A 72,089-nucleotide genomic window follows, 5' to 3' on the forward strand; every position below is an offset into this window, starting at 1 on the left:
TCCATCCCACTTCTGACACCAAACGTGTTACGGCCTTCCATCTTAGAACGGGTCCTGGATGCTGGAGGGCTGGCCTGTCCCTTGCCTCTATCACCGTCATCTGACGAAGAATTTGCCATCCTGAATAATGCGAGCGGTTTCTATTTGGCTTGTAGTTTAGAGGCCCTGACGTGGCTCCGTTTTCCCAAAGTATATGAGTGTGGAGATGAGAGGTGTTTTGGATAGCTGGACGTGAATTCTCTATGAGAGGATTATATCACATCAGTCTATGGAGACTCAACTAATTACACGTTATGAAACGTTGGATTGTTTAACTGTATACTTTATTAATACAAACATAAGTCCACTTATCCAACACGTTATCATAGTTAACACCGACACCAATTACCTGTATTAATCTCAACAAGTAGTAAAGGCAGGTATTGCCTTGTGTAGGAACTCTATTTCTCACTTCCAGTCCTTTTTCTTACTTTAGCTCAGCTGGAGCAAAGCGGAGAGTTCGCTATCTGACCAAGACGAGAGCCAGCGTCGAAATAACCAAATCCCTGCTCATTACTGCTTTTGTTTATAGCTTTTGAGACGCTCTGAGAGCTGCGTTACGCATGGTGCGTCCGTAATCGCGCTCTGAGCTCTTATGCCCCAAAAGCTTACTGCCATCTACGTTTTATGCAAGATAACTACCTGTAACGGGCTGGTCCGTTACAGTACTTTGACACGTGCTCCTTTTCTTATCTAATAAGTGTCTTAACCCTTTCGATAAGTTTCCCCTTTTCCTCTCATCATTAAACGTGCCCCTACTTTCAAGCGACTAAAAGCAATTTCCCCAAAGCCCACTCGCTACGCTCGCTCGTAGTTATATATGTCATAATTATGTAACTTATCCAAGATCTTTTCAGTCTTCCGTTATGAGAATGTGCTAATTACCCCATCAGGATTGGGTTTTGTCCTTGCAAATGAATTTTTAGACCATCACACCCAACTGCAAAGTATGATACTTAAGCAATATCTTATATGATGTATAAAAAGAAACAAATATTGATATCATCCCCGCTAATGTAATCACAATATATGGGGTATAAACCAATGTCTAAAAATTTGTATATATTCCCTTTGAGATTTCCCTTTGAAGTTGCCCTTTCTTCCAGAAAGTGCCCTTTTTTGTTGGTGCCCCCCCTCCACTTTGGAAGTCGCTCCGCCGCCTCTGCTTCTTATGTTTTTGTATTCTTCTTTTTCCATATCGTCTCCTACTCTCCCCACTAAAGTTCGTCTCACTATTCCCTATTCCTCCATCCCCTCATCCTTCTCCTCTTCCTATTTCTTCTTCTCCTTCTTCTTCTTCTTCTTCTTCTACTTCTTCTTCCTCTTCTTCTTCTTCTTCTTCTTCTTCTTCTTCTTCTTCTTCTTCTTCTTCTTCTTCTTCTTCGTCTTCCTCTTCTTCTTCTAATTATCCGGGGGGATAATTTTCTGGGCGGTAATTGTCCCGCTGGTAATTGGCCGGGGGTGATTGTCCAGGGGGTAATTGTCCTAGAACCCATAGTTGTACACAGTAATTGTCAGTTAATATATTCTCTCTTTCTCCCTCCCCCTATCTTTCTCTCTCTTTCTCTCTCTCTCTCTCTCTCTCTCTTTCTCTCTCTCTCTCTCTCTCGTGCATAAAGAAAACATGAATATAATATTGGGCTTTGATTGTTAAAGACAAACTGAATATTTTATGGAAACGAATGCAGTTATGTTAAAAAGTGAAATAATTCTTTATAGATGGACGATGAATCAATTCGTTGACGTTGATTGATTCGTTGGATTTTACATGAATGTAGTGACTTGTCGGTTACGTGCGGCAGAAATCTAGCTGTTGTACATACACAGACAAGAAAGTTTTTACAAAGAGAGATGCCAGAGTGATGACATTGACGATGATTCAAAGTTTGAATACAAAATAATCAAACAATGTGGTTTGAGGTCATATTTTTTACAATTTTAGAAAGTGTTATCCACCAGCATGTTGTTGAACACTATGTTCAATTTAAAGTGCGTCTGTGGATATGTGTAAGGTTGTTTTTAATGGGGGGGGGGGGTGGCTGTGAGTAGGGGAGTGTGTGAGACAAGCTAGAACAGAGAGGGGAACCATATATCTCTCGCCTCATTTGATTCCTTTCTTTTAATTGTCATTTCAGTTACGATTTAGGTTCTTTTCATTTGTTAACGACTACATGATTGCATGATTTATCTTTTTTCTCACAAGTATTCTGTGTCAATTCTATAGGAAATGTAATAAGAAATCAGTGTTCATTATACATATACCAAATATATGTTACCTATTACTTCCATACACTGTATCGATGAGGTTATAAGTATAATTGTATTTAGTTGTATGTAATATAATTTTGCACTATTTTGTATTTTAATTAATGTATTCGATGTCGTTTGTTGAAAGAAAAAAAATCAAAAAAAAAATTCATATCTAGAATAACGTCAACAAAATGAATCTTCTACCCAATACAAAAACACACAGTTACTTTTGCTTTTAGGCAAAGGTGTGAATTGATAAAATGATTTCTGCTGTATTTATTTATAGTTTACATTTTTAGTTTTTCATTTCTTTATGAAGGATATAAATCGAGGCACCTGTAAAATATGAATCTTAAGTGACTGGTCCCTCGGAAACTAGTGCTAAGCCATCCACAGAGTTCATGATTTAACATAAGCCTCTTAGTGCTAGATTTTTTTATTTTTTTTAAAATTTAAATTTCCATATTTGATCAATATGCTGTATGGGCATATGGTATATGGTTGGAACGATGTATACGGTTAACAGCGTTGGTGTATTAAGTGGATTTACCATATTCAGAATCTGAATATTGGCAGCGACTTGAATCATATTGAGAAGGATGTAATTCGTGGTTGTACACGAGAATTGTTAGTTTATATATTCCCCCTCTCTCTCTCTTTCTCTCTTATTCATAAAGAAAATATTAATATATTATTGGGCTTTGATTAAGACGAATTGAAGATTTCATCAGTATTAAACAGGGCGAAATAAAAGGGAGGTAAATAATCGAAATGAACATTTAAGATACCAATTAAATGTCCATTCGTGATGGATACGAAGCAGGTATGTTCAAAGGTGAAATATTTAATTATATAGCGATGATAAATCAATTCTTTGACATTGATCTATTCGTTCAATTTTACATTTTACGAACGACAGGCTTCGATATCTACTCAATTTTGTCAAACAATACGAGATCTAGCTGTTGTACATACACAGACAAGAAGGCTTTAAAAAAAAGAGAGATGCCAGAATGATGACATTGACGATGATTCAAAGTTTGAATAAAACATGATCAAACAATGTGGTTTGAGGTCATATTTATTACAATTTTAGAAAGTTTTATCCACCAGCATGTTGTTGAACACTATTTTTAAGTTAAAGTGTGTCTGTGGATATAAGTTAGTTTTTATTGTGGGTGTTGGGAGTAGGGGAGTGTGTGAGACAAGCTATAACAGGGAGGGAAACCATTTACTTTCGCCTTATTTTATTCTTTTTCTTAAATTGGCATTACAGTAACGATTTAGTTTCTTTTCATTTTTTAATGACTACATTATTGTATGATTTATCTTTTTTCTCACATGTATTGTGTGTCAGAGTTGATTCTGTAGGAAATGTAATAAGAAATCAGTGTTCATACACATATACCAAATATATGTTAGCTATTACTTTCATACATTGTTTTACTGAGGTTATAAGCATGATTGTATTTAGTTTTATGTAATAACATTTTGCACTATTTTGTATTTTAATTATGCAATTAATTTATTCGATTTTGTTTGTTAAAGAAAAAGTATACAAAAAAACGATATAAATCGAATGTACCATGCACTCTGTTCGAGGCACCTGCAAAATTATGGATCGTCGGTGACTGGTCATCAGAAACTAGTGCTAAGCTATACACAGAGTTTATGATTCATCTTTAATTAAAATTCGAATTTCATTTTGAAAATGTCCATATTTGATCAATATGCTGTATGGCCATATTGTTATATGATAGGAACGATGTATGCGGTTAACAGCGTTGGTGTATTAAGTGGATTTACCATATTCAGAATCTGAATATTGGCAGCGAATTGAATCATATTGAGAAGGATGCAATTCATGGTTGTACACGAGAATTGTTAGTTAATATATTCTCTCTCCCTCTCTCTCTTGCATAAAGAAAATATGAATATAACATTGGGCTTTGATTAAGACAAATCGAACATTTCATCAGTATTAAACAGGGAGAAATAAAAGGGAGGTAATTATTCAAAACGAACATTTAAGATGCCAGTTAATAACTAGAAAGTTTTATCCACCAGCATGTTGTTGAACACTATGTTCAAATTAAAGTGTGTCTGTGGATATGTATCAGATTGTTTTTAATGCGGCGGGGGGAGGCTGGGAGTAGGGGAGTGTGTGAGACACGTTAGAAGAGTGAGGGGAACCATATATCTATCGTCTCATTTTATTTCTTTCTTTTAATTGTCCTTTCAGTAACGATTTAGTTTCTTCTCCTTTTTGTAACGACTACATGATTATATGATTTTTTTTTTCTCACAAGTATTCTGTGTCAATTCTATAGGAAATTTAATAAGAAATCTGTGTTCATTCATATACATAAATATATAAAATATATGTTAGCTATTACTTTTATACATTGTATTGGCGAGGTTATAAGTAGAATTGTATTTAGTTTTATGAAATACATATTTGCACTATTTTGTATCTTAATTGTCTTATTATTGTCTTATTATTATCTTAATATTTGTGGGGGAGGGGATTTGTGTGTATTTTTTACAAACAAGGTGTGAATTGATAAACGATTTCTGATGTATTTCTTTATATTTTACAGTTTAATTTTTCATTTCTTCATGAAGGATAAAAATCAAATGTACCATGCACTCTGTTCGAGGCACCTGTAAAATTACAGTATTCTGTATCAATTGTATAGGAAATTTAATAAGATATCAGAGTTCATATGTTCATATACATAAATATATCTAATATATGTTAGCTATTACTTTTATACATTGTATTGGCGAGGTTATAAGTAGAATTGTATTTAGTTTTATGAAATAAATATTTGCACTATTTTGTATCTTAATTGTGCAATTAATGTATTCGATTTTGTTTGTTGAAAGAAAAAGTATACAAATAAACATTTCATATCTAGAATAACGTCAACAAAATGAATCTCCTCCCCAATAAAAAACACAGTTACTTTGGAATTAGCAACTCTCTTTGCAAGCACAGTGTGTGTGGGGGGATGGGGGGGGGGGGAGGGGATTTGTGTGTATTTTTGACAAACAAGGTGTAAATTGATAAACGATTTCTGATGTGTTTCTTTATAGTTTACATTCTTAGTTTTTCATTTCTTTATGAAGGATATATGTTCGAGACACCTGTAAAATTATGGATCATCAGTGACTGGTCCCTAAGAAACTAGTGCTAAGCCATCCACAGAGTTCATGATTTAAACATAAGCCTCTTAGTGCATGGATTTAAAAAAAGAAAAAAAAATCAAAAAAAAAAAAAAAAAAAAAATCAAATTTCCATATTTGATCAATATGCTGTATGGGCATATGGTATATGGTTGGAACGATGTATGCGGTTAAGAGAGTTGGTGTATTAGGTGGATTTACCATATTCAGAATCTGAATATTGGTAGCGAATTGAATCATATTGAGAATGATGCAATTCATGGTTGTACACGAGATTGTTAGTTTATATATTCCCCCTCTCTCTCTCTCTCTCTCTCTTGCAATAAGAAAATATGAATATAACATTGGGCTTTGATTAAGACAAATTGAACATTTCATCAGTATTAAACAGGGAGATATAAAAGGGAGGTAATTATTCAAAACGAACATTTAAGATGCCAGTTAATAACTAGAAAGTTTTAGCCACCAGCAGGTTGTTGAACACTTTGTTCAATTTAAAGTGTGTCTGTGGACATGTATCAGATTGTTTTTAATGTGGCGGGGGGGGGGGGGAGGCTGGGAGTAGGGGAGTGTGTGTAACAAGTAAGAAAAGAGAGTGGAACCATATATCTATCGTCTCATTGAATTTCTTTCTTTTAATTGTCCTTTCAGTAACGATTTAGTTTCTTCTCCTTTTTGTAACGACTACATGATTATATGATTTTTTTTTTCTCACAAGTATTCTGTGTCAATTCTATAGGAAATTTAATAAGAAATCTGTGTTCATTCATATACATAAATATATAAAATATATGTTAGCTATTACTTTTATACATTGTATTGGCGAGGTTATAAGTAGAATTGTATTTAGTTTTATGAAATACATATTTGCACTATTTTGTATCTTAATTGTCTTATTATTGTCTTATTATTATCTTAATATTTGTGGGGGAGGGGATTTGTGTGTATTTTTTACAAACAAGGTGTGAATTGATAAACGATTTCTGATGTATTTCTTTATATTTTACAGTTTTAGTTTTTCATTTCCTCATGAAGGATAAAAATCAAATGTACCATGCACTCTGTTCGAGGCACCTGTAAAATTATGGATCGTCGGTGAATGGTCCCTCAGAAACTGGTGCTAAGCCATCCACAGAGTTTATGATTTACATAAGCCTCTTAGTGCATGATTATTTTTTTTAAATTCAAATTTCCATATTTGATCAATATGCTGTATGGGCATATGGTATATGGTTGGAACGATGTATGCGGTTAAAAGCGTTTATGTATTAAGTGGATTTACCATATTCAGAATCTGAATATTGGCAACGAATTGAATCATATTGAGAAGGATGCAATTCATGGTTGTACACGAGAATTGTTAGTTTATATATTCCCTCTCTCTCTCTCTTTCTGTCTGTCTCTCTCTCTCTTGCATAAAGAAAATATGAATATAATATTGGGCTTTGATTAAGAAAAATTGAAGATTTCATCAGTATTAAACGGGGCGAAATAAATAGGGAGGTAATTAATCGAAACGAACATTTAAAATACCAATTAAATGTTCATTCGTGATGGATACGAAGCAGGTATGTTCACAGGTGAAATATTTAATTATATAGCGATGAAAAATCAATTCTTTCACATTGATCCATTCGTTCAATCATACAAAAACACAGTTACTCTTCTTTTTAGGCAAAGGTGTGAATTGATAAACGATTTTTGATGTATTTCTTTATAGTTTACATTTTTAGTTTTTCATTTCTTCATGAAGGATATAAATCAAATGTATCATGCACTCTGTTCGAGGCACCTGTAAGTTTATGGATCGTCGGTGACTGGTCCCTCAGAAACAAGCGCTAAGCCATTTACAGAGTTTATGATTTCACTAAAAGCCTCTTAGTACATGGATTTTTTTTTTTTTTTAATTCGAATTTCATTTGGAAAATTTCCATATTTGATCAATATGCTGTATGGGCATATGGTATATGGTTGGAACGATGTATACGGTTAACAGTGTTGGTGTATTAAGTGGATTTACCATATTCAGAATCTGAATATTGGCAGCGACTTGAATCATATTGAGAAGGATGTAAATCGTGGTTGTACACGAGAATTGTTAGTTTATATATTCCCCCTCTCTCTCTCTTTCTCTCTTATTCATAAAGAAAATATTAATATATTATTGGGCTTTGATACGAATTGAAGATTTCATCAGTATTAAACAGGGCGAAATAAAAGGGAGGTAAATAATCGAAATGAACATTTAAGATACCAATTAAATGTCCATTCGTGATGGATACGAAGCAGGTATGTTCAAAGGTGAAATATTTAATTATATAGCGATGATAAATCAATTCTTTGACATTGATCTATTCGTTCAATTTTACATTTTACGAACGACAGGCTTCGATATCTACTCAATTTTGTCAAACAATACGAGATCTAGCTGTTGTATGTAGCACCGACATTTTTGGGGTGGGGTGAGGATCATATAATAATCACACAGTTACTCATAATAGCAGCGGAAGTCTTATACAAAATTGCATATCGGGGAACTTTTCTTTAATTAGTACCCATGCAAATAATCCCCCCTTTTATGCCGGTTACCACAGGATTCACACAAACATTACGCACACCAAGTACATCACATAAACAAACAATCAATCATACCACAAACACCGAGAACATATCACCGAACATACAGTTACACAATCAAAGCAATCACTCTCATTCGATCACTACACACAAGAGTCTGAAAATCTAAACTACTACTCATTATTTATGTGAGTATATATTGGGATGTCTTTTCCCTTTATTATTTACAACTTATCTTCATGCACTTCTATAAAGTCATAGAAGTTTAACAAAAACAATAACATTTAACTGAACTATAACTATCTATACTAATCCTACAAGGTCATACATAACTTATCACTACTACATTTACATCCTAAAGTATATCAATTGGACATGAGGGTTCTGAAATGGTCAGTGCTGAGGCGACGACCTTCATTGTGACGTTGTCTAAAGAGAAGAAATATTAAATATTGTCAGCGACAATTAATATGGTGTTGTCCCAATGGAGGTTGGAGACAAAAGAGCACGAATAATATCTTTACTATTATTCTCTAAATTAATTACTATCATTATTATTATCCTCATGCCAATACATCAAAACTGAAATGGTTAGTAAATAATATTTACAGAAAAACATGTAACATATATGATGACGATAGTACTCTCTGTTTAAGGAGGCTTTTATGAACTAGAAAGCTCTCGTTGTGATATTGCGCCAAGTAAATTCCCATCGCAATTTGGTATAGAATTATGCTTCACGCGCGCAGCCAGAATAACAGAGAGTATCATTGTCATTGTATATTTTCATCGGTTAGTAATAATCAGGAATAACTGTAATAAGTTTACAAGTTCAAAGAATGATTCAATAGCATCACATGGTTTAACAGCATGTGATATCACTTTCTCCCATCTCTACAACAATTTCACACAAAATCCATTTAAATCTCACAACTGCATAACCATCCACTCTTGAGAAATACATAATGCCAACAGTTGGTTATAATTGAGTAAGATATTCAAAAAGTGTAATAATGTGCTTACCTAAAGAGAAGAAATATTAAATATTGTCAGCGACAATTAATATGGTGTTGTCCCAATGGAGGTTGGAGACAAAAGAGGCTGATGATGAGGAGAAGATGGCTGACTTTGAGATGGGTTATGCCATCTCCCAACTTAGAGGTAAAAAGCTTCAAGTACTTTCATTAATACATGTTCAGGATAAGCATTTAACAATTACATCATACAACATTGATACAGATGACACATTGTATAATCATATAAATAACTTTCCCAAGTGGAGAAAGATAAACAATCAATAAACAATCATAATTAATACAATATGTATTTATGAACATTAATTCATAGGCCATAACACCCCTAGGCTAAAAGAATGGAGTGACCCAACCATGGTCAATCTTGACCACACATGACTCATGACTCATGTTTCAGGGGGACGGCGATGTTCTCCCCTGGTTCCAGGAACAGTTGGTATACCACATACAAGGCACACGTGTGTGCTCGTATGCATAGACTATGGGCATATATAGGTACTATGTATTTCCTCACTGCACTGGGCATGTGGAATGTTCAATAAGGTGAAAAGGGCAAAGTTATAAAATTCATGGACTCACATGTAATATTACAAACATGTGATAAAATGCGTATAACTTTATGTATAATATTAATGTTGCACCAAACAGGGGCTACATATTCTTCCGCCCTAAAAGCAGATGTCCACATCACGACAACAGCCGACATACAATTATTCATGAAGCTCATGATACACAATATTAGTGACTCTCTTCGGATGTCACTATGTAGTCTTCAAGGGGGTCGATCTGATACAAGAAGTTTCACACAGTCTGTGCCAAGGTTCTCCTGACTCACGTATCATAATTACGACGCCAACTAGTTCATGGTCCTGCCGAATCCATGTCGGTCAGAATCTGTTCGGATACGGAGATTCATCTCGGCATCCTGTGAACTTGGGATGAATACGGTGAAGTACTGTTGACTTTCCTTGTTCCAATGTTCATCCTTTTGTGTATGTCTACGATGACTTCAGGGTGAATTGCAGCTCCGCGTAGAAGTACTTTCAGCTTCATTGTTTATACGCGACATCAAGGTTCAGTAAGTGTAGAACGATGATCACTGCATCCCCTAGCTACAATCATCTTTGGTGGCTGTACTAGGTCCTTGTCCAGCGTTGCAGACCGGGACAGGCTAATAGCTGCATCTCGCAGATCCGATGGCGGCCACAGGTAGATCCCTCCGTCCTACCACTTAGATATGAGAACCCTCATTCCTAGGACATGCCCTAACATTAGCATTAGCGTATTAGATAAAAAGGAATCTACAATTATTAAATACAGAAAACAAACATATCTCAGAAAACCGACGTAATAGTATCCATTGTACTATCCTATATTAACATGAACAAATATGATTACTTTACAACAAATCATTCAAAAATGCTCGCATTTGTTGAGCGAGAGCCAACTTAAAATCCACATCGTATTGTTTTCCAGGTTGATCATACGTAAGCCTACTAGGTCCTACACCTTTAGTATTCCTGGTAGATTTTCTTACTTTTACATTTTCATCGACTCCGGCATCCGCACGATCACCATCACTAGAATCATGCACATCCACCTCAACATCCACATTCACACCATTATCAACTGCGTCGCTTTGCGCAACCGTCTGATTATTATCCTCTTCGACAGCATTATCAGGATTATCAAAGTTATTATTTTGAGTGATATCATTCACATTCCTTACATGTTCATGCCTGTCGTCATGGTTATCGTCATGGTGATTTATGTCAATAGCCAAATCGGTCCTTTGATCTGGTAGGTTAATGTCATTTTCGTCAAGTGAGGGGTTAGGGTCTGGAGTAGGTTCAATAGGGACAGACTCATTTGGTATGATGAAGATGTCCCCATCGTTGTCTTCATCTTCTTCCTCATTAATTACTGTGTTAGCAGTATTTCTACTACGTGGGGTCGCTTGTCTTTGCCTAGTAACCGGAGGCTTGGTGGTTGGCAAGTCAGTGTCATTCGGTCTGTCATTGTCAGGTCCGTCATATGGGAGGAGGAGGTTACGATGGAGGACTCTAGGGGTATCCGTGCTTCCTTCCTTTTGCACGCGGTAGACAGGGGATTCACCTATCTTATGTAGAATGACATATACATTGTCACCCCACCTGTTCGCTAGCTTGTGCTTTCCGCGCAAGTGTACGTTCTTTACCAGAACATGGTCACCTACCTCCAAAACAGGGGCCTTAGCTTTAAGGTCATACTGCTTTTTGTTTGCACTACTACGTTTAGCCATGTTTCTTGACGCTATATCATACGCTTCCTTAAGCTGTTCCCGGAGATTCTTGACATATATTGTCTTGTCCTTCTCCGACGACCACTGGGGGTCAATGCCAAAGGCAAGATCAATGGGCAAGCGAGCATTCCTGCCGAACATCAAGAAGTATGGAGAAAAGTGTGTTGTATCATGCTCGCAAACATTGTAAGCATGTACAAGGGGGCTGACATGTTTTCTCCATTCGGATTTACCCTTATCGGAAAGACATCCTAACATGTCTAGCAGGACACGGTTAAACCGTTCTACGGGGTTAGCTTGGGGATGGTATGGGGTAGTGCGGACTTTCTCTACTCCGGCCATGCTACATAATTCCTTAATCAACTTAGAATTAAAGTCCTGTGCTTGGTCGGTTAAGATCTTGGCTGGCCAGCCATAGTGAACAATAAAGTTCTCCCACAGGGCTTTCGCCACTGTGGAACTACGCTGGTCTTTGGTTGGGACTGCTACAGAGTACTTACTAAAATGGTCTGTCATGACTAGAACATTTTCTACCCCTCCATTGTCAGGTTCTATGCTTAGATAATCCAAACATAAAAGTTCCAATGGCTGAGTAGTCACGATGGTGCCCATTTCTTCCCGTTCCTGTTTCCTTTTCCGCTTTATGCACCTGTCACACTGGTCAATCCATTTCTTAATGGTCGACGCCATAAACGGAAAGTAGAACCGTGTTTTCGCAAGAGAGGCACACTTGTCAAAGCCCAAATGGCCACAGTCATCATGGATTCCACGCATAGCTTGGCCAATGAAGCTATGCGGGATTACTAATTGGAGCCTTACCTCACCAGACAAAGGGTCTTTAGTTTGCCGGTATAAGACACTCTTATGTAGAACAAACCTTTTCATTTCCCGGAACAACACACGCAGGTGTGTGGACGCTTGTTTCCTATCTTTAGGGGAAGGGTGGGAACCTGATTCAATGAATGTCCTTACCTTACCAATGTCTGGGTCATCCATCTGGAGTTGGTGCCAATCAGTGTCACTAAGACCTGGGAGAGAGGTGTTACCTTGTAGACTATTTGTGTAAGGGTCTGGTATGGACGAGGGTTGCATTGCAAGGCTTGTTGCAATTACAACTGGTGGAGACTGGGAGGGGTATTTAAGGGTATGCTTACCTTGTATCTCACCTGTCTCGTTGGCTGGCTGTACATACCCTTGGAATAACGCTGATACCTCAGCGGTATCCATCTGCTGGACTCTAGACTTTAGGAACTCTACTTGAGTACTTACCTCTTCCTGGATCTGGTTGTCATCTGGTACTAGGCCCGGCCTTCTGCTGAGAGAGTCGGCATCATTCAAGTTCTTTCCTGGGCAGTACCTAATTTCAAAATCAAACACAGACAAGTTTGCTACCCACCTCTGGCCAGTAGCGTCAAGCTTGGCATTGGTCATGACATAGGTTAGGGGATTATTGTCAGTTATGACGATGAACTTCTCACCATAGAGGTAGTCAGCAAACTTTTCAGTAACTGCCCACTTGAGACATAAGAACTCACGTTTCCAAGCGCAGTAATTTCGTTCAGTCTGGCTGAGACCACGTGAAGCGTAAGTAATTACTCGTTTAATGTCATCCTGCTCCTGGTAGAGGACAGCCCCAAGACCAAACCCAGAAGCATCGCAATGCAGTTCAAAAGGTTTCGACAGATCGGCAAAGCCTAGGACTGGTGCAGTTGTAAGCAGCTTCTTCAGTGCGAGGAAAGCATCCTCACACCTGTCGGTCCACTTTTCCCGAAAGGGCTCAAGCTGGGCTCTCCTTACCTTAGAGCGGTCAGCTGGTGTGCTGGATGATCTCCTAGGCATCGACAAACCTACCAGCAGATCATTCAGTGGTCGGCATATCTTGCTGAAGTCTTTGCAGAACCTGCGATAATAACCGCAAAATCCTAACCACTGTCTGAGCTGCTGGACGTTGTTTGGTCGATGCCATTCAAGAACATCCTCGATCTTGGATGGGCATGGTCGAATCCCTTTACCACTTATCTCATGCCCAAGATGTGAAACTGTCTGGTAAAGGAAATGGCATTTCTTCTTTTCAAGTTTGAGGCCAAAGTCTCGGACCCTCGTAAGAACTTTGAGAGTACGTTCAATGCACCCTTGCATGGTCGGTGCGTGTATGACAATGTCATCTATGTAGGCAATTGCTTCTCGCAAGGAGCAATCACCTAGGCACCTTTCCACAACCCTTTGCATTTGGGCGGGGCTGGACTTCAGGCCTTGTGGCATACGAGTGAATTCATATAATCCAAATGGGGTATTGAACGCACTGAATTGTCTATCTTCTTCACGAAGTGGAATCTGAAAGAATGCGCCTTTCAGATCCACAACCGTGAAGAACTTGGACCCGTGGAGTGAGTTGAATAGATCCTCTACCTTAGGTATGCTGTATGCGTCTGGGGTAACCCGTCTGTTTGGTTGACGGTAATCTACCGTCATCCTTAGTTTCCCAGATTTCTTGCGCACCAAACATACGGGTGAGCTGTATGCACTGGTAGAGGGCCTTATCAACTCTGCGTCCAGGAGGCCCTGAAAAAGCTGTCTAGCTTCTTCGTACATGTTTTGAGGAATAGGGCGTGCACGAGCATTCCACGGGGTCTTGTCAGTCAGCTTTATTACGTGCTCCACGCCCTTAGCACAGCCGTAGTCATTATCGTCCTTAGCAAATAGCCCGTCAATCTGATCTAATTGTTTCGTTAATGAGTCAGCAATGACTTGGGAAGTGTCACTAGCAATGTCGTAGTTACCTAACGAGTCGTCATCGTCATCTACTTTCTGAGGGGAGGAAGTAAAGTAACATGGTACAGTCAATCCTACAGAGTCAAAGTCATGGTCTTTAGTCATTAGTCCAGTCACATTAGCGCATACTTGAGCGAGAGGTCTATCCCACATGTAGGTAAATGCCTCTGCTATTACTTGTCTATTGTGGACAGTAATGGGGACATTTGTGTTGTTACTGATACTCACCTTCACTTTGGCTCTCCTGCCAAACACTTCCTGGATAGCATTTACAACATGAATGTCTTGGTTGCGATGAGGATTCTCCACCTCTTGCACCAGAACATTGTGCTTACCAGGGGGCAGGGAGCTGTACAGGGTTCCAACCACCTGTAGAGCCTGGTCAGGCTCGATTGTGAGGGGGCGTCGCAGTCGACAACGAACTTGTCCTACCTTTCCTGTGGTAGGATCTCCCATCCTCACCTCATATGCAGCCTTCTGATAGCAAGCATATATTGACGTGGGGATGTCAAGTAATGATAGAAATTTGGGGCCTAAATGTGCCCTGCAGGCAGTTGCAAGGCTACGAAAAACATTAGTTCCTACAATAACTGGGGAGGGGCAAGAGACGCGACAAGTAACGATTATTGCAAGAACATTTACTGGGGAGTCTATCCCTACTATCTCTTCAGGGAGGCAAATGGGGATGGATATGTACCCTTCATACAACACTGACTGCCCATTCGCACCTTCAATACGCAGTGACGAATTAGCCAGGTGCTGTAATGGGTACAAACTACTCAGGTGGGAGTCATAGAAATGTTTTTGGATGGTGGTGACTACACTGCCACTATCTATTAGGCAGGTGGTTTTAACATTATTACTGCCAAGGGTACAGTTGGTCTCACAAGACTCTCCTATCAACCCAGGGGGAATTTCTACTTCTAACTTAGATGGGGAATTATGGTGTTGTTGGGGCACTACTTTAGGGCGCTTTTTATTTCGGCCTCTCGTTCGCCCGCTAACGGAGGTCCTTACATGTTTGGGTGGTTGGGAGTTTGGGAGGGGGTGAGTGGGGATTGGGGGAAGGAGGGGGCACTCTCTATTGTCATGGCCTCCCAGGCTGCGAGAATTTCTTTTCTGCGGGCCAAATTCTTTTTCTTCAATTCCTCATTTGGGCGGTTTTTACACTCCCTCTCAAAATGGTTGAATTCGCCACAATTGTAGCAAACCAGCACCCTAACTGGACAATCCCTATCGAACGAGTTTACGGGTTTAAGGGGGCCTTGCCTATTTTGAGGGGGTCTGTTTTTCTTTTGGGGGTTCCCTTGATACATCATTGGGGTAGGAGGAGGTGGTGGCAGTGTTGGTGGTGGTGGGGGTGGGGATGGGTAAGGGTGGTATGGGTTGGGCGCGCCAAGCTGCTGAGGATAGCTTTTAACAGTGCGCTTTTGGGTATATTTTGCATCACGAGTGGCTTCTGCTTCTCGGATGAGGCTAATCAATCTGTGGAATGGGGGCGCAACAATTTGTTGATGGAGATTGGTCACAGAGAGGATGTACTCATCCTGGCATCCCATCCTAAACCTATCTAAAAGTTTCTGGTCTGCCGAGTCTGGTAAAAACTCTCCTATCTCCACCAACTTGTTGATTTTTAGTTGAGTCCTCTTAAGGAAGTCTGAGGGTTTTTCCCCTTTTTCCTGGGACATGGACATGAACTCGCTAAGGAGAAGGGACTTGTTCTCCACTGCGCCATAAACATTGTCTAAAAAAGATACGAGTCCATGGGCAGTGGAGCTTGGGGAAACTTGCCTAGCAAAGTCCTTAGCAGGTCCACAAAGCCTAGTCACGATCTCGCGCCTTTTTGTCTGCTCGTCAATTGAGGCCATTGACGCAACCTCAATTGCGACATCTTTAAATGTCTCCCAGTCTACCTCGCCTTGTTTTACTGGCTCTTTTCCTGAGAAGAGGCCAAGACGGGGGAGACGTGGAGCATTAACTATGCCATGACTATGGGCAGGTGGCGGGGAAGGGGAGCTGGGGGAAGGGACAGGGGTGTGGACAGGGGGAGGGTTACCTATTGAACACCCTTTCACCAATTTTTCGAGTTGGGAAAGGGTAAGTCCAGACTCTGTCAAAAACTTACTTAAGGTGTCAGGGTCAGCACTAGAAAGTAGTTTTTCCTCATCAGGGACAAGGGAAGTGCTGTCCTCGAGAGACATGTTACAATTAATCAAATCCTTATACCAAATAAAAAACAAAGTAATGGTACAAACAATATATACCAAATAGAAAACAAATGCAGGTAACACGCTGAGAGAGAGCTGTTGCGACCAAGAAATATAAGAGGTAAACAACAAATAGGTTCCGGCACCTAAGAAAACAGAAGCAGACAACAACAACAACTTGCCAAATATGATCGAAGTAATATCATATATACTAGCAAAGAAAACAAAACAAAAACAAACTCAAAACCAAAAACCTGGCAATTGAGACTACTATACCTTAGATAGCCTTATAACCAGTTGCATCAATCAATTTAGCAGTAAACTTAAATACCATAAAAGTATCAGTTCACAATTCTCATACCAGTCTATCAGTCAAAACAAGGGGTCAAGGTCATGTCGTTGCGTTAGGTTGGTAAGTCATTTAGTATGTCGCTTATTACAGTAAATATTAAAGTTGTATGTCATACGATCAGGCAAAAACGTGTAACCAAACTAAAAATACGAATTGAGACAACCAAAAGTGAAAAACAATAAAATAAAAAAATATATTATAAAAACAAACAACCTCGCTCTGCTACCAATTGTAGCACCGACATTTTTGGGGTGGGGTGAGGATCATATAATAATCACACAGTTACTCATAATAGCAGCGGAAGTCTTATACAAAATTGCATATCGGGGAACTTTTCTTTAATTAGTACCCATGCAAATAATCCCCCCTTTTATGCCGGTTACCACAGGATTCACACAAACATTACGCACACCAAGTACATCACATAAACAAACAATCAATCATACCACAAACACCGAGAACATATCACCGAACATACAGTTACACAATCAAAGCAATCACTCTCATTCGATCACTACACACAAGAGTCTGAAAATCTAAACTACTACTCATTATTTATGTGAGTATATATTGGGATGTCTTTTCCCTTTATTATTTACAACTTATCTTCATGCACTTCTATAAAGTCATAGAAGTTTAACAAAAACAATAACATTTAACTGAACTATAACTATCTATACTAATCCTACAAGGTCATACATAACTTATCACTACTACATTTACATCCTAAAGTATATCAATTGGACATGAGGGTTCTGAAATGGTCAGTGCTGAGGCGACGACCTTCATTGTGACGTTGTCTAAAGAGAAGAAATATTAAATATTGTCAGCGACAATTAATATGGTGTTGTCCCAATGGAGGTTGGAGACAAAAGAGCACGAATAATATCTTTACTATTATTCTCTAAATTAATTACTATCATTATTATTATCCTCATGCCAATACATCAAAACTGAAATGGTTAGTAAATAATATTTACAGAAAAACATGTAACATATATGATGACGATAGTACTCTCTGTTTAAGGAGGCTTTTATGAACTAGAAAGCTCTCGTTGTGATATTGCGCCAAGTAAATTCCCATCGCAATTTGGTATAGAATTATGCTTCACGCGCGCAGCCAGAATAACAGAGAGTATCATTGTCATTGTATATTTTCATCGGTTAGTAATAATCAGGAATAACTGTAATAAGTTTACAAGTTCAAAGAATGATTCAATAGCATCACATGGTTTAACAGCATGTGATATCACTTTCTCCCATCTCTACAACAATTTCACACAAAATCCATTTAAATCTCACAACTGCATAACCATCCACTCTTGAGAAATACATAATGCCAACAGTTGGTTATAATTGAGTAAGATATTCAAAAAGTGTAATAATGTGCTTACCTAAAGAGAAGAAATATTAAATATTGTCAGCGACAATTAATATGGTGTTGTCCCAATGGAGGTTGGAGACAAAAGAGGCTGATGATGAGGAGAAGATGGCTGACTTTGAGATGGGTTATGCCATCTCCCAACTTAGAGGTAAAAAGCTTCAAGTACTTTCATTAATACATGTTCAGGATAAGCATTTAACAATTACATCATACAACATTGATACAGATGACACATTGTATAATCATATAAATAACTTTCCCAAGTGGAGAAAGATAAACAATCAATAAACAATCATAATTAATACAATATGTATTTATGAACATTAATTCATAGGCCATAACACCCCTAGGCTAAAAGAATGGAGTGACCCAACCATGGTCAATCTTGACCACACATGACTCATGACTCATGTTTCAGGGGGACGGCGATGTTCTCCCCTGGTTCCAGGAACAGTTGGTATACCACATACAAGGCACACGTGTGTGCTCGTATGCATAGACTATGGGCATATATAGGTACTATGTATTTCCTCACTGCACTGGGCATGTGGAATGTTCAATAAGGTGAAAAGGGCAAAGTTATAAAATTCATGGACTCACATGTAATATTACAAACATGTGATAAAATGCGTATAACTTTATGTATAATATTAATGTTGCACCAAACAGGGGCTACATGTACATACACAGACAAGAAGGCTTTAAAAAAAGAGAGATGCCAGAATGATGACATTGACGATGATTCAAAGTTTGAATAAAACATGATCAAACAATGTGGTTTGAGGTCATATTTATTACAATTTTAGAAAGTTTTATCCACCAGCATGTTGTTCAACACTATTTTTAAGTTAAAGTGTGTCTGTGGATATAAGTTAGTTTTTATTGTGGGTGTTGGGAGTAGGGGAGTGTGTGAGACAAGCTATAACAGGGAGGGAAACCATTTACTTTCGCCTTATTTTATTCTTTTTCTTAAATTGGCATTACAGTAACGATTTAGTTTCTTTTCATTTTTTAATGACTACATTATTGTATGATTTATCTTTTTTCTCACATGTATTGTGTGTCAGAGTTGATTCTGTAGGAAATGTAATAAGAAATCAGTGTTCATACACATATACCAAAAATATGTTAGCTATTACTTTCATACATTGTTTTACTGAGGTTATAAGCATGATTGTATTTAGTTTTATGTAATATCATTTTGCACTATTTTGTATTTTAATTATGCAATTAATTTATTCGATTTTGTTTGTTAAAGAAAAAGTATACAAAAAAACGATATAAATCGAATGTACCATGCACTCTGTTCGAGGCACCTGCAAAATTCTGGATCGTCGGTGACTGGTCATCAGAAACTAGTGCTAAGCTATACACAGAGTTTATGATTCATCTTTAATTAAAATTCGAATTTCATTTTGAAAATGTCCATATTTGATCAATATGCTGTATGGCCATATTGTTATATGATAGGAACGATGTATGCGGTTAACAGCGTTGGTGTATTAAGTGGATTTACCATATTCAGAATCTGAATATTGGCAGCGAATTGAATCATATTGAGAAGGATGCAATTCATGGTTGTACACGAGAATTGTTAGTTAATATATTCTCTCTCCCTCTCTCTCTTGCATAAAGAAAATATGAATATAACATTGGGCTTTGATTAAGACAAATTGAACATTTCATCAGTATTAAACAGGGAGAAATAAAAGGTAGGTAATTTTTCAAAACGAACATTTAAGATGCCAGTTAATAACTAGAAAGTTTTATCCACCAGCATGTTGTTGAACACTATGTTCAAATTAAAGTGTGTTTGTGGATATGTATCAGATTGTTTTTAATGTGGCGGGGGGAGGCTGGGAGTAGGGGAGTGTGTGAGACAAGTTAGAAGAGAGAGGGGAACCATATATCTATCGTCTCATTGTATTTCTTTCTTTTAATTGTCATTTCAGTAACGATTTAGTTTCTTCTCCTTTTTGTAACGACTACATGATTATATGATTTTTTTTTCTCACAAGTATTCTGTGTCAATTCTATAGGAAATTTAATAAGAAATCTGTGTTCATTCATATACATAAATATATAAAATATATGTTAGCTATTACTTTTATACATTGTATTGGCGAGGTTATAAGTAGAATTGTATTTAGTTTTATGAAATACATATTTGCACTATTTTGTATCTTAATTGTCTTATTATTGTCTTATTATTATCTTAATATTTGTGGGGGAGGGGATTTGTGTGTATTTTTTACAAACAAGGTGTGAATTGATAAACGATTTCTGATGTATTTCTTTATATTTTACAGTTTTAGTTTTTCATTTCCTCATGAAGGATATAAATCAAATGTACCATGCACTCTGTTCGAGGCACCTGTAAAATTATGAATCGTCGGTGACTGGTCCCTCAGAAACTGGTGCTAAGCCATCCACAGAGTTTATGATTTACATAAGCCTCTTAGTGCATGATTTTTTTTTTTAATTCAAATTTCCATATTTGATCAATATGCTGTATGGGCATATGGTATATGGTTGGAACGATGTATGCGGTTAAAAGCGTTTATGTATTAAGTGGATTTACCATATTCAGAATCTGAATATTGGCAACGAATTGAATCATATTGAGAAGGATGCAATTCATGGTTGTACACGAGAATTGTTAGTTTATATATTCCCTCTCTCTCTCTCTTTCTGTCTGTCTCTCTCTCTCTTGCATAAAGAAAATATGAATATAATATTGGGCTTTGATTAAGAAAAATTGAAGATTTCATCAGTATTAAACGGGGCGAAATAAATAGGGAGGTAATTAATCGAAACGAACATTTAAAATACCAATTAAATGTTCATTCGTGATGGATACGAAGCAGGTATGTTCAAAGGTGAAATATTTAATTATATAGCGATGAAAAATCAATTCTTTCACATTGATCCATTCGTTCAATCATACAAAAACACAGTTACTCTTCTTTTTAGGCAAAGGTGTGAATTGATAAACGATTTTTGATGTATTTCTTTATAGTTTACATTTTTAGTTTTTCATTTCTTCATGAAGGATATAAATCAAATGTATCATGCACTCTGTTCGAGGCACCTGTAAGTTTATGGATCGTCGGTGACTGGTCCCTCAGAAACAAGCGCTAAGCCATTTACAGAGTTTATGATTTCACTAAAGCCTCTTAGTACATGGAATTTTTTTTTTTTTAATTCGAATTTCATTTGGAAAATTTCCATATTTGATCAATATGCTGTATGGGCATATGGTATATGGTTGGAACGATGTATACGGTTAACAGTGTTGGTGTATTAAGTGGATTTACCATATTCAGAATCTGAATATTGGCAGCGACTTGAATCATATTGAGAAGGATGTAATTCGTGGTTGTACACGAGAATTGTTAGTTTATATATTCCCCCTCTCTCTCTCTTTCTCTCTTATTCATAAAGAAAATATTAATATATTATTGGGCTTTGATTAAGACGAATTGAAGATTTCATCAGTATTAAACAGGGCGAAATAAAAGGGAGGTAAATAATCGAAATGAACATTTAAGATACCAATTAAATGTCCATTCGTGATGGATACGAAGCAGGTATGTTCAAAGGTGAAATATTTAATTATATAGCGATGATAAATCAATTCTTTGACATTGATCTATTCGTTCAATTTTACATTTTACGAACGACAGGCTTCGATATCTACTCAATTTTGTCAAACAATACGAGATCTAGCTGTTGTACATACACAGACAAGAAGGCTTTAAAAAAAGAGAGATGCCAGAATGATGACATTGACGATGATTCAAAGTTTGAATAAAACATGATCAAACAATGTGGTTTGAGGTCATATTTATTACAATTTTAGAAAGTTTTATCCACCAGCATGTTGTTGAACACTATTTTTAAGTTAAAGTGTGTCTGTGGATATAAGTTAGTTTTTATTGTGGGTGTTGGGAGTAGGGGAGTGTGTGAGACAAGCTATAACAGGGAGGGAAACCATTTACTTTCGCCTTATTTTATTCTTTTTCTTAAATTGGCATTACAGTAACGATTTAGTTTCTTTTCATTTTTTAATGACTACATTATTGTATGATTTATCTTTTTTCTCACATGTATTGTGTGTCAGAGTTGATTCTGTAGGAAATGTAATAAGAAATCAGTGTTCATACACATATACCAAATATATGTTAGCTATTACTTTCATACATTGTTTTACTGAGGTCACAGCATGATTGTATTTAGTTTTATGTAATATCATTTTGCACTATTTTGTATTTTAATTATGCAATTAATTTATTCGATTTTGTTTGTTAAAGAAAAAGTATACAAAAAAACGATATAAATCGAATGTACCATGCACTCTGTTCGAGGCACCTGCAAAATTATGGATCGTCGGTGACTGGTCATCAGAAACTAGTGCTAAGCTATACACAGAGTTTATGATTCATCTTTAATTAAAATTCGAATTTCATTTTGAAAATGTCCATATTTGATCAATATGCTGTATGGCCATATTGTTATATGATAGGAACGATGTATGCGGTTAACAGCGTTGGTGTATTAAGTGGATTTACCATATTCAGAATCTGAATATTGGCAGCGAATTGAATCATATTGAGAAGGATGCAATTCATGGTTGTACACGAGAATTGTTAGTTAATATATTCTCTCTCCCTCTCTCTCTTGCATAAAGAAAATATGAATATAACATTGGGCTTTGATTAAGACAAATTGAACATTTCATCAGTATTAAACAGGGAGAAATAAAAGGTAGGTAATTTTTCAAAACGAACATTTAAGATGCCAGTTAATAACTAGAAAGTTTTATCCACCAGCATGTTGTTGAACACTATGTTCAAATTAAAGTGTGTTTGTGGATATGTATCAGATTGTTTTTAATGTGGCGGGGGGAGGCTGGGAGTAGGGGAGTGTGTGAGACAAGTTAGAAGAGAGAGGGGAACCATATATCTATCGTCTCATTGTATTTCTTTCTTTTAATTGTCATTTCAGTAACGATTTAGTTTCTTCTCCTTTTTGTAACGACTACATGATTATATGATTTTTTTTTCTCACAAGTATTCTGTGTCAATTCTATAGGAAATTTAATAAGAAATCTGTGTTCATTCATATACATAAATATATAATATATATGTTAGCTATTACTTTTATACATTGTATTGGCGAGGTTATAAGTAGAATTGTATTTAGTTTTATGAAATACATATTTGCACTATTTTGTATCTTAATTGTCTTATTATTGTCTTATTATTATCTTAATATTTGTGGGGGAGGGGATTTGTGTGTATTTTTTACAAACAAGGTGTGAATTGATAAACGATTTCTGATGTATTTCTTTATATTTTACAGTTTTAGTTTTTCATTTCCTCATGAAGGATATAAATCAAATGTACCATGCACTCTGTTCGAGGCACCTGTAAAATTATGGATCGTCGGTGACTGGTCCCTCAGAAACTGGTGCTAAGCCATCCACAGAGTTTATGATTTACATAAGCCTCTTAGTGCATGATTTTTTTTTTAAATTCAAATTTCCATATTTGATCAATATGCTGTATGGGCATATGGTATATGGTTGGAACGATGTATGCGGTTAAAAGCGTTTATGTATTAAGTGGATTTACCATATTCAGAATCTGAATATTGGCACCGAATTGAATCATATTGAGAAGGATGCAATTCATGGTTGTACACGAGAATTGTGAGTTTATATATTCCCTCTCTCTCTCTTTCTGTCTGTCTCTCTCTCTCTTGCATAAAGAAAATATGAATATAATATTGGGCTTTGATTAAGAAAAATTGAAGATTTCATCAGTATTAAACGGGGCGAAATAAATAGGGAGGTAATTAATCGAAACGAACATTTAAAATACCAATTAAATGTTCATTCGTGATGGATACGAAGCAGGTATGTTCAAAGGTGAAATATTTAATTATATAGCGATGAAAAATCAATTCTTTCACATTGATCCATTCGTTCAATCATACAAAAACACAGTTACTCTTCTTTTTAGGCAAAGGTGTGAATTGATAAACGATTTTTGATGTATTTCTTTATAGTTTACATTTTTAGTTTTTCATTTCTTCATGAAGGATATAAATCAAATGTATCATGCACTACTGTTCGAGGCACCTGTAAGCTTATGGATCGTCGGTGACTGGTCCCTCAGAAACTAGCGCTAAGCCATTCACAGAGTTTATGATTTCACTAAAGCCTCTTAGTACATGGAATTTTTTTTTTTTTTAATTCAAATTTCATTTGGAAAATTTCCATATTTGATCAATATGCTGTATGGGTATATGGTATATGGTTGGAACGATGTATGCGGTTAACAGTGTTGGTGTATTAAGTGGATTTACCATATTCAGAATCTGAATATTGGCAGCGAATTGAATCATACTGAGAAGAGTGCAATTCATGGTTGTACACGAGAATTGTTAGTTAATATTCTCTCTCTTTCTCTCTCTCTCTCTTGCATAAAGAAAATATGAATATAATATTGGGCTTTGATTAAGTCAAATTGAACATTTCATCAGTATTAAACAGGGAGAAATAAAAGGGAGGTAATTAATCAAAACGAACATTTAATATACCAATTATTTAATGGAAAGTTTTATCCACCAGCATGTTGTTGTACACTATGTTCAATTTAAAGTATGTATGTGGATATATGTAATGATGTTTTTAATGGGAGGGGGGGGCTGAGAGTAGGGGAGTATGTAAGACAAGCTAGAACAGGGAGGGGAACCATATATCATTCGCCTCATTTTTAATTTTTTTTTTAATTGTCATTTCAGTTATGATTTAGGTTCTTTTCATTTGTTAACGACTGCATGATTGTATGATCTATTTTTTCTCTCACAATAACAGAAGTATTCTGTGTCAATTCTATAGGAATTTTAATAAGAAATCAGTGCTCAAATACATGTATCAAAATAAAGTTGTTGTAAGCTATTACTTTCATATATTGTATTGATGAGTATATGTATAAGTATAATTGTATTGAGTTTTATGTAATATCATTTTGCACTATTTTGTATCCTAATTGTGCAATGTATTCGATATTGTTTGTTGAGAAAAAGAATTCATAAAAACCATTTCAAATCAATAATAACATCTACTCAGTCCATAACAAAATAAGAAATCTAGCTGTTGTAAATATACAAACAATTGACGATGATTCAAAGTTTGTCATTTTGATTACAATTTTAGAAAGTTTTACCCACCAGCGTGTTGTTGAACACTATTTTCAATTTTACATGAATGCGGTGACTTGTCGGTTACGAGCATATGGTCATGGCCAGGCGTCGTCCTTATAGTATCTTTACACACTCTCGCAAATGCAGCAGCAGTAAAACTATAAACTATATTTCATAAAATGAATGCGGTGACTTGTCGGTTACGAGCAGATGGTCATGGCAGGCTTCGATATTCTATAAAACTAGAAACTATCTAGACAGTACTTCAACAGAAAGCTGGATAGAGACACTTCGTCACATCAAGCTACGAGAGAGTATATCATCATCTCACCAAATTCTAGTCGAACACCGCATCGAAATCAGGTAGGTCCAACAGCCCTTTTATACATTTACTAGGCCTGTTGCACATGATACGTCTTTCTGAAAATGTCAGTTTGTTATTGTTTTGATAGGTGTCGTGGACGAGTGAATATGTCACCGGACTGTGGATCACAAGGTCCGCGGTTCAAGTCCCACCGCGGCACTAATGTCCTTTGACAAGACATTGATCTACATTTGCCACTCTCCACCCAGGTGTTAAATGGGTACCCGGTAGGATGCGAAAGCTAATGTGCTTAGATTAGCAAGTGTGCGCTTGTAAAAATGACGTCTGGCTGGAATGCTCCCCATGGAGTGGAGAATATGCATACATTGTGTGCGGGTAAGCCTGAACCTGATGACCGGGGTAATAATATATATATTTCTGTATAGTGCTTTAAGAGGGCCTTCGGTCCTGAAAAGCGCCATATAAAAACTAGCTATTATTATTATTATTATTATTATAATGATATCGACTATTTAGTAGCGCTAAAACAAAGAGTACCTTAGATGCTGCTTAATACAAGTATCGGCTTGCATGGTGATGTAGATAATAGGCTTACACACAACTCAAGAAGAAAGATTACCGACAGTCCTTTTCAGGACTCCCCAGTCCTCCTCCTCTCACATGGTGTAACCGTAGGCCTACTGTATACAAAGTAATATAATGTGAAGAGAAACATAAAACTCATAAATAGGTAAATCATACTTTATTACTGAGAGAAGAAGTCTTTTCTAATGGATCTTTTGAAAGTGGCAAGATAGCTTAAATCTATGATGGAAAGGGAAATATTGTTCTACGTTTTCGAAGCAGCCACTGTATAACGTTTTTTTTGGTAGTTGAGAGTCTGGATTTGGGAATAATTGGTGTAAATTCAGTTGTTGAGCATAGATCTGCATTTCTTCAGACATTTCTTCGCCTCTTTTGCAACCGGGTATAGTGGCTCAATGGTTAGAGCGTCCGCCTCATAAACGGGAGGTCGTGGGTTCGATCCCCGGCCGAGTCATACCAAAGACTTATAACAATGGGACCTTCTGCCTTCTAGCTAGGCGCTCAGCATATTAGATTGGAGAAGGGTAATAGTAACATGTTATGTTATGCAGGGCCCGCTGGGAGAGCAGTTTTATAACTGAAGTGGCTACCCTGGGTAAATAAAACGTTATTATTATTATTATTATAACGGGCTTTATGTATACATAAAATCAGGAGCTATGCTTTGGCAGCTCTGAGGGGTGCGATGGCCCAGTGATCTCGTAATCAGGAGGTCCCGAGTTCGTATCACTAAAGAACGCTAGTGTCATTTACTCACACTGACTTACACTTTTATATACAACTATTTGGTGTCGATTATTCAAATAATGTTTCAACCATGTGTAAGCAACACCTCTTATTCCATAGTAATTCAATTTATCTAACAAAATATTGTGATCTAAATACATACACTGTAAAAAAATAATAGTCGAAATAACTCAATTAAATTGAGGAAAAGAATTGCCTTATTTTTATTAAGTAAATATTACCTACGGCATCTTAAGTAGAATTTACTTATTTTGCTGAATAATTTTTACTCAGTTAAATCGAGTTACATTAACGTAAATAATTTAAGTATTGTAATCATTTTAGATAATTAAAAAAAAAGCTATGATAGGATTACATATTGCACGATTTGGTACCCATCTAATCTAACAAGTAACATCCACTAATCACTAACCCTACTTCTATTTAAGATTTAACCGTATATAATATACCACCATCGCAAACTATTACATACGCTTCAATTCGACACATATTGAAAGGCTCCAAATTTTATATATACTTGATCGTAGCATCTTAAAAGGAAAATTGGTTAACAATTTCCTGAAATATCAAGTTTTGATTTGTTTTGAACTGGGTAACAATTAAAAATTGTCTTGTATTTGCTTAGCCATGTTAAATGAATTAGTAAATGTTTTAAAGTCCTTAAATTTTCATTCAACCACAAAAAAGATTTGTTTTATTTAAAAAAGAGTTTAATTTGGTCTTAATGAATATTCATAAATTATGTAAATATTTCTATTACGCACTGCATCGGTCCTTACTTTAAAAAGATAAGAATAATCAACATAAATTGTTTGAGTAATACGTATAATTTCTGATTTTGAGTTAAAATTACTAAATTAATACAAGCTGAAATTACTTAAAGTTCTTATGTATTTGATTTTACTTAAATATTCCACGTATGTTCTACTAAATTGAAAGTTTGAGTTAGCAAGACTTAAATTTAGTGCGTAAGTGGCAAAACTAATGTTTGCAAGTAAATTCTACATGGCAAAAATACGTAAAAATTACCAATGAACAAATTCTTTTTTACAGTGTAGAATCAAAGGTTTAACACATTTAAGGTCATTCATTTAATTCAAATTTTTAATTTTTTCCTTGCCATGATAGCTTTTCAGAGACATTACAATCTCCTGCTTGTTTTCTGTGAGAATGAAATTATGCATTGTACATGCACACATTTTATTTGCGAATGGTGAACACCCGCCCCACCCCCTCCCGGCCCCCCACTCAGTGTTATTTAGGGTACGCGTACGCATGTTCCCTCTTTTTGAAAGGACCCCCCTATCTCCGGTGTGAAAGTCAATGGCGGGCCAGACTTTGTTGCACGAAAAGGTACCCCTTTACCGGAGATTTTGGGAACACACATGAGGTCCCTCCGACCACGGAGTGGGGGAGGGGGGGGGGGGGCGGGGGTGAACCGTAGGTAATAAATATATTTTTTAGGCACGCACGCAATGGAGAGAAAGGCACGCACGCAATGGAGAAGGCAAGGCGGTCTGATGTGAGAGTAGGCTAATTTTCCTTTTTTTTCCGGATCTTACTATTTTGAGATTGCTCCATTACCAATATTATTATGAGCAAAGGGAGTAAATCTACCAGAACAAAAAGGGAGCCGTATTTGTTGAGAAACAGGAAAAATAAAGACCAAACTACTTTCGACACCTCACGAGTGGATACTACAATATCTACTCAACAGGCCTCTGCTGGTGCCACGTCGGGCAACCAAACGGGAGAGGCGACTTCCACAATAGACACACTTCTCAGTACGCCCGGGTGCACAACACATTCCACACATCGCTCGTTCACTTCAGAGAAGGACAAGATGGCGCCCCCCGTTTCGACTAAGGATCTGGTGAGCCATTCTGATTTTGTTAAAACAACTGAAAAAATCATCGAAAAATTGGATACATTGAATGCTAATGTGAAAGCAATCCGAAGTGAAGTCACTGAAATGCGAGCGAATATGGTTGATTTACAAGCCGCAGTCGCGGATTCCAGCGAAAGGCTTACTGTGATTGAAAGTGATGTTTTGCCTAAGATCCAAAAAAAGAATGAAAACCTCGAAAATGAATTGAAGCAAAAGCTAATGGCTTTGGAATTACACGATCGAAAAATGAATCTGTTGATCTACGGAGTAGAGAAAAAGAAAGATGAAAGAGTTGTGGAAGTTGTGAGAAGCATAATTCAGAAGCTGGGTTTCTCGAAGGAGGAGGCGCTGAGTATGTTCATAGCGAACGCGCATCGGCTTCCAAGACGTGTCACACCCGGAAATGACGAGAGTAGACGTGGTCATGATCCCATCATTGTACGGTTCGGCGCCATGTTGGATAGGGATGCCGTCTTATATGCTTGTCAACGAACACAAGTACGTCCGTTGACCTCGGAAGGTCAAGCTGCTGTCCGTCACACTTTCCGCATTGTAACCGACTTACCTGCACCACTGAAGAGAAGGCGATTCTTACTCGAGCAAAAGGCATATCAAATGAGAAAGAATGAGAATAAGTCTACAAGAATCAAACTAAATGGTGTAAATTTGCTTTTACAGTGCCGGGAGAAGGGATCATCGTCAGCGTGGCGTACTGTCCTTGACTGAGGTATATTAAGGGGCTCCTTTATTTTATCACCATCGATGTTTTAAAACTTTTAATCACGGGCATCGATCACTTTCTTTCAGTATTGAAAGTTCGAAACATATACAGTGATCAAGCAAATGTATAACTATAAGTCGTGTTTATTTTTAATCTGTTCCTCAAGCATACCTACACTAAACGGCTTTCTCAAAGTAATGATAATTTTGTAGAAGAAAAAAGGGAAAAAGAGAGTCGAGTTTACATGATATTTGTTCATTACTATATTACTCAAGAATCATAGATGTATAATAAAGATAATTGGAATATGAAGAGAAAACTTGATATTCATGAGATCTGTCAAAATAATTGGTGGAGAGAAAAAAGAAAGGAAGCATCGGCAGGGACAACGTGTAATGTATATTATACGCGTGATTGAGAGGGGACAGAAAGAAAAAAAACTTTGGGGGAGAATGAAAGTCTTCTGTTTTTCGTTTTTGGAGCGATTCTTGTTAAATCGGAGGAAAACTTTAAATATGGTTCTATTAATACCAATCACTCATTACATGTTACCTGTGTTAATGACAAAGTAGCCTCTTGTTAAATAGTATTAGTCTTGAAACAAAGTAACCCATTACGGGTGTAGACTTTGTTAATATATTTTTTAATAATATATATTTCGTTTGTGACAAGAAATGGCTAAACAGGAATCTGAACATAACCACGTTATGTTAAGGAAAAGGGAAAAACCTTGACGTGTTTGTCAACACATAATGGAAATAAAAGATTACCTTACTGTTTTTGTTCCCGTTTTTTCTTCTTTTTTCGTGTGTGTATGGGAAATAACTGTGGTCATGATTATATAATTTTGTTTATCTCTATGCAGTGAAAAGGGTATTCAGTTTTAGTGAGGTTACATAACTCAGGCGATATAAGCTTTGTTACCCTTGTACTCCCTGATCACTTGTCTTGAAATTCGAAAAGTTCATATACGGATAATTTTCATAATTATGTTTGTGGATTCAAGATTGGAAGTTTTGGAGTTTATAACTATCTAAAAGAAAGTTTTATCACTGGGCGAGAAAGAAAATCGAGAGAACAACAATTTTTGTTTTTGTCTTTTGTGTTGGTACAATTTTATTAAATTGGATTTTTAAAAAATACCTAGTTTTATTAATACAGTTCTTACATGTTATCTGTGTTGAAGACAAAGTAGTCTCTTGTAAGAATAGTAGAAAAAAAAGGTAACCCAAGACGGGTATGAAATGTTTATATTTTCCTTTGTAATAAGAAACGGCTAAACAGGAATCTGACCATCACCAAGTTGGGTTATTGAAAAACCTGTGAATAATTTGGTCACAACATACTTGAAATAAAAGATTACCGTATTGATTTTTGTCGATTGGTGAAATAACTACACGTGTATGCCCATGGTCACAGCATTGTGCGATCTGAAATGGTTTAGAGAAGTAAAATGGTTATCACTATGCAGTGAAAAGAGTATTCATTTGAAGTGCTTACATTACTCGTGTGACATATTGGTTTCCCAACTACCTTACCACCTGTTCTAAATTTTGAGAAGTTCCATGTATTGTGCAGTAAGGGAGGTGGGGGTTCATCAACTCTCTGAAGGGCATCACCGGGCATCGGGTTCGCACCTTCAGAGCACTGAACCCCCAGCCCCTGCGCTGCTCTCCACTTTGCAACAAATACATGGTACATTGGATATTTTAGAAACACACTGTTTCAGGATTCAAGATTGGTAGTGGGTAAATGTCTATCCATTTTATTACTTTGATTTAACCCAATACATGAGCAAAGTCTTGGTTGGATTAGATGAGATAATGACCTGCATGTTCTTCTGAATTTGATAGAAATCTCTTTTACGTTATAATGTATACCTATCTTGGTTTATGTTAGTAGACAGTGATAGTTATAATGAAAAATGTATTTGACTTGTTATTCAGGTCTTCGTGTCAAGATGCAGAGTTACACTCATGAATAACCACCATTCAGTATACTTTTGCAACTAAAGATATATCTTTAAAAAACTTTTAAAGAAAGCTGAATTTGATTAGATCAAGACCCAGATATGCCTTTTATTATAGGATATATAGTTTATATGCAGTAAAGGTTTGCAGAAGGGTTTGGGGCATAGATTTTTTGAATAGATCTCCATACATTGATCCGGAATTTGGGGGGGTTAATTGGCTGTTCACAGCTGGTCGTCAGTCAGCTCTGATGCGGTGCGTTGCGTCCACACGTTTGTGCGTGTTTTGTGTTGTGGGTATTGTAATGTTTTTGTCGTTGTGTAGTTGTTTTTGTCGTTGTGTAGTTGTTTTTGTAGTGTTACTGTTTGTGTGTATAAAATGAAAACTTCCACAGGTAGTTCCTTTTTTCTTTCATTCTTTTATCTTACGTACGATGCAGGATAATGTTACGTTTATTTCCTTGAATTGTCGCGGCCTAGGAAATAGTCGCAAAAGACAAGATGTTTTGTTTTACTTAAAAGCGAAACAATATGATGTTTGTTGTATTCAGGATACACATTTTGCCCCAGCTATGGAGACTGATATACGTAGGGAATGGGAAGGTAAATGTTTTTTCTCTTTCAACACGTCCAACTCAAGAGGAGTAGCAATTCTTTTTAAGAACACTCTCCCTGTAAATATAAATAGAATTAAAGTAGATATCACAGGAAACTTTGTGGTTTTAGATGTAACTTTGCACGAATATAATATTACTATCGCGTCGCTGTATGGCCCGAATACAGATAACCCAATATTTTTTGCAGATCTCCAACAAATTATAATAGATTTTGAAAATCCACATGCTATTGTCTGTGGAGACTGGAATTTAGTACAAGATTCAACCCTTGACACATATAACTATTTGCATGTTAATAACCCGCGAGCTAAACAACAAGTAAATAAAATGAAGACTGAGTTAGATCTATGTGATCCTTGGAGAATTAGATTTCCAGATAAAAGACGTTATACGTGGCGGCAACCAACCCCTTTTAAACAGAGTAGATTAGATTTCTTTTTGATTTCTTCAGAACTTCTTTCATTAGTGCACAATGTCGATATTCTTTCAGGTTACCGAACAGATCACTCTTTAACTCGTATAAGTCTCAGTTTGAATCGGATAAAACGAGGTCCTGGTTTTTGGAAATTTAATAATTCCTTGTTAAAAGACGAAGATTTTGTTTCGCAAATAAAGAAAAAGATAAGAGATACTATTCTATTTTATGCTAAAGACGAAGCAAAGTTTGACCAGAATGGTTGCATAGTGGGCGAGTGTGAATTTAGCATAAATGATCAGTTATTTTTTGAAACTTTAATGATGATTATACGAGGGGAAGCAATATCATATGCCTCCTTTGCCAAAAAACAAAATGTGAACAGGGAAAAAGATCTAGAAAAGAAAATTGAAGAGTTAGAAAGAAAATTGATAATATCTGATGATAAGACTTTTGTATTAGAGGAAATTGATAAATCAAAATTAGAACTGGAAGCATCCCGTCTTAAAACTAATGAAGGAATTGCGATTAGATCCCGAATTAAATGGATGGAGTTTGGAGAAAAACCGTCTAAATTCTTTTTAAACTTAGAAAAACAAAATAATACCAATAAAGAAATACGTCAGTTATCCGCTGAAAATGGTGATATTTTAGACAGACAAAGTGACATACTTAAGGAAGTGTTTAACTTTTATTCTAACCTTTATGCAGAAAAAGAAACTGATGGAATTAATCTGGAATTATTGTTAAACTACCCTGACATTCCTAAGTTGTCCTCGCAAATGTCCTCATTACTGGAAGGCCCACTTTGTGTTGACGAAATCTATTCCACTTTAAAAATCATGAAAAACAATAAATCCCCCGGACAGGATGGTTTTACTGTAGAATTTTATCGTTACTTTTGGGAAGATATTAAATACTTGCTGGTAAGATCATTGAATTATGCGTATTTCACAGGGAAATTGTCAAACTCACAAAAAATGGGAATAATAACTTTGATTCCAAAAGGAAACAAACCTAGACATTTGTTAAAAAATTGGCGACCGATCTCCTTATTGAATGTAGTTTATAAATTAGCATCCAGTTGCATCGCAAACAGACTCAAGGGCGTTTTGTCATTTTTGATACATGAAAATCAAACAGGATTTTTGAGTGGTCGTTTTATTGGCGAAAACATACGTTTATTATATGATACGCTACTTTATACTGAATTACACGATATAGCTGGCATGCTCCTTGTTGTTGATTTTGAAAAAGCTTTTGATTCCGTATCGCATGATTTTCTGTTCAATGTCCTGGATTTTTTTCGCTTCGGTCCATCTGTAAAGAAATGGATCAACTTGTTTTATGCAAATGCATCATCTTGTGTATTAGTTAACGGACACTGTACAGATAGATTTGAAATAGGACGAGGGTGTCGCCAGGGAGATCCTTTGTCTTCCTACCTCTTTTTGTTAGTCAGTGAGATACTTGGGATCCTAATACGACACTCACATTCTTTGGGCGGATTGCATATGAATGGAAAAACGCTTAAATTGTTGCAATATGCAGACGATACCCTTTTGACACTCAACGGTTCAATGCAGGATTTACAATGTGCCCTTACAATACTTAATGACTTTGCAAATATGTCCAATCTCAAAGTCAACACGACTAAAACTCAAGTGATATGGATTGGGAAGAACAGAACTTTCAAAAAAGAGATTTTACACGAGTACAAACTTAATTGGATATCTGAGGGATATTTTAGGTACTTGGGCATAGACTTTTCAGTTAAATTATCAGAAATGGTTAATCACAACTATCAAGAAAAGGTTCAAGAGATAAACCGTCAGATGACGATATGGTTGAAAAGAACATTGACTCCCTTAGGAAGAGTTACCATAGTAAAATCTTTATTTATACCCAAATTGAACTACCTATTTTTATCTCTTCCTGAACCAAAATTAGAAATTATGAAGGATATCGATCGACGTTTTTTTGAATTTATATGGCATGGCAAACGTGATAAAATAAGTAGGAAACAAATGGGTCAATTGTACAATGAAGGCGGAGTTAAAGTGACTGACCTTTGTATGCATTGTAAATCACTTAAGATATCATGGATAAGAAGATTTATTTGTTCTGAAAATTTCTCTCTTCATATGTTCCAATCATTCTTACCTCCACCGTATACATCTCTTCAGTTATTCATGGGGGCTGAATATTACAAAGAATTAGCCACTACAATACGAAACCCATTTTGGGAAGAAGTATTATCAGCCTTTTCAGACCTTACTCAATTCACTGTAAATGATATTGCATGTCAACCCCTTTGGAATAACCCTAAAATAAAAGTTAATGATAACGTAATTTATTATAAGTCTTGGTGCGCTAAGGGGGTACGTTTTGTTAACGATGTTTTAAAAACAGATGGATCATTTCTCTCATACTTTGATTTTCAACATAAATACAATGTACAAGTAAACTTTCTTCAATATTATGGCTTTTGTAATGCTATTCGATTTGGTTTTAATAAAAATGTCATACCAAAGGTCATTGAACCTACATGTATCATCCCGGAAGCATTGTTATTAATAATAAAAGTGGAAAAAGGTTGTGCACATATATACCGTTCTTTATTGAAACATAATATAAAGGAATGTAAAAGTCTTACTAAGTGGAAACAGGAGTTTGACCTTGACAATATTGTATGGAGTTCGTATTATTTTCTTCCCTTTAATTCAACTGTCGATGTTAACATGAGGTGGTTTCAGTTCAAGTTACTGAATAGAATTCTTTATATGAAAGATGCTTTGTTAAGATTTAAATTAGTTACAGATAACTTATGTACATTCTGTAATAACAGTGTAGAAACGATTATACATATATTTTGTTACTGTATTCATACAACCGAAATATGGTCTAAACTCGAGTATTGGTTGTCTCGTAATAATGTACTTATTAAGTTTAGAAATCAAAATAAGTTGTTTGGGTTTCACGGTAATAATAACAGTGCCCTCAACTGTATTATGATTATAGTCAGGAAAGAAATTTTTGCAGCCAAATGTAAACAGTGTTTGCCAGTTTTTGAAAACATAATATCAGCGATAAAGTGTTATTATAACATGGAAAAGTATATATGTAAAACAAATCTGAAAGAACAGAAATTTGTGAAAAAGTGGTTACTTTTTGCAAAGTGTTTCTGATTGTTTATTTCTTCTAAAATCATTTTGCCAACTAAATCTGGGATATTTATGTTAAATAGTGAACTTCAATTTGTAACTGATACCGGTATCTATAAATGTATTTCCTTATCATATTTTGAATGGCCAGGAATATTATTTTGAATTTCTGCATGTAAAAACCAATTCTTGTATACATAATAATGTGAACGATATTATTTAATAAAGGATCCCTGTGGAAGGGAAAAAGAAAAAAAAAAAAAAAAAAAATAAAATATATTTTTTAAAGAATATTGAATATTACTGGCATGTTCAGAACTTGATTTTGATAAAAGGGGAAACATTGCAAGTTCTACTGTTCTGCTTTGCTTACAAATGGTGGATAGGTCACGTGACGTATAAGATGGCACCAATCACACAGAGAGTGTATACTACATACTTGATGCTCGCCATGCTGTGTGTACTAGCTACATACCAGGGTGCATCAGGAGATACCACCGATGTCGAGGTAAAATACACAATAAGATGGTTGTGCTCTATCCAGTATACGTACCGAAAAAATACACACTTTGAAAATATCCTCCAAAATTATCATTATAGGATATTTGCATGATTTTTTTTAATTACAAAATTATGGAATGGCACTAAAAGTATTGACAATGTTTAACGATTGAGTGAGCATTCGCTTATTTAGAAGAAGAAAAAAAAAACTCGCAATCGTGTACTAATAAAGAAATCATGCAGATATAGTGATAGCATCATTTCAGAGCACATTTTCACTTTTTTTTTATACGCATTGTATACATGTACTGGAGTCGTTTGAAATCCACGCGAAAATTTGTGAATCAAAAGAGTTATTCGATCACTTCTATTGAGTTGATTCAGCTCCAAAGAAAGTGATCCCTAATATGACTCCTTTGAAAATGGATTTCCACTCCTCTCCATTAATACAGTAGTTTTGTTTTAAATAAGTGTAATGTAAGTCTTCTAATAAAGATAAGAACATATGAAATAAGAAGTGATAAATGATTTATATAAACGCGTTATAATTATTGCAACGGGCCTTGATATTCGTCCATTCACCCCTCACTCATCCATTCATTCCTTCTTTCATTTCTTCATTCATTCTTTAAATAGCCCTTGTATAGTTACAGTCTAAGTTTCGTCAAATGTGTCTTGATAACATCATCGCCTCCTCCTTACATACATGTATATGTAAAATAAGTAATGAAAATGCGTAATTTTGAAATTTAATCATATTTTACAAGTAAAACTGTAACATTCTCATGTTTTTATTTTGTACTCAGGAAGCCAGACCTCGCCCACCACCTAACCCGGACGTGAGTATACTGACCTCTATTCTTCCTCGCCATCCTCTGATTATCAACTCATTTTCAATTTTTTTTTTTCTCGGTCATAATCTTCTTTTATCTGATATGTACCTGTTGTCCATGAAAAAAAACACCTCATATGACTGCTTATACTGCAGAGAATAAGACGAGATCAACATCACTAGGGCAAAAATGCCATTTTGAAACATTATCAATTTGTTGTTGGTGTTGTTCCTAACTTTCTTTAATAAACTCACTCTTTATACTCCTTGATTATGCATGAAGTCTAATATCTTGCTTACAAACAAAATTGGTTGTCACTCATTGATTTGTATCTCAATGTTTCACTATTTTACAGCCCTGTACACCATATGCACAACCGTGTGACGGGCGGCGAGGTATGGAAAATTGTTGCGGTATGCCATTATTGAGATGTCGTAAATACTCAGGAGAATGGTGCGGAGATAATAGTTTACCAAATAGTTCACCATGTATTTGTAGACACTCAGAATTATCCGGCGAATAGATTCCTGCTAGATATGACAGATCATGATGATTAAAAGTGCTCAAAGCTAGCCTTATATCAATTCATATTTAGATATGTTGATGTTGATATAATTATTAGGCCTATACTGCAGCTCCACCATACGTATACTACTGTAATTATGGACATGAATTTTGGTGATTGGTGAGATATTAATTTTTAGATGAGATAATTTGAACGTAATATCTGTTAGTTTGCCGACGCCCCACCTTGTCAACCACATCACGTGATACAGGGTTTGAGCTATACTGAACTTACACCAAACTTTCATAGACAATGTAATATCAAGTGTACACAATTCATAATTCATATTTTACATTATTAGTTTGTATATTGTAAGACATTATTGAGTACTGATTCTTGTTTTTTTTAAAGCATCGATTGTAAAAGTAAATTAATTATTTTTTGTTTTGTTCCATTCTCTAAACTGATTTGTACCAAAATACTTTGTTGAGCTGTTTAAGGGGTTAGGCTCGACTAGCACATGTGCTATTATCTGGCCCCTTTTTACCAACCAATAGTTTCTCTTCCTGTAAATGTAATTATAGTATAAAATGTATGAAAATGTATTGTTGTTGGTAAATAAATCAAATCAAAATCAAATCAAATATTTACAATACTTATTTATAATCTGTTATTTAGAAATTCATATGTCCATCATTGTCCATATGAAGAAGGAATATTGTATCATGCATTTATATAGAACCATTATTGCCTCCATCCCTCCATCACATCGATTCAATATTAAAATTTGAACTTATTCATTATGAATTCAATATTCCTTGCAAGCTAGAAGAAAGATGATAATACTTTCACCCCCTCCCCCCTCATCATCATCATCATCAAGTGCCGGGTGTGTTTAGGACATCGGCTGTCATGGCCCACCATTTCTGCTTATTTTCTGGTATTCTTAAAGAGCTGGTATTGCTAATTACATTTTTGGTTGCCCATTTAAGGGTTAAGGCTTCTTAATATTTTTTTTCTAGATAATCATATCTGTATAATTATGTCACAAATTGCATTTGCATCTTTCTTATTGTGTTGATGAGTGATGGTTTTACTCTTGCTTTCATCTTATTAAATATATCCTTTGCCGTCGCAAGTCTTTTCTTTATCTCATGAATACTTTTCACATCTGTTTTCTTTTTGTTTAAAGGAAATAAATTAATAAATGAGAAGGAAATAAATTTGTTTAAATGTTAAATCTTCTTTTAGCGTCGTACGTACCAATAATTATGCTCATATATTCGACGCCGTGTTAAACGATGTATTTTGAATGACGTCATAATATTGATAGCAATCATTCTATTTCAAGGCGGGAATACATGTACCTTTTTTTGGATGTGATATCATCAGTAAAATGGGACCAGTTTGATGAACAAGATATTGTTTGGTATCAGAGAAGACAAGGTGTGAGTATAGTTCATTATAAACCTCACTTAGGAAATCCAGCCATCTGATTGGTCGAAATTGCAGTCGTGATTTTAGCCATTCCCGTAAAGAAACGAAAAATGCCAAAATCATTTAATAGTCCAAGAGTAAAATCCCGGCAAAATTCCGTGATGTTTTAACCAATCTTTACTCGATAAGGCCATCAAAAAAATATACATGTTTAGCGTCCCCGCCCGCTTCCTTTTTTGGGGCCGCCTCCTATTTTGTTAGCAATTTTTTTGGATTTTTTTTTGGATTAAAAACAAAACAAAAAACAAAACATGAAAAACACTTTTAAACTGGATCTATTTCTTATTTAAAAAATAAAAAAAATAAAAATTGTCTGCGGCCAATTTGAAAAATAGCCCGGCTGTCAGGGGAAATGTACCGAGCGGCCATTTTGAGCGGCCATTTTGAAAGAAAAAAGAAAGAAAAAAAAAGGGCCTCCTCCTTCCTATTTTTCAAAAAAGCAGGAAGCTAAACATATATATATATATTTGTTTTGGTCCTTAAAGGATAAGGTTAGAATTATTGGTAGATTTTTGTTTGAATTCGGCATATAAAAGGGATATCGACTGCTTTAATACTCGAGGACTGGCTTTTTCTATACTGGCTCTCGGGAAATTTGCCTCCGCTGCTATTACCCCAAGGCGCGCCTGGGTGGGTGGCGCGCCTCGGAGTGATAGCAGCAAGTCTTGAAATTGACTGATTTTAGATTTTATTGTATGAGCATCTACTAAAGGGAAAGTCCACCCTGAAATTAACTTAGTTTTAATAGGAGTAGAAAAATGAGAGAAACAAGTCAGTGAAAGTTTGAGCAAATTCCGATTAAAAATAAGGAAGTTAGGATTTTTTAAGTTGTGATCAATCAAACACAAATTGGCAACTCTATTACGTAAAATGCGAGCTCAACTTCCATTTGCTTAGTACTAAAAATATCTAAATTTTTCATTTTCCCTCAAGAAAAATTTCAACCATACATGCACCCTAAATATAATAATTGCAAATATGTTTCTATACTCCCCCTGCAAGGAACAAATATATATTCCGTCATCAATAACGAAGAAAACATGATTTTATGGAATATTATGCACAAAGCAAATGAAGGAGAGCTCGTATAATACGTCACAGAGTTGCCAATTTTTATTTATTGATCACAACTTCAATAATTCATAACTTTCTTATTTTCATTCAGAATTTGCTCAAACTTTCACTCACCTGATTTTCTTATTATTCTGCCTCTATCGAAACAAACGTATTTTTGGGGTAGACTTTCCCTTAACTTTGCGACCTCTACTTCACTGTCCTGAGCTGAAGATGGAGCTATCCTGGTTTTGCATTTGAGTACAATTGAGTGCAAACTCTCAGAAGGAAAAGGGCGGTCGTAGAGCTACGAAATTCCAGTTCGAAGAACAATATAAAGCATTGATGCACAGATTCAATAAAATGCTTTGTATCTCCCACTAACAATAACTCCTGCAAATCAAACGCTTGTCCTAAGACTAACCGACATGTATTGAAACAACCATTCAACTGAATGGATTCAGTTGTCACACTCAAACTTACAAATGTGTACATATTTTATGTAAAATCTAATGTCGTACTTCCTAAGATAGCATAGTTATTGATCATTATTCATATGTCACTGATTCGGTCCTTTTTCCGTCTTCTTCTTTTCTCTCATTTCCCCCTTTTCGTCAGGTTATTAATATAAGCTTTCCCTTTTTGCCTTTCCTTCTCCTTTCTCGTACTTTTGTATTAATTGTTCTTTGACCATGTCAGCTCCTTCCCTCCCTCATGGAGTTTGTCTGATTCCCCTGTTCATGCACCCCTCCTTCTTCTTCTTCTTCTTCTTCTTCACCATCTTGCTCTTCCTTCTTAGTCCGTTTCTCACTGACCTAGAGCACATATTTTTGGAGTTTTTTTGTGACCCCGAAATTGGAAAATTATGCCACCCGATATTTTGTTCAGTAGGGGGGGGGGGGGGGGGGGTCACTTTTTGTTGTCACCCTTTAGCACACACACAAAAAGGGGGGAGGGGGGTCCTCCAAAACAAACACATAAAAAAGGGGGTTAACCCCTCCCCCCCCCCCCCCCCCCTGCTTACGCGCCTGATATCGACACACAACATACACATTGAAGAAACCTACTACAGGTTAGCGAGTTAGCGGTCAGGAAAATCATTAAAGCTTTTACCAGGTAGATGAACATCTCGAGATATTGAGGGTCAGCTATGTTAGCGAGCATGAAAATATTTCACAGTTGACAAAGAGCTATCTATATTCTACCCATAAAACGACAATGGAGCAAGCAATAAAACTGAGTCTTTGATCTCAGACTACGAATCTCCTCGACCCCCAGCATGTTATAGATGTAAGTTATTCAATTGTTTTTGCTAGTCTATGCTCGAGGGACTTCAGTCCCTGTGGATCTACAAAAGCGAACCATTTAATGCCAGATTGTTTATTTTGTATGAAGTGTAATCTTTAGCTTATTAATGGGAAAAACCTGTGGTTAAAACAATTTTTGGTTGTATAGTTTTAGAGCAAGTCAGATTTTTAAAGGTAATACAAAATGTTGGTATGGGGTATGGGAATTTGGTTCAAATGAACATATTGGAAGCATATGCGATCCTACAATATTCAGTAATCGTTGTCGCGGTTAAAATCGAGTCTAAAGAGATGAAATTGTAAATAATGAACTCTTTATGTTGTATAGCGCCCTCTCAAGGTCAATATATTAATTTAGCTACAAAACATTGTTCTTTGAATAAAATTGTAAAGAATCACTATCCAGCCAATTTTCAAAATTTACCAAAACTTTGTAATACCTTTAAGTTTAATTCATCAAACAGTTTAATTGAAAGAAGACATTTGTATAAGATAGTTGTTATAGGCGAGCAGAAATATACAAATTAGGTGCCTGTCAAAGTCAGTGGAAAGTCATACAATACATTTAAAGTGACAATTCAATATTGAGGTTTTTAGAACGAATTTATACTACAATGTATATGCAGATAGTTGTGAATAATCAAGCTTGTGTAGGGATGCAAGATAAAGAAATTTACAGTTATTTTGGTTCATGCAAATTGGCAATAATGTGTTTAAAGGAAAGTCAGGTCAGTTTGAGAAACTCTGAAAATATGAGTTTATCAAAGTAGTGCATATTAGGAAATGCAAAAGGTTTTGTAGCCATTGGTTACTCTGAAGTTTTGACAGTTCAAGGACGAAGTCAAGATTGACAGTTTATAGTACAAAAGAAAAATTGGTTTAAATGAATCTTTATGGATACAGCTATTTGGTTTTTTTCAGATATTTTGTATTGTATCTTGTGTAACATGAATGATGTACTCAATTTATCTTTGTTATTTTTATCTGTATTTGCAGATCGAATCAAAAAGCTTTACAGTGTAATGGGCCCATAGTAGGTCGGTGACTACGAGTTCAGAAGCAAAATGAAAACGAAACAGCTCGGATATATTGAAGTCCACTTTATTATTTATAAACTCAGCCGAAGCTCCAATAATTCAAACGAAGATTATTTATTTAAGGACATTTTAAAATAGCTTATTCTCTCAGAGGCTGGGCCGCCCTATAGATCGAGCGAATTAAGCAGGACATCTCGCACATGGCATTTAAATACTCAGGCGCCCGACGAGGCTTCAAAGTCACATGACCTTATTAGCCAATCAATTACAAAATAGGATATATAAAATGACCCTTAGGTCACCCAACCTCGAGATCAGTTTGTAGTATTTTCCTCATTTCATCTTCATCTCCCAATTTCATTTGTTACTTTGCAAACCCAATTTGGGAGGACATTGCCCTCTGACATAAGCCAGGCACTGCCAACCCCATATATTTATCAACAATTAGTGTCAGCTTAATGGCGTAATGGCCCAAGACACTGCAGTTATCACCAGTGACCAGCCCTAACTTCCCAGAAATCGGTACAGAACTCTCTTTGTTTTATCCTTCCTCCCAAGAAGGATGAAAACATCATTTTTTCTCTAACTTCCTTCACTACTACACTTCTCATAGTTCTTCGTCGGAGCAACACGTTAATATGAGAATGTCACCTCTACCCCAATTTGCTCCATGCATACACAAGGAGCAAATCCATCTTCAGTTCTAACCTCCTGCATTTCATTTGGAGAATTCTCTTCCGGGCCTATAACCTCTTGTATGGCACATCAATTCTTTATCCTGCCGTCTTCAAAGGACGGGCAGTCTTGCAGTGGAACGTTTGAATCAGGACCCGACATGGCACCTGATTCTCCGCTTGGGAGCTGCCCTCTTCTTCGTTCCGGTAGCTCTTTTCACACACGAGCTTGATTCACTGTAGCTCGCCTGAACGTTCATCAACATGTCCATCTCACTGCAACTCTGATGATTTCAATTCAAAGTCCGGCTCATATCGATCCAGCATCGAGCGACTCATTGCTCTTCACGATCACCACTATACCGGCTTTGATGTCTACATTTCAACCTGGGCCTCCGACATCGAGCGACTCACTGACTCGTCGTCGAGCGCCACATCTCTTCTCTTTTCTTCTCGCCCGAGCGCTACATTCATCATCATCATGAGCGTCGGCATCGACATCGCGTTCTTCTCGGCTTTTCAGCCACGTCAACGAAGTCGCGTTTCCATCATCAAGCCTCCGCACAATCATCGCGTGAGCCCCTTTCTTCGTTTCATCCGTCATCATCTTCATGGACTTTCGACGTCATTTCTACCATTGTCGTAAGCTCTATTCATTCACTGCATTTATTCATGTCCATCTAATTACATGACCATTTAAACTCCGTGCTAGTGCAATATCCACGATCCTCATTCTGAATCATTTATTTGCTTGCATGACTACACTTTGCAAGTGTTGTGTCTGCAAATCAGTACCCAATAAAATAACGAAAAGGGAATACTTGTTATCATGTATGTTATTGCCAGTGCAACCTTGTTTCCTCGTAGTTAAATTAAAAAGTGAGTTATGTTGTGTGATAAGTGAACACGCCTTTACAATTTCCATCCACAATACCCACACACCAACATAATTCCATAAGTTCAATATACCAATCAAGAGAGAAGTTATACATTCAATTAGATATAAAATAAATATAAAATCACAAGGCACAATAGATAGTGTGGTTAGGACTATGTACCGAAGAAAATAGGAGGAGCCTACAGCCCCGCGAATACAGAGTCGGTGGACCCGGGGGGCAGGGGGGGGGCACAGTGCCCCCTACTTTTTCAAGTACCCAAAAAGTGCCCCTTTTTCCATGGGAAAAGTGCCCCTTTAATTTTGTAAGAAGCGCCCCTTTTTACATAAAAAGTGCCCATATTACTTTGATATGTGCCCCTGTTAATTTTTAAAAGTGCCCCTCTCCTTTCCACCTCTGATATGTGCCCCTTTTATTTTGACACGTACCTCTTTTCCCAGACAAGTTCCCAGTTTCCTTTGCAATAAGTGTGTATTTTCCATTCTCATAAGTGCCCTTTTTAATCTCTAGTAAGTGCCTCTTTTCGGATACGAGAAGCGCCTCTTTTCACTTTTGTTAAGCGCCTCCTTCACCTCTGATATTTGCCCTATTCAAATCTTAGAGGTGCCCCTTTTACTTTGACAATTGCCCCTTTTCCTTTGTAAGAAGTGCCCCTTTCCCTTTTAATAACTACCTCTTTTTAACTCGGATAAGCGCACCATATTTTCACATGTGCCCCCTTTCCTTTCTAATACGTGCCCCTTTTCCTTATGATAAGTGCCCCCATTTAACAAAGAGCCCTTCGCCTTTTCATAAATGCCCCTTTTCACCTATGAAAATAGTCCTTTTTCATTCTCCTACTAGTGCTCCTTATCATGTCTGGTAAATGACCCTATTCAATTCTGAGAGACTAATCGTTTTATTTTGACAAGTGTCCCCTTTTCCTCCTGATAAGTGCTCTTTTCATCTCTAATAACACCCCCTTTTATTTTGACACGTGCCCCATTTGACAATTATTTATTCCTAATAGATCTAAATATTAGTTTACATTCTCAGATTTTATTGAATGACAATTGGGGAGTGTTTGTTTTGCGTGACTGCTAAAGCATGTGTGTGCTACAATGCTAATCAACTAGGGGACCTACGTTCGTAATGGGGATTAATACCTCATAAAAGGGTACTAATATAGCACATCGACACGGTTTTGATCCTTGGGGCTCACAGTAACGAGGCCATTGCTTAGCCAATGAATCATGAATGTACGCAGCGGGCGCTAGGGTACGTCGACGCCCCCACAAAAAAAAAAAAAAAAAAAAAAAAAATGCAAAAGATGTTCAATAATTCATTGCATTTCCCCCAGTTCCCAACAGGAAAAATTCCTCGGTATGGTCATGCATGGTTCAAGTCATGCCCACATAGAAGATTTTTTATGTTGGAGGTCGGGGCAAAATGCAATAAATTATTTAAAATTTATTGCATTTTCTTAGTTTTTTAGTTTTTGTGGGAGCGTCGACGTACCCTAGCACCCGCTGCGTACATTCATGATTCATTGGCTAAGCAATGGCCTCGTTACTGTGAGCCCCAAGGATCAAAACCGTGTCGATGTGCTATATTAGTACCCTTTTATGAGGTATTAATCCCCATTACGAACGTAGGTCCCCTAGTTGATTAGCATTGTAGCACACACATGCTTTAGCAGTCACGCAAAACAAACACTCCCCAATTGTCTTTCAATTACATCTGAGAATGTTTACTATTATCTAGATCTACTAGGAATAAATCATTGTCAAAATCATTCAATAAATTGGGGTTAAAATAATTATTCCACCATTATGACCAACAGTGTACATTAAGATGGAGAGCGAAAGCGCAAAACAGAACAAAACAACAATAGAGAAAAGTTGAGAAGGAAGAAAGATATATGTAGGAGAAATGGTGATGGAAAAGAAAAAGAAGAGAGAGAGGGAGATACAAGAAAAAGTACAAAAGAGCAAAACAGAAAAAACGAGTTTGGTAATAAATGAAGAAATGTTGGTAAGGTATGGTAAGGGCCAGCCTGTAAAAGAGGGTGGGGGGGGGGGGGGAGAGAGACAATGAAGCAAAAAAAAAAAAAAAAAATTACATACTATATCATATGTGATGACATATCGTTGGTGTATTATGTAGATTCATCATATTTAGATTCTGAATATTGGCAGCAAATTATATGATATTGAAAAGGATGCAATTCATAGTTGTACACAATAATTGTCAGTTAATATATTCTCTCTTTTTCCCTCTCCCTCCCCCCTCTCTCTCCTCCTCTCTTTCAGGCGCGTAGCCAGGGGGTGGTGGGGGCGGTCGCCCCCCCCCCCAAAAAAAAAAAGAGAGAGAAAGAGAAGAAAAAAGTAGGAGGACGTAGGAAGAAAAAGGGAAAAGGAGTCGAGAACGGTACAACGAATCGTCTCCTTTCTCTAATAATTTAATGAAACGTCAAAGCTTCCGCGCTTCGCGCGGAAAGGGGAGAACTGAATACAGATATGGATTAAGAGTCGGGAAAGGTACAACGAATCGTCTTCTTTGTCTAATAATACGTCAAAGCTTCGCGCAGGAGGAGGGGGGAGGGGACTGAATTCAGACAAGCATTAAGAGTCGAGAAATGTACAACCAATCATCTTCTTCTCTAATGATTTAATGACATGTCAAAGTTTAGCGCGAGAGGGGGGGGGCGGAATTCAGACAAGGATTAAGAGTCGAGAACGGTACTTTGAGTCGTCTAGCTTTCTCTAATAATGTAATGAAACTTCAAAGTCTCCGCGCTTTGCGCGGGAGAGGAGGAAACTGAATTCAGATAAGGATTAAGAGTCGGGAAAGGTACAACGAATCGTTTTCTTTGTCTAATAATACGTCAAAGCTTCCGCGCTTCGCGCAGGAGGGGCGGACTGAATTCAGACAAGGATTATGAGTCGAGAAAGGTACAACGAATCGTCTTCTTTCAAAGGAAACTCCCCCCCCCCCTCCCTGCACCCACCCCCCTAGGGAGCGCGCTTTTTAAGTGATTCGCACGCTTCGCATGCTCACTACCGCCCCCCCTAAAATCAAATCCTGGCTACGCGCTTGCTCTCTTTCTCTCTTTCTCTCTCTCTCCCCACTCTCTCTCTCTCTCTCTCTCGCGCTATCGTGCATAAAGAAATATGACTATAATATTCGGCTTTGATTATTAAGGACAAATTGAACATTTTATCAGTATTAAACAGGGAGAAAGAAATGGGGAGGAAATGAATCAAAACGAACATTTAAGATACATGAACGTGGTGACTTGTCGGTTACTAACGGAAGGATTTGACATCTACTCAATCCATCAACAAATAAGAATTCTAGCTGTAGTACATACACAGACAAGAAGGTCTTAAAAAAGAGAGATGCCAGAATGATGACATTGACGATGATTAACATTTTGAATAAAAAATAAAACTGTGTTCCGAGGTCATATTTAATAAAATTTTAGAAAGTTTTATCCACCAGCATGTTGTTGAGCACTATTCGCAATTTAATTTGAATGCGGTGACTTGTCGGTTACGAGCAGAAGGTCATTGCAGGCTTCGATTTTCTATAATACTAGAAGCTATCTAGACAGTACTTAAACAGAAAGCTGGATAGAGACACTTCGTCACATCAAGCTACGAGAGAGTATATCATCATCTCACCGAATTCTACTCGAACACCGCATCGAAATCAGGTAGGCCCTTACGTTATTCCTGTTGCACATGAGACGTCTTTCTGACTGCGTCAGTTTGTAATTGTATTGATAATGATATCGATTATTTTGTAGCGCTAAAACAAAAAATACCTTAGATGCTGCTTAGAAGTATCGGCTTGCATGGTGATGTAGATATACAGTAGGCTTACACACACACTCAAGAAAGAAAGATTACCGACAGTCTTTTTCAGGACTCCCCAGTCCTCCCCCTCTCACATGGTGCAACCGTAAGCCTACTCTATACAAAGTAACAGAATGAGAAGAGAAAAAACATAAAACTCTTAAATAGGTAAATTATACTTTATTATTAAGGGAAGAAGTACATTTTAGGTATTATGTCCCTTTTGCAGCCAACCTCAAATTCTGTAGAACTTTGCAGGAATTATGAATATGTCATGTATGTCCTATCTGTGAAATTTGAACGTTAGCTTTGTCCTAATATTCAAATTATGCAAGAAAACCTGTTTACTTGCTAGACTTCACTGTCAGACACTATTGAGTGACTGACTGGCTTTTTTCTTCTTTGGTAATATAATAACATACATACAATGAGCTGTAGAGGGTACATGAGCATTTTGTCTCCATCAATAACCCACTTCTTGTGATGGCCAAAATTAAACTGATTGAATCTTTGCGCAGCATAAAACGTATGACCATTCGGTACAATGGTCTGAAAATCAAGACTATTACTTATTGGCTCTATAGCTCCTAAGTCGATTTGACAACTAATAGTCGTTATTTTCCCACTAGAAGGCATTTTCAAGCACCACCATTTTTTAGAGAAGTTCTAAATTAGAAATATCTTTCAAATGCCGTTAGAATATAACATTTTCATTTTTTTGGGCCTGCAAATGGGACATAGTACATTCATTGGATCTTTTGAAAGTGGCAAGACAGCTTAATTTTCTGATGGAAAGGGGAATAATGTTCTACGTTTTTAAAGCCGCCATTGTATAAAGTTTCTTGGTAGTTGATAGTCTGGATCTGGGTATAATTAATATAAATTCAGTTGTTGAGCGTAGGTCTGCATTTCTTCAGACATTTCTTCGCCTCTTGTGCAGCGGACTTTTAGTGTACATTAATCAGGAGCTATGCTTTGGCAACTCTGAGGGGTGCGATGGCCCAGTGATCTCGTAATCGGGAGGTCCCGAGTTCGTATCACTAAAGAGCGCTACTGTCCTTTAAGGGGGCATCTCACTGAGCGGCGAATGCTGACAAACGTTGCGAATTTTGGCAGTTGGCGACTAGTATTAGCCACCATAAGAAAATGTTAGCAATAGTATTAGCGAAGTTTAGCAACTATTTGGCAATACTTTGCCACTATTAATGAATGTTTTGGACCTTTTACGAACCATGGCGAAACCCCAAATTCGCTACATTCGTGGCAAGCTCTCATACAATCTGTCTGTTTCTTAGAAAACATAATATAAAACTTACGTTCCAACAACCAAACAACTAACTTCCATTATCTCCTTCTTCACCCAGACATACTTATTATAACAGATACGCTCTAAAATATAAGCATAATATTCCCCTAAGGCCCTGACCAGAGCACTATTTTTTCTTCAAAAACTATAACCAGTCTTGAGCTGCATTATAATTGGAAGGGTGTTATAAACAAAACTTCAAACTTAATAACATTCTAACCTTCAAAAACACCTTAACTATTTTATCCCTTCACGTTTGACTACAATAGATAGGCTTACATCAGCTTTTCAATAAAACAAAAATAAGTTGTGACATTATAATCTTTCTCCAAAATATCGAACTGGAGTATTCTGTTGTATTACTTGTTTATGTACATACAAAGGGCTTATTTTCAAGAGGCACTAGATCCATGTGTGTAACTCAGGATAGACCGAGCGACTTTCAACGTGGGGGGGGGGGCACCAAGAAAAAATGACACTTTCTGGGGGAAAAGGGCACCTACAAAGGGAAATATCAAAGCGAAAAGTACAATTTTTTATATATTTGTATATACCCCTACAATGTGATTACAACTATCAGGGATGATTTCAATATTTGTTTCACTTTATACATTATAGAAGATATTGCTTAAGCATCATGCTTTGCAGTTGGGTTTGATTGTTGACAAAATTGTTTGCGAGCGAGCGAGGAAAATTTTTAAGATGTGTGAGGTCGCAGTGCGAAAAATAATGGGGAGCTTATCATTAGGAAAAGGAACAATTATCAGAGGTGAAGGGGGCACTTATCAAAAGTGAAAAGAGGCACTTCTCGTACATAACTAGGGGCACTTACTAGAGATTAAAAGGGCACTTATGAGAATGGAAAATGGACACTTATTGCAAATGAAAATGGGAACTTGTCGAAGGAAAAGGGGCACTTTTCAAAGTAAAAGGGGCACTTCTTAATAAGTTAAAGGGGCACTTTTCCTATGTAAAACATCATGTGATATTCTTGCTCAGATGCTTTCCTTTACCTTTAAGAGTTCTTTATATTGAGGAATTGGTTGATATTTTTTTTCTTGGCAATAATGCCCAAATTTAAAGAGTTAAACATATACACGACTGTAACTTTTAGCGCGTTTTGAAAATGTTTTAGGAAATATCAGGAAATAAAATGAGTGAAAAAAAAACACAATAAAGATAAAATAAAGTGAATTTTAAAAAGAGTGAAAGGAAACAATATAACAACTACTGAACTATCTTATAAGTCATACTAATGTCCGATCCGAAAATCTTTCTCCTTGTCTCCGATCTCATCACGAATTCGTCACAGAGTCCGTATTGGCTCTCATCATTAATTTTTCTCTTCACTTTTTTTTTGTTGATGATGAATTATTGGGGGATGATTGTACAGGCCATTCCCCCCCACCTGAAATATTGGGGGGATATATCCTGTGAGATATTGCTGTGAGAATGAAACTATGCATTGTACATGCACACATTTTACTTGCGAGTGGTGAACAGTACGAAATAAAGATATTTTGAAACAATATTGAATATTACTCAGGACTTGATTTTGAAAAAAGGGAAACATTGCAAGTTTTACTGTTCTGCTTTGATTCATATGGTGGATAGGTCACGTGACGTATAAGATGGCGCCAATCACACGGAGAGTGTATACTACATACTTGATGCTGGCCATGCTGTGTGTACTAGCTACATACCAGGGTGCATCAGGAGGTGCCAACGATGTCGAGGTAATATACGCAATAAGATTATAGTGCTCTACAGTACGTAACGAAAAAGGTTCAAACTTTGAAAATATCCTCCAAAATGATCATTGAAGGATATCTGCATGATTTTAAATGACAAAATAATGGATGAGGGTCTATTCAATAGGATGGCACTAAAAGTATTGACAATGCGTTACGCTTGAGTGAGCATTCGCTTATTTAGATGAATATAAAAACTCGCAATCGTGTAATAGAAATCATGCAGATACAGTGAAAGTATCATTTTAGAGCATATTTTCAAAGTGTGGACTTTTTTTTATACACATTGTAAACAATATGTACTAAAATCGTTTGAAATGGAAATCCACGCGAAAAATTGTGATTCAAAAGAGTTATTCGATCACTTCTTTAGAGTTGATTCAGCTCCAAAGAAAGTGATCCCTAATTATGACACCTTTGAAAATGGATTTCCACTCCTCTCCATTAATATAATAGTTTTGTTTAAAAATAAGTGTAATATAAGTCTTCTAATAAAGATAAGAACATATGGAAATGAAAGGTGATAAATGATTTATATACCCGCGTTATATATTGCAACTGGCCTTGATCTGACTCCATTCACCCATCACTCATCCAATAATTCCTTATTTCATTTATTCATTCATTCATTCATTCATTAAATAGCCCTTGTATCGTTACAGTCTAAGTTTCGTCAAATGTGTCATGACAAGATCCTCGCCTCCTTACTGTTATGCAAAAATAAGTAAAGGAAATGCGTGCTTTTGAAATTGAATCATATTTAACAAGTAGAACTGTAATATTCTCATTTGTATATTTTGTATCCAGGAATTCACGTCTGCCTCCCCATCAACGAACAGGAACATATTGGAAGCCGTGAGTATACTGACCTGTAATATATCTTCCTCGCCGTCTTCTGATTTTCACATTTACTTTTTGTCTGTCATAATCTTCCTTTATCTGATCTGTACCTGTTGCCCATGAAATAAATTGTTATCCTCATATGACTGCTTATACAGCAGAGAATTCGAAGAGCTTGACATTGCTAAACAGGGCGTTCCTAACTTCCTACGATAAACTCACTTTACCATTTAATCCTTGATTACGCATGAAGTCTATCACTTTGCTTACCAACAAAATGAATTGTTACTCGTTGATATTTATCTCAATGTTTCACTATTTTTTATTTCAAGTCCTGTGCAACACAAGGAGAATCGTGTCGCCTCACTGGTAGTACTAGGTGTTGTGGTAATCTGGAGTGTGAAACACACAACGGAGAGAAGTGCCAGGGATCACAATCAAGCTGTATTTGTAGAAACCCATTCACCACCAATTCTGGCTTCTAGAAACCTGCTAGAAATGACTGTTCATCATGATTGAAAGTGCTCAGAGCTAGCCTTATATCAATTTACATTTACATGTAGTTAATGCTGATATAATTTGTAGGCATATACCAGCTCCCCCATACGTAAATTAATTATGTACATGAATTTTGGTGATTGGTGAGATATTAATATTTATGTGAGGTAATTTGTACGTGATATCTGTTATTTGCAGACACTCTATTAACTTGTCAACCACAACTTTTGCTACAGGATCTGAGCTATACTGAACTTACACCATACTTTCATAGACACTGTAATATTTTCAATACTTATCTATAATATGTTATTTAGAAATTGTTAAGCTTGTTTAGACTTCTAGCGGAAGAAATGTTGTATAGTTTTCGAAAAGAGTGTGTGCTTGAAGACTACTCAACCACTGTTTCACCTGCGATATCATAGACCATTATGAAAATGTATTTAGAGAAATATCGAATTATAGGTAGTATGATATCATTTATTAATTTAGCATTTCACTTGTCAATTGTTTACTCTTAAGATATATTTTACTGTTATTTTTAGAGATAGTTTTGGTGTTATAGATACTGTTATTGATATTTATATCACGACATACTTTAAACGATGTAATAAAAACATAGAATATTGTATACGTCAATTGTTATAGGCTTTAATAGTTGCAGTATACAGTGCGTCCCAGAAAAAAACAAAACCGAAAATAATCGTTGTTTTATCATAACTTAATCACAATTATAATTAATAAATGACACACATTTGTAAAGCTTAGATCCTCCTCTTTCGTGCTATGCAACTCATACGATGCACATTCCACGCATGAGGGATTAAAAACTATTTGAAGAAAGGGTACCAAAAAGTCATTTGGTTAACGGCATCTGAATTTCAAAGAGAAAATCACATTTCCAGAAAGTTCATTTTCTACCCTTTCATATGACACCTCAATCAGGACAAATGAGCAAGGAATAACAAAGTTCTGTTTTTTAAAGTAATGCTTGCATTTCCATACTTTTATTAAACGAATCCGTTCCACTGGCTGCCTGCCTGAACAACAAAGAAGACGAAAGACTTCACGCAGACTTCATCTGATGCTATAGGGTACCCAAGATATTTAAAAGTGTGGACTTGCTTTATTGCTACCTATTATTGAGATTGCATGGGGGTGCCTGAGGCTTAATTATTTTAATATTATCATACACTCTGTTTTCATTTTGTTTAAAGGAAATAAATGAATAAATGAGAAGGATATCAAAGTGTTTAAAATGTTGAATCTTCATTGAGCTTCGCACGTTCTAAATGTTAACAATGTATTTTGAATGACGTCGTAATGAAGATAATAATCATACTACATTTTTTTAAAGGCGGGTATACATGTACCACTTTTCTTTGGATACGATATGGTTATTCCGCTATCATCAGTACAATTGGATCAATATGATCTAAATTATGTGAAAATTAATCCGCGCAAAATACATTTACAGGTACGGAGTTTCTTTCGACTTTTCTTTTCAGATAACTGTTCACTCATCTCTGTACGTGGTGTCTGGAAAAAATGGTGATAGTGGTGGTGGTGGTGGTGATTGTTGTTGCGGTAGTGTTGGCCGTGTTGGTGGTGGTGATGGTAGTGGAGGGGGCTGTGGATGTAGTAATGGTAGGATTCTAGAACTTGACTGATTTTATTGTATGAGCATTCAAGAGCTGAAGATGGCGCTATCCCGATTTTGTATTTGAGTCATCTGAGTCCACCGTTTGCCAATCGCTACCCGTCTGACATTATTGGAGATCAGAAAATTAAATCGGCCAGATTCTGAACTATGTTACTTGTGATATCAGTGATGAGATGGGCGTGGTGGTGGTTGTGGTGTTGACAATGATAATGATGATGATGATGATAATAATGGTGATGATGAAAATAATGATAATGATGATGATGATGATGATGATGATGGTAGTGGTGATGGTGGTGGTGAAGGTGAGGGTAGTGGTGGTGGTGGTGGTGGTAGTGGAGGTTGTGGTATGGTCCTATAGTGTACTTCGGGTAACTCCTACCAATCGTTCCTACGTTCCCCCTTTCAAATTTATCTCTTGGTATCTTTCCCCAGCTCTATCCTATTTTGGAGGCGCAAACCCTCAGAAGGTTCTGTATAGAACACTGACTTCATTTCATTTCTCATGTAAGAGAGCTCCCTGAGCACAGGTTCATTCAAATGCTTTGCATCTCCCACCAACAATGACTCCTGCAAATCCAACGCTTGTCCTAGGACTAACCGACATATATTGAAACAACAATTCAACTGAATGGATTCAGTTTTCACACTCACACTTCCAAAAAGTGTACATGTGATGTAATCGTACTTTCTAAGATAACTATTGATCATTATTTATATTTCTCTGTTTCGGTCCTTTTTTCCGTCTTCTTCTTTCCTCTCTTTTGTTTCCCTTTTCATCAGGTTATCATTGTTAGCTTTCTCTTTTTGCTTTTTCTTCCCCCTTCTTAATATTCTTCTGTATTCTTCTTTGGCCATGTCATCTTCTTCCATCCCTCATAGACTTCGTCTTCATTTTCATCTTCATCTTCCTCCTCCTCCTCCTTCTCCTCCTCTAGCTCCTCCCCTTCCTCTCCCTCTTCCTCCTCCTCTTCCTCTTCCTCCTCCTCATCCTTCTTCTTCTTCCTCTTTCTCGTCTCCTTCTTCTTCTTGTTCTTGTTCTTCTTGTTCTTCTTCTTCTTCTTCTTCTTCTTCTTCTTCGTCTTCTTCTTCTCCTTCTTCTTCTTCTTCTTCTTCTTCTTCTTCTTCTTCTTCTTCTTCTTCTTCTTCTTCTTCTTCTTCTTGCTCTTCCTCACTTGCTTTTAGCTTGCATTGGGACTCTGTCAAATACAATTTGTCATTCGTTATTTGAAGCAGTATAAAATACATGCCTTTTTATGGCATGTCCTTTCGTGATTGTTTGACTCGTAACACTTCATCAGGATGAGACAAAGCACATTAATGTCATGGTCGTCATGGTAACATGTAATTGATTGGTCCCTAGGATGCCATCACGGTGGAAGAGGTCATGAGAGCACCTATCACGTGACATGTCCCAAGTAACAATGATCAACGAGGCGACGTTGATAATCTTTCGTCTATCATTTATCTATAGAACCATGGCGCTGAAGGACGAAGTATGTGACAGTGTAGACCTACATTTTGGATCTATATCTTTTTCATACCATGACAGACAGCTCTCATTTATACGGAATCATCTTTTCCTATTTTCTCTATTGACTATTCTCTCGATCTTTGTTATTCTTCCTTTCACACAGCTTTTAGACTAGAATTGTTACCAGCTATATAGATGAGAATATATCATAAAATATTTAATAGCATGGGGAATATTCATAGGAAAAGGAGCTATACAATAATTAATGAATAGAGTGCGCCTCTTGAAATCTAACTAACAGTATTAATAGAAGAAATTAATTCTTTGGACGTGAAATGAAAATGATTATATTGAGTACCAATCGATGTATCTACCACATTGGTGAATAGCGCCATCTGTAGCTTGATATTTATGCCTAGTTGACTCCTACATTATGACCTAACGAATTTTAAAGGATTCTTGTGATGATCCCGTGACATACGTAAGAGTCTCTTACCCATCACCAATCTTTGAAATTCATCTCTCTTTTTTAAAATAATGATAATCCTCTTTAGGTTTCCTATGTTCTATCTAGGGATAAACTATCTACATAACCACCATGTTTTATATCAGCATTGATGTTGAACTTCCCTTCTCAACCCTATTTTCCATTTTCAAATTATCATCATTTTACAGCGTGTTGTAAGTATCAGAAGATGAAGCAGTGATGCAATCATAACATGATATTAACATGCACATGGAAGAAAACCCGTTACAGGTTAAGCGAGTTATAGCGAGTCAGCGGTTAGGAAAATCATTAAAGCTTTTATCAGGTAGATGAATATCTCGAGTTATTGAAGGTCAGCTAAGTTAGTGAACATGAAAATATATCACAGTTGACAAAGAGCTATCCATATTGTACCCTTAAAAACGGCAATGGAGCAAGCAATAAAACTGAGTCTTTGATCTCAGACTACGAATCTCCTCGACCCCCAGCATGTTATAGATGTAAGTTATTCAATTGTTTTTGCTAGTCTATGCTCGAGGGAGTTTAGTCCCTGCGGATCTACAAAAGTGAACCAGTGCAGTAACGTATTCTCTTGTCCAGTCGCCATCACGATTTACTTTTCAGATCACTAGAGATAGTAGAGATATAAATGTCTGAGTTTCGATGAATGGATATTCCTTCTTTGGTCACTGGGTGAGTGTAATGCTACGGTCACAAAGGTTCGTACGAACGATAATTTCGTACGAATCTCCCTGTTTTTCCATTGTCTTCCCGAATTTCCATTGTCTGAAAATCGTTCGTACGGCGTTCGTAGCAGTTCGTAATGGCATTTGTGACCGAGAAGAATCACATTTCATGGTCATACATTTTAGAGTATCCCACTAATGACAATTATATATTGTTTTTTTTGTGTGTATTGTTGATGATGTTGATGACGATGTAACTGGTGGTGGTGGTGGTGGTAATGATGCTGTTATTGTTGGTGGTTCTGATGGTGACGATGAGGGGAGGAGGAGGATGAGTCGACGATGACGTCGAGGAGGTTGGGATATCAGTGGTGGAGATTATGATGATGATGATTAAGAAAATGATGGTAATAGTGATGATGTTTAGCCGGATGAAGATTTTGATTGAAACGATGGTGATGGTGATGATGGTGCTCATGATGAAGATGGTAATGGTATGAACGACTTCGTTACTGATGATTTGAAAGCAGAAGAAGGTGATGGAGATGGTGATGATGACGATGATGATGACGATGATGATGACGATGATGATGATGATGGTGATGATGATAGTTTAAACCTCGTTACTGATGGTGAGGATTGAGTGAATGATGACTGCTTACAGAATCCATGAATGGTACGTACTACCACTGCGCATTACCCTAAGGCTACAAGAAGTCGGGAGGTAAGAAATAGTTCCAAGGAGTAGAATTTTCAGCTGTTGAGTCGCCATCGCAAGCCATGATTAATGAAAACGAATGTAGGTCTTGCACGGAGATGACAGAAAAACGACGGGTGTTTGCGTTTTATATCAGTTTCCATGACAACGCATATCACTTATGTTTGTACTTGGACTAGCGTGACAGATGTCGGTCATATGTATTCCTGCGTTTGATACAATTTCAAGGAAAAAACGCATCATCGAAAATAAATAGTGTGAATATTCCCGATTTCATGCATGATCAGGTATATCAAAGTAAATAATATTAGTCATGAAAGCGTCAACTAATAAACTGTAACATAAAGCTTTATATAACCAGATAACAATACTGCAATAACACATTCAGGCATGAAATTAGAAATGCAATCATAATTCAGCCTTTACGTATGTTCATGTTCATTTTAGAATTTCTGAGGTTACAAGAATATAATAAGAGTATAGTAACCACCATTAATATTATGGCAACTCACTATCATGGCTACGTAAGGCAATGATATGATTTTTCTCTTTGCTTGTGGAATATTCAACCCTCCAAAATCCAATAAATTTTGTTCCAAATTGTTGCTTTATAGATCGTTCCAAGATCATAAATAAATCATCATGAGCATAGTAGCAGACCAACTGCATGTACTTTGCAATTTAATGAAGGTCAATGCTTAGATTATCCTTCCCTACATAATGTATTCTCTAGAGGGCAGCATTCTTCAAGTCTCACAGCAACTCAACGAAGAATGACGGGTGTGGATGTAGAATGGAAGAGTTGAGAAAGCCGAGCATGCGAGAGGATTGGAGATTTCAATATAAAAAGGTGATTTTCATGGAAGTTAAAATGAAGAACGGAGAGAAAGAATGGGGGAACAAGGGAGAAAATGTGAAGGGAGGGAGAGGGAGAGAAGGGGGAGATGAGGCGAGTATGAGGCAGGGGAGCTGAGAAGGGGAGAAATAGGGAGAGACAGATGTACAGGCAGAGACAGAGAGAGAGAAAGACAGAGAGAAGGAGAGAGAGAGAGAGAGAGAGAGGAAGAGAGAGAGAGAGAGAGAGAGAGAGAGAGAGAGAGAGGGGGTAAGACTAAGAACACTGACATAGACCAAAGTAGATTCATGCATTAAAAAGGTGATGGAATCTATCTTATTGATGATATCCTGATAGTATGGTGGCCCTGAAGGGACATCGCGAATAGGACTAAATCGTGAAAAATATGCGATAAAATTCACGATATCGTCAATTTTATCGCATATTTTTTCACGAAGAAATTCACGAAATTGACGATATCGTGAACTTTATCGTGAACTTTTCACGATGAAATTGACGATATCGTGAATTTTATCTTGAAAGTTCACGATATAAAGTTCACGATATCGTCAATTTGATCGTGTACTCTATCGTGTACTCTATCGTGTACTCTCCTGACGGGCGCTTCGTAAACAAAACCAGCCCTAGCTGGGGGAGACAGAGAGAAGGAAAAAGGGAAAGGGAAAGAGAAGATAAAGGAAAGAAAGAATAAGAAGAGGAAAAGAGGGAAACGGGGGGGGGCGAAGGGCTCTTACCTCCCCCCCCCCCCCCCCCCCCCCGCCAAAAAAAATAAATAAGAGAGAGAGAGAGAGAGAGAGAAGGGAAAGGGAAAGAAAGAAGAGGAATAAGAGGGAAACAGGGAAGGGCGAAGGGCTCTTGCCTCCTCCCTCCCCACCCCCGCCAAAAAATAAATAAGAGATAGAGAGAGAAGGGAAAGGGAAAGGGAAAGAAAATATAAAAGGAAAGAAAGAAGAGGAAGAAGGAAAGAGGGAAACGGGGGAAGGGCGAAAGGCTCTTACCTCCCCCCCCCCCCCCCCCGCCAAAAAAATAAATAAGAGAGAGAGAGAGAGAGAGAAGGGAAAGGGAAAGAAAGAAGAGGAATAAGAGGGAAACAGGGGAAGGGCGAAGGGCTCTTGCCTCCTCCCCCCCCCCCCGCCAAAAATAAATAAGAGAGAGAAGGGAAAGGGAAAGAAAATATAAAAGGAAAGAAAGAAGAGGAATAAGAAGGAAAGAGGGAAACGGGGGAAGGGCGAAGGGCTCTTGCCTCCTCCCTCCCCACCCCCCGCCAAAAAAATAAATAAGAGATAGAGAGAGAAGGGAAAGGGAAAGGGAAAGAGAAGATAAAAGGAAAGAAAGAAGAGGAAGAAGAAGAAGGAAAGAGGGAAACGGGGGCGAAGGGCTCTTGCATCCCCCCCGCCCAAAAAATAAATAAGAGAGAGAGAGAGAGAGAAGGGAAAGGGAAAGAGAATAAACAAGGAAAGGAAGAAGAATAAGAAGAAAAGAGGGGATCTTGCCTCCTCCCCCCTCCCGCGCCAACAAATAAATAGGAGAGAGAGAGATAGAGAGAGAAGGGAAAGGGAAAGGGAAAAAAATATAAAAGGAAAGAAAGAAGAAGACGGAAAGAGGGAAACGGGGGAAGGGCGAAAGGCTCTTACCTCCCCCTCCCCCCTCCCGCCATAAAGGGAAAGAGAAGGGAGAGGGAAAGAAAATATAAAAGGAAAGAAAGAAGAGGAAAAAGAATAAGAAAAGAGGGAAACAGGGGCGAAGGGCTCTTGCCTCCTTTCTTTTCTTTCTTTTCCTTTCGTTCCTATTCTCCCTCTTTTTCGTTTTTTCTCTTTCTTTCTTCTCTTTCCCTTTCCTTCTCTCTCTCTCTCTCTTATTTATTTTTTGGCGGGGGGCGGGGGGTCGAGGCAAAAGCCCTTTGCCCCCGTTTCCCTCTTTTCTTCTTCTTCCTCTTCTTTCTTTCCTTTTATCTTCTCTTTCCCTTTCCCTTTCCCTTCTCTCTCTCTCTCTGATTTATTTTTTGGCGGGGGGAGGGGGGGGGGCAAGAGTCCTTTGCCCTTCCCCCGTTTTCCTCTTTTCTTCTTCTTCCTCTTCTTTCTTTCCTTTTATCTTCTCTTTCCCTTTCCCTTTCCCTTCTCTCTCTCTCTCTCTGATTTATTTTTTGGCGGGGAGGGGGGGGGGGGAGTGAGGAGGAGGCAAGAGCCCTTCGCCCCCCCCCCATTTCCCTCTTTTCTTCTTATTATTCTTTCTTTCCTTTTATCTTCTCTTTACCTTTCCCTTTTTTCCTTCTCTCTGTCTCCCCCAGCTAGGGCTGGTTTTGTTTACGAAGCGCCCGTCAGGAGAGTACACGTAAAATTGACGATATCGTGAACTTTATATCGTGAACTTTTCACGATAAAATTCACGATATCGTCAATTTCATCGTGAAAAGTTCACGATAAAGTTCACGATATCGTCAATTTCGTGAATTTCTTCGTGAAAAATATGCGATAAAATTGACGATATCGTGAATTTTATCGCATATTTTTCACGATTTAGTCTATTCGCGATGTCCCTTCAGGGCCACCATATGATAGGCATGCGTAGTAATACTCGAACTCTAGTAAGAGGTACATGTATGACATTACATCGCAACTTATCAGGGCCCGTTGCGTCAAACCAGGCAGATGATCAAACGTAGCATTGGTAAAACAATGGAGTTATATAGCTCCATTGTAAAACTTTGCCATTTGTGGTAATTTCCATGGAAACCTTGATTTGATTTGCTATTTAGTGATGTTGCCATGGTTGGTAAGCTTTATGCAATTTTGCAACTGGGGTCTGATGCAAGATGCAGTTGGAAATCGGATTGATTGATTGAACAGTGTATATAAGGTTGAGGTTGTCCACATACCGACCTCCCGACAGAGCGGAACACTAAAAGGCTAGGACGGGCTCCAGTCGGCGAAGGATGTTGACTTTCCCCGCTCAACCCTACCCGTTCTACCTTCCCAAATGGACCAGGATTTTGCTTCTCGTATTTTCTCCCTTGCGGCCATGGGTAGCACTAATATTAGTGAACTTGCATGACTGCCAAGAAGGTATTGAAGGTTCGAAGGGGGGTTACTCATCGCTGTGTCTCTCTCCGTCTCTCTCTCCCCCTCTCTCTCTCTCTCCTTACCCTGTATTAAATCTAAATGCCACATTTTCGTTACATTATGCCTCGTCCATCTCCCCCACCACCCCGTCTCTCTCTCTCTCTCTCTCTCTCTCTCTCTCTCTCCCTACTATTCCTCTCTAATTCTCTCTTCATCTCTAACCACTCTTCTTCTCTTCTTGCAATCTTCCTAGTATATCACACACTCTCTCTCTCTCTCTTCTTCTTCTTCTTCTTCTTCTTCTTCTCCTTCTTCTTCTTCTTCTTCTTCTTCTGCCTAACTCGTCTCATCTCTCATTCAAACGTGTTATACATTTCCATCACCATTTGTGGAAAAGCGTAGTAGAAGAATGTAGATGAGGGTGATAAGGGGGAGAGAAAAGAACAAGAAGAGGAAGTAGAAGAACAACAAAAAGAAGGAAACGAAGAACAAGAAGAACATGAACAGCAACAACAATAGGAAGAAGAAGAACAACAACAACAACAAGACCAAGAAGAAGAAGAGGAAGACAAATAATAATAATAAGAAGAATAACAACAACAGCAACAACCATGACAACAACACGAATAAAGAAGACAGAAGATGCGGAGTGCTATCAAACCCTAATCCTCATTACACCTGTTTGTTGGCTCATTATGATGTCTCTATCACCCCTCCTCCTCCTCATCGTGTAATACCACCCCGGGATCGCATCAATTCACGAGGAGAATACCAGATCCCACTTTGCTCTAATTGATAATTTTTTGATCCTATAATGGTTTGCACAGACACGGTCGGGCATCGTCACAACATCTTAATTTTGTCCTGATCATTTTTAAAGGACCCTGTCTAAAGGTCGGACTAATTATGAAGACAAATTGAGATGTCCCAAAGCGCAATCATGATTGTATGCAAATGGATTGATTTTAAGCCGCAGAGTTCCAATTGACCACAAAAGACGTGACAGATTTGTTGACAGAAATTGCCTAAAATCACTTAGTAAAAAATGAAGATAATTATGTGCTTCTACATGACATGTCACAATTTACAAAAGCAATAGAAAACAACAAAAATCTAAAGATGTTTGAATTACCCTAATTTTGTTTCCCTTAATTCTTGTTCCCAAGACAAGACGTTTACTGTCTTTTTCATTCAGCTAAACTGGAATGACTTTCATTTTTAAACAGGACAAGAGTAAAGCAAACTTGAACCAATATGAACAAAAAGCTTCAAAAGACATTAAAGAAACTCGAGGGATATTGGCAAGTTTTTCATTGCCACGTCCAGACAAAGATTTATTAGGCAAGACCTCGCACTAATCGGTCAGTATTTCTTTGGTCCGAGTTCCCCAGTTGAGTTTTCAAAAATATAAATCTTCTCGTGTTTGACAGAATCAGAGTAAATATTTACCAAAGTTATTCGATTATACATATTAGTCTTCATTGAGATATGAATGTACACGAGATCACGTGATCTAAATTGTCTTTGTGAGCACTAGCGTTGTTGTGATACTCTATCCCCAAATAAATCTTTCCCTTTCGTTTTCTTAGCTTATAATTCAGTTTCTGAAAAATGAAATTGTCCCATTCCCGTCAGATTTATGAAGGATATCGGCATAATACTTCGTATCAAGATAAATATGCCATGTGATATAATTTATGCTATACAGACTAGTACAAATAAGTCTGGATGGCGTAGAGTGGGTTCGGCCCTTAAGGGGGAACTGGTGCCATGTGGGAGGGGGCGGACTTCATAAGTTTGTAGGTGGATAAAATGCGAGGGAACAATGCAATCAAGTGAGGAGAGTGAGTGGAACCTGGTCGTCCCTCTCCTCCTCCCTCTCTCCTCTCTCTCTCTCTCTCTCTCTCTCTCCCCCTCTCTCTTTCTCCCTCTTTCTTTCTTTCTCTCTTTCCTTCAATCGAATGAGGGGTTGCGGGATAGGCTACCCATTGCCCCTTTAATCTTCACCATTTACTTCTCTTCCATGTAGCTGTTCAAACGAAAGGGTTATCCAAAAGAACAAAAATTAACACTTAAAAGAGCTACAAAACATTGACCTCAAATATCTGTCATGAGGTAGAGAATACGCAATAACATCTCAAAAGGGATGCCGTCTCTTTATCTTTTTCCTACTTTCATTTGAAGAAAGAATTCAAGGTCATATCCATGTCACATACCTGAACAAGCTGCCAGTCATCGACCTGACATTGTCATTAGGCCATAAAGAAGAATTCGATTCATGATATCTCATTAAATTCGTTGAGACATGACTGTAATAACCGTGCCAGTATGTTGGTGTTTTCTTTCTCGCGATTAAAGTGATATTTCAACATGTCATTCAATATTCACGAACTTGTATAGAACAAAAAAGTGTAAAGCAGATCGTGTTGCGTTTTGTGATGTGGTGTAAACGTTACCTGACAGACATTCGACTATTCTTAATGGCACATTCAAAATATGCCAGCATAATCATAACGTCCTATGTTGTCCCAAGGATCCTCGGTTATAGCCCTATTTTTTTTTATAATTCCTCGTTGAAATTGCTGGTGTAGAAAATCTATTTCAAGTACGATACGGTTATTGCCCCGTACTTTACACACGCAGCTTGCACACTATTTCATTGGGAAAAAAGATACCTTTGTGTTATCCGCTTGCTCTTCTTATCAAATAAATCTCCTGAGCTGAAACGAAAAGAAATTAAAGAAGGAGGGTCAAGTTTTATCATTGTAATTAAGAAGCTATTTGGTAACCTTGATGCAACCCATTAACTCTGATGAAATGGTTGCTTACATGAATACTGATACATTACATATTCACCTTGTATTCAATGTCATTACTATCCCCCGTATAGGTTGACAGCTGGCATAGCAACAAAGATTTACAACATATCTCCTTAGAATGTGACGGATTATTTGACCTTTGACCGTGCCCATGACCCAGTGTCATGCGCAGAATGATCCGATGAAAGTTTGAATGTAAACTTGACATCGAATACCACCCGCATTTTAAAAATGTATGCTGTTTATTCATATTTCGAATATTCTTTCTTCAGCCCCCATCTCCTACAGTGTACATGTGCATTTTCCAATAGTATTAGTAAGGTTATGATTTAATAATATCTTTCTACAATGGAACTATATGATACCAACAAAAAAATATTTTAATTGATGATAACGTAGTACAAGAGTAATATTATTTGTATAGGTTTATCATAACAAATGGAAAGCGTGCATTATAAGAAGAAATAGAGAGAGGCAATGTTCACTTTTTAAGTTATCCACCCCACTGCAGATTTAGGGGGAACAAAATAGCCCATGTTCATACCTTTTTCATTAGCATAATTGACAAAATTGACAAATGCACCTCAAATTTGTAATATTTGGACTTGTGACCCCGCCCGTCCACCCCCCCCCCCCCCCCCGGTACACAAATACCTCAGTCCACCCCTGGTCCAGATACATGTGTGATGTACATATTTCCTTCTTTTTAAATCATCAGTGTTGTTGTTTTAACATGAAAACGACAAATTAATTTTGAATAACCACCGAGCATCCATCCCTGCATTGACCGCAATCATCCTATTATTCTTTGACAAACTTAAGAAATCGGATCCTTTTCGGATTCCTTTGCTCTTCTGACCTATATTCATAAAATTAATTCTAATCAAAATCAAACTCTCGGCTCCTTCTGAAGTCTAGGGATCGCAACCATCTATGAAGACGGACAGGCTCCATACATGAAACCATGTTTAATGAGCTCGGCTCGCTTTGGGACCGCTACGAGAGTAGTTGAAAAGGGAAGCTTTTGTCGGCGATTTTGATCGAGGTCGATGCTTAGGACATCTAAACAAACATGGTAATTATGCTAAATTTCTTTCGAGTTTTCTCTCTAGACAGTCTTTCTGATTGCTAATGAAGGGACATTTCCCCTGTACGTTCATAGGTGCACGATGTATATTTTCAGCTACAGACGTAGCAAGGAGTATCTTAAAGATAAACTCCAGTTCTGGTAAAAAAAAAAAAATGAATTCTCACAGAATCAAACAAAACTTACACTGAATGTTCAAGATTACAAATAAATAACATGTGCCAAACAATTTTGGAAGAAAATGTATACTGGCTGAGTAATGAGCATAGAAAGACAAGGAAATCAAGGTAGTACTAGCCCCGACACCATGTGTGTTGTCCCGTATATAGCTTTCTGTGTAAAGTGCTTGTTACTTTACCAAGACTCGGCCAAATTTATTATGATTTTGATGACTACAGAACCTTGCAGTGCACACCAATACTTACATACTACATGATCAACTGTTTCTGATCCATTCCACACCTTTTCTTTCACAATGCAATCGCATTATCAGAACTGGTGTTTATCTTTAAGGATCACCGGGAGAAGAAGAAAATAACACGGCTATTTAACATGCTAAACGTCTCTGGATTAGGGAGTGACAATCTCTTTACAATACATGTAGTAGTACGGGTTTATTCAAGAGTAAAAAAATTATTTGCAGCCAAATTATTGGCCAAATTGCAGAAAGAATATAGTAACTTATAATGTTTACATATACAAAATGAACAGTAATGATAAAAACATCAAGTCGGTGGAGTAATAAAAATATTAAATAAATTGATGCGTGTAGGTTCAGATTTAAAACAAAACATACGAAAAGTAAAATTCACACATTCTATAGAAAATATAAGGAACAATTATCATGATAAATGAATAACATTTGTACTCGAGACATAATATCTATACATTCTCAGTACATATACATTTGTAATTACATTGGAATTGGGATTGAATAAAGATAGACTTGTCATTTCCTCATTCGCTTGATCAATATAACTTTTGAGCTCAGTTTGTCCTAGATTTCATACCATATTTAAACTAAGATGACTGAACGCAATTCTACACAAACTGCAATTGATAAGCTTGATTTGACCGTACAATTTTTAAGGAATGAAAATGCACTTTAGCGTATTGACGTAAGCAAGAGTAATGTCCGAGAATATTCAATTTGTTTTCATAAACAACGAGAAAATTTAAGGTTCTCCTTTTCACTCAGTAACGCAGACAGCTTCAATGTATCCCATCCATCGCAAATAGATCTTGTGTTTTCGCTTTTAGGCATCCTTATTCGAGTTATCCCTGGTGCACTTAGCCATCCGTTTTTATGATCAGAGAGTATCGAGATAACATGTGGTTTCTAAGCTCATTTGATTTGAAAGCATCTTCATTTGTATGTATTTGCGTTGCTTCATGTGTCGCAGTACACGCTTTTGGCGACATGGTTACGCCAATTTGAAAGGAAAGGGCTAGAGCATGTCAACATGAATTTATTCTATTGATTTTATGCTAAATTAGTATGGTATGCGGGGATCGAAGCTAAGTTGCTATATATACTGCTCACTAAACATGCTACAGAGTTAGTTATACGTATACTGTCCAACTGACTATAGTAATTTGATACATAATAAAAAGTTCCTGGATTATCGCAAGCATTCACTCTTACAAATTGCCGTGTTGGAAGACACATATTTGAAAAAACACGGCACATGCAGCATGTACCGCCAATAAATGCGTAAAGTAAAATGTGTTGAATGCGATATATGCTTGAAAAAATAAAGCCTGTTAAATCGGGGGGAACATGTAGAAGAAACAGATTACGCGGCAGAGATACAAATAATATTCACCAATAAGGTAATATGTCGAATATGAAAGCTCATAAGAATGGAGGGATTCCCTTCCTCAGAAAAGAGGGAGAGAATATATTGCGATGGGTTTCGATTCCTTGGTGACCCCTTGCTATCCTCTCAATAGGCCTAGCCATCTTTCGTCCATCCATGCTGCCGCCATGTCGACCCGTGATTCATCCTCGCATTCATCATGCTTTAATCCAGACGGATCCTTAATTTATCTCGCGGACCTACTACCCATCTTCACTGCCCTTTGAATACTTAATGAGACAGTCGTCGACGCCGAGCTGGTGAGATACTATGCCTTGACCACTTAAGCTTAGGTATATGGGTTATTCATGGTGTGTAGGCTGGGCTTGTGAGAGGTTTTAAATCAAAGTTGATTACTCGATGAGGTTAATAATATTGAGAAGTGACCAGGGAGGGCGTTTAATCAAATGTTGCAGTTGATATATGAAGTGAGAAAACGAAAGAGAAGGAGAAAACAAAGAGGGTATGGTGGGAGGGGGAGTATGAATGGGTGGAGCCATAGTGATGCACAGACTGAGAGAGATAGAGAGAGGGGGAGAGAGAGATAGAGAGATAGGGGTGGGGTGGATATAGGCCTAGAGGAAGATAACTGCTCATTGAGATGAAATAAATAAATGAAGAAGTGAGGTGGAGAAAGGGATACAAAGAAGCAGGAATATACATATTCTAGTGCGAACGAAGCCTATGAATGAGTAATCTGGGAGTTGTAAATATGAATAATACACGCACCAATTAAAGAGTAACTTTCTGTGTTTTTGTAAGAGAGGGGATTAAAAATAAATAAATATTTCAAATTAATTTAGGTTGAACATATTGGGTGTTCAGAATGAGTGCTGTATGCAGATAATGTGGGATCTATGCAAAGACCATGCATAGAAGTACATGTACATGTAGGGTCCATGCATGGACATCAAAGGCACCGTTTACAATGTTAAATCTGAGATACACGGCCCTATACGTGTTATCAGTTTCTGTGATATGGTGTAATATTGAAGCTCTAAACAAATCGCGCTTCAAAACGTTTAAGAAGTGCCCGGTTTAATACCATATATTTTCCCCAATACAGTGTTGTGTTAAAACGGTTATATAGGAAAACGCAAAATTTGATTTTGATTTATAATCATAAATATCTTGATAATCAGACAGGCGATCGGCTTGTAACATTCATGCGGTTCCTGACTGACCCAGCAGAATATACGTTTTTAGTACTGCTAGCCGATACACTATGAATATGACTGACAAAGAAAGCGGACAAAATATACAGTTCCTCAGGTACAGAAAGGAACATCCCTTCACTGCTATTATGTAAAAAATGTGTAGAACAGGTGTCACATGCATATTCACCTTTTTACATAATAGCAGTGAAGGGATGTTCCTTTATCTACCCGAGGAACTGTATATTTTGTCCGCTTTCTTTGTCCGTTATGTTCATAGTGTTTACTGCTATTATGTAAAAATGTGTAGAACAGGTGAATATGCATGTGGCACCTGTTCTACACATTTGTTACATAATAGCAGTGAAGGGATGTTCCTTTATCTACCTGAGGAACTGTATATTTTGTCCGCTTTCTTTGTCAGTCATATTCATAGTGATACACAGTCAGACACAAAGATATGGCTGCATGAGTAAAAATATAAACACGTAAATGTATGAAACAAGATAAGAGTTCATGAACGCGGGTCGAAAGCTCGATCACTACTTCACTGGCACTCTCTCTCAAGTATCACCCAGAAGTGTCATCCATTATTACTTTCTCTGTATATCGTACACATGTCCATTACAGTTGTCAGGACCACCACATATTACTGATTTATCACGCCTTCCTAACGACTTATCTTACAAACAATGCGTGACGAAAAACACCCATTTTTCAGCTGGTTTATTGACTCAAATTCATCATTTCTCTCGCAAATGAAGGCCACAGCTTCCGAGATTTTTACATTTGGAACTCCTTTTGTAGTCTGCAGTCTGCAAACTCTCTCATGCAGGCACATCTCCCTAGATGTTTCATTGCCCCCCCCCCCCCATAAGCTTTGATAAGAAGACTTGAAACATGGACCTACTAAGATTCAATGCTTGAAATCAAGTCAAGTTCAGTTCAGTTCAGTTCAGTTTCAGTTTATTTTCATATTTCTCACATGTTGTATAGCACATCATCACATACAGCATGTTACATCTTGAACTCATTTTAGGATGCGTTTATACAACAAAAAAAAAGAATGACACATAGAAGAAATATGATGGAGCCTAAAGAGAAAGCAATGCTTGTAGGTCATAGGCTCCGGAAGTTACAACAATGACATAGCCTTGTGTATATTAAGAAAACGTAATTTAATTAAATTGAAACTCATTATGAAGAAAAATAAACAATATTCATACACTTAGCAAGTGTACTTGCTGTAAAGATTACAGTGCCGTTAAAAAGAAATGGGGGAAGGGAAGTAGATACATGTACCAGGACCTGTTTTGGATACGCAGGCTAAGATAACAAACAAATGAAAACAACATTAACCAGACATGAACGTTGTGGAACAAAACGACCAAACATGCAGTGTTTAATATTCTTATTTGCATTAATTACAGACGAATATCAAAAAGATATCAAATTTGACATTCTTTCACTTAAAAAAAACTTGAAAGCGAGAGACAATGTCTAAAAATCATGAATGTATTTTAAGATAAAATGTCAGTTTTTAACTGCTGCCAATAACCATAATTACGAAACTACTGGGAATCTGCATATACTGTACATCAAAGAAAATGAAAAATGAATATGCAGGATATAATACATTTTATTGATGGACCAGATTGGCCAAATATCATCTTGCTTTGCTTCAGTCTGACTCAGCTGGCATATTTTGTATTCAATGTTGTTGGCAAGTCATGTGAAACCCCAATTATTTCCTATAAATTTTGAGTTCTATTAAAGAGAAGGTTGAGTTCTGGGAAGAGGTGAAAAATAATTTGTGAGCATTACTCATTCTTATTATGCAAGTGTGGAAGAACATCAGTTAAGACATGTTCCCTGAAAAGCATGGCTCTTCAAATGCCTTCATATTCTAAATATGCATGTAACATCGTAAAAATCGGGGGGGGGGGGCGCTTTTTACGCCACGTGTTCGTGTAGTCCCATATACATCTTTCTGTGCAAGTGTCTGTAACTTTACCAAGGCTTGGCCAAATTTCTTATCATTTTGATGATTCCAGAACCTTGCAATACACACAAATTCTTATATGCTAGATGATCAACCTTTTCTGGTCTGTTCCACACCGTTTCTTTCACAATGCAATCGTATGACCAGAACTCAACTTCATCTTTAACTTCTATTATAATTCAAGATGGTTCCTTCAACTTCCTGTGCATCTGTTTAGAAATAGGTTTCTGTGTAGAGCGACCATTACAAGGCCGACAGGATAAACAAGGTCGCTGGTCGTTGGCTCTCACTAATCAGATTTCTCAAAGCCATCTTTAAAGGAAGAACGACTGGGAAACATTCTTTCTGGCCATTAACATTGAGCAATGTTTAGAATATTTCATGGAAGACCTGACAGTTATTACTCAAGCCCATGTCAGGTCGGTAATCCAATTCATCAAGGGTTATCTTCAAAGTTCAGAGATGAGGAAAAGACCGAATTCGAGAATGACCTCACTTGACATAAATCTATCAGGGCGTTTATCTCCACCTTTCATCTATAGATCTGAACTCATATACGGTACATGTAGAACACGGATGGCCAACCTTTTAAAGTTCGTGGGCCACAGCTAACGATTGGCATTACTTGGTGGGCCATAGGTAGTCTTCTCTCCCCCCCCCCCCCCAAAAAAAATAAAAATAAAAATAAAAATAAATAAATACTCATGCAATACGTGTACACATCTGCAATTTTGCAAAAACAAACAAGCAAACAACAAAATCAGTGAAGAAAAAAAACGGCGGGAGAAAAGGGCTGCAAATTTCGCAGAAAGTAAGGCATTTTAGACATATTTCTCGATTCACAACATTAATTTGTATAATTATGTACAAAATGAAATTAACACGGCAAGTGATGTTAATGCCCGGGGGGGGGGGATACTCAGATTTGGCTTGGACGGGGGTGTGCCGCTCAAGCCTCGAAACCCCTACCCATTATTAGGGGTCATTTTTCTCGAAAAAAGACCCATTATCCACAATTTTCGGGTGTTTTGGGGGTGTTTGCATGGCAAACGCCCGAAAATTTTGAAGAAACGGACCCATTTTTAATGGTATTTTTGTTAGAAGTGGGACCCATGTTTAGGGATTTTTTGTGACAAAGTCACCCATTAGAGCGGTACACCGCTGTGAATACCCCCCTCCGGGTGTTAATGTCGTTAATGCAATGTAATGAGAGGAAATCTTAGGAGTTTTGTATCAACCACGTAACGATTCAATATGTTGTGAATGATAGGAACAAATTATGGAAATAGAGATAGCTGTTTGTAAATGTTTTACCCTATTTCATCGCTGCTATGCGGGCCGCATTTCATTTATGAGCTATTTTTATTATCAATTCTTTAATGCTCCGCGGGCCGCACCAGAAAAGCTCGCGGCCCGCATGCGGCCCGCGGGCCGCGGGTTGGCCACCCGTGATGTAGAAGATTGAAAGATGGAAAAACAAGGAATCTGCTCGTAGCTCATGCACCTCAATCATTTGTAAGAAGATTATTGCTGATCAGAACTTCTAATCCTGGGCCAGAATTTTAGAGTTCCACCATTGGACCTTTTAAACAAAAAGATGTTGTGTTGCCCTTTAGGTGCCAAAACATGGGTCGGTCGGTCGGAATTTTTTTCTTCTCCCTCTTTGGGCTGATATTTCTCTTTTTTTTTCTCATAAAAAAAAAGTTTTTAAAAAAGCCGACCGTAGATTTCAAGATTTGAAACATCTTTTTTTTTGTAAGCCCTTGTCGTGATGTTGGATGAGAATACATTTGGCCATCATCCCAGTGTTAATGCTGCAACAAGAATACTAAAGATAACAAACCGTGTGAGGATCAGTGGGGTTGGGGTATGTACCCCATGTGCCAGCTACGCCGCTGATAATGAGAATATGTATGATGATGGAGATACATTATGACCACAGTTGTCATTTTATTCACGA

At 37.2% G+C, this 72,089-nt stretch overlaps 3 protein-coding genes and 1 long non-coding RNA gene across 5 annotated transcripts; 2 read left to right on the forward strand and 2 right to left on the reverse strand.

Annotated features, from left to right (window-relative positions):
• Positions 1 to 15,155: 15,155 nt before the first annotated feature.
• Positions 15,156 to 16,343, reverse strand: LOC105438469 (paraneoplastic antigen Ma3 homolog). The gene has a single exon (XM_011666294.2). It carries the CDS (start codon positions 16,341 to 16,343, stop codon positions 15,156 to 15,158), a length of 1,188 nt encoding a protein of 395 aa, XP_011664596.2.
• Positions 16,344 to 17,255: 912 nt separating this feature from the next.
• LOC115928553 lies at positions 17,256 to 18,176 on the reverse strand. The gene is made up of 2 exons (XR_004066082.1): positions 18,096 to 18,176; positions 17,256 to 17,501 (listed from the first exon to the last, which is right to left on the reverse strand). It is a non-coding gene; the product is annotated as an uncharacterized LOC115928553 (long non-coding RNA).
• A 17,954-nt stretch (positions 18,177 to 36,130) lies between these two features.
• LOC115928614 lies at positions 36,131 to 37,921 on the forward strand. Its single transcript, XM_030996070.1, has 3 exons — positions 36,131 to 36,236; positions 37,036 to 37,068; positions 37,418 to 37,921. Exons 1-3 carry the CDS (start codon positions 36,132 to 36,134, stop codon positions 37,583 to 37,585), a joined length of 306 nt encoding a protein of 101 aa, XP_030851930.1. The 5' UTR covers position 36,131; the 3' UTR covers positions 37,586 to 37,921.
• A 9,551-nt stretch (positions 37,922 to 47,472) lies between these two features.
• Positions 47,473 to 52,781, forward strand: LOC105442646. 2 transcript variants are annotated; one of them, XM_030996079.1, is made up of 4 exons: positions 47,473 to 47,728; positions 50,791 to 50,912; positions 51,735 to 51,782; positions 52,100 to 52,781. In XM_030996079.1, exons 2-4 carry the CDS (start codon positions 50,808 to 50,810, stop codon positions 52,250 to 52,252), a joined length of 306 nt encoding a protein of 101 aa, XP_030851939.1. In that variant the 5' UTR covers positions 47,473 to 47,728; positions 50,791 to 50,807; the 3' UTR covers positions 52,253 to 52,781. The 2 variants fall into 2 exon arrangements, with proteins under 2 accessions (XP_030851939.1, XP_011673260.1); XM_011674958.2 differs by lacking the exon at positions 47,473 to 47,728 and having other exon boundaries at positions 50,781 to 50,912; positions 52,100 to 52,780.
• Positions 52,782 to 72,089: the final 19,308 nt, after the last annotated feature.

The sequence above is a fragment of the Strongylocentrotus purpuratus genome, unplaced genomic scaffold, assembly GCF_000002235.5.
Source record: "Strongylocentrotus purpuratus isolate Spur 01 unplaced genomic scaffold, Spur_5.0 spur5_contig_854, whole genome shotgun sequence".
In the NCBI taxonomy this organism is placed as follows: Eukaryota; Metazoa; Echinodermata; class Echinoidea; order Camarodonta; family Strongylocentrotidae; genus Strongylocentrotus; species Strongylocentrotus purpuratus.

Bases quoted from the DNA above. Each gene is read 5' to 3' on its own strand.
- LOC105442646 (XM_030996079.1), top strand. From the start codon at position 50,808: ATGGCGCCAATCACACGGAGAGTGTATACTACATACTTGATGCTGGCC. The intron at 50,913-51,734 runs GTAATATACGCA...TTTTGTATCCAG, and splicing joins GAGGTGCCAACGATGTCGAG to GAATTCACGTCTGCCTCCCC. The intron at 51,783-52,099 runs GTGAGTATACTG...TTTTATTTCAAG, and splicing joins ACAGGAACATATTGGAAGCC to TCCTGTGCAACACAAGGAGA.
- LOC115928614 (XM_030996070.1), top strand. From the start codon at position 36,132: ATGGCACCAATCACACAGAGAGTGTATACTACATACTTGATGCTCGCC. The intron at 36,237-37,035 runs GTAAAATACACA...TTTTGTACTCAG, and splicing joins GAGATACCACCGATGTCGAG to GAAGCCAGACCTCGCCCACC. The intron at 37,069-37,417 runs GTGAGTATACTG...ACTATTTTACAG, and splicing joins GCCCACCACCTAACCCGGAC to CCCTGTACACCATATGCACA.
- LOC105438469 (XM_011666294.2), bottom strand. From the start codon at position 16,343: ATGTCTCTCGAGGACAGCACTTCCCTTGTCCCTGATGAGGAAAAACTA.